The 72,089-nt window shown below is 32.5% G+C and overlaps 4 protein-coding genes across 4 annotated transcripts in view; 1 reads left to right on the forward strand and 3 right to left on the reverse strand.

The window, feature by feature from the left end:
- The window catches only part of LOC148610205 (uncharacterized), a 1,923-nt gene extending 1,468 nt beyond the window's left edge, over positions 1-455 (forward strand). The window contains exon 2 of the mRNA XM_088541056.1: positions 1-455. This exon is cut by the window's left edge and continues 432 nt beyond it. Within this exon, the coding sequence (XP_088397182.1) occupies positions 1-278 (278 nt within the window). The 3' untranslated portion in view covers positions 279-455.
- Positions 456-4,815: 4,360 nt separating this feature from the next.
- LOC148610206 (core alpha-(1,3)-fucosyltransferase-like) lies at positions 4,816-10,639 on the reverse strand. The gene is made up of 2 exons (XM_088542434.1): positions 10,431-10,639; positions 4,816-8,200 (listed from the first exon to the last, which is right to left on the reverse strand). Exons 1-2 carry the CDS (start codon positions 10,444-10,446, stop codon positions 7,008-7,010), a joined length of 1,209 nt encoding a protein of 402 aa, XP_088398560.1. The 5' UTR covers positions 10,447-10,639; the 3' UTR covers positions 4,816-7,007.
- Positions 10,640-24,366: 13,727 nt separating this feature from the next.
- LOC148610207 (uncharacterized) lies at positions 24,367-25,687 on the reverse strand. Its single transcript, XM_088543180.1, has 2 exons — positions 25,630-25,687; positions 24,367-24,914 (listed from the first exon to the last, which is right to left on the reverse strand). Exons 1-2 carry the CDS (start codon positions 25,685-25,687, stop codon positions 24,367-24,369), a joined length of 606 nt encoding a protein of 201 aa, XP_088399306.1.
- Positions 25,688-29,263: 3,576 nt separating this feature from the next.
- Positions 29,264-30,991, reverse strand: LOC148610208 (uncharacterized). The gene is made up of 2 exons (XM_088541714.1): positions 30,911-30,991; positions 29,264-29,929 (listed from the first exon to the last, which is right to left on the reverse strand). The coding sequence occupies exons 1-2, from the start codon at positions 30,963-30,965 to the stop codon at positions 29,385-29,387; spliced, it is 600 nt and encodes a 199-aa protein (XP_088397840.1). The 5' UTR covers positions 30,966-30,991; the 3' UTR covers positions 29,264-29,384.
- Positions 30,992-72,089: the final 41,098 nt, after the last annotated feature.

Consider the following 72,089-nt stretch of genomic DNA (forward strand, 5'->3'; position numbering starts at 1 on the left):
TGACGGAAGCCGAACGCTGGATGAATGGCGACGTTTGGCAAAACCAACGTCCGTTAGGTGGTTTAAATAACCCGGTAAGGAATAGAGGACGTGGTAGAGATAACTTTTTTGATGGACCTCAACTTACAAGCGAACTTGGCAGGCGTGAAAACAGAGGGGGCTTTATAGGTGGACTTGATGGACCAATACAAGGTGGTTTTGCTGGACGGCAATCGAGACTCGACAGACTCCGCGAGGGACTAAATAGAAACAATAGATTTTCAAGAAATGAGTGGTGATTATGTTTGAAATAAATATGGTCACATAATATTAAAAATATATACATTTATAGATAACAATGGAAATCCGACGAGTTATTATACCGTAGTTTGTTTATGTTTATGTTTACTATATGAATGCTTTGCATTTATAAAACGCATTTTAATGTCAATTAAACGTTTATATTACAACTACAAAGATATTTTCCTCGAATATTTTTTTTCTCTAATATGGCCACAGAGGAAATGATGTGTGTTTTGTTATTGTTTTTACTTTTCAAACATCTTTTTGGAGGGACGAAACCATAAAATTAAAAAAAAGGATATAATTGAATCGTTAGGGTCAAATGGAAAAGGGCTTACTGCTTTCGGGAATCGATAAATCATCCGCCACTGTATAAATAACATATTATACGGGTCTGAAAATATATCTCGCCGTTTTCGAGACAGAAGCAATTCTCGCCAATCTACACACCAAAATTTTATTCCTCAATGAAAATCGTGGTATGATAGCTCATTATTTAGAGCAAAATATCTGCAATCTGTTAAATATTTTTTTCTTAGATTTTTGACACGAATTTGTTTCACAGGGGAGGACGTAAAATCGATTGTCGAGAATTACTTGCCTGCGAGAGCCACTTCTTGACCAGTAGCTAAGGTCATATAAAAAATTGTTTCGATCTCCAAGCGGAATAGACAACAAAATCTTTAAATCACCCTATGAAACATGTCATAGAACAGCATATTATCCACATATTGAACCAATCAAAATGTAGCAAATTGACTGAATTATGATAATACCAGTAAACTTACTGTGGTTCCTGTCAACTTGTCAATTGACAAGTTAAATATCAATAATTCATATCAAATGGTCTGTTATGTCTAACACTTTTGTTAAATTATTAGTTTTAGATAGTATTTCGCTTTGAACGAACTTTCTACTGCCATAAAATGCTTCTACTGCTTTACATCACGTACTTCAATATTCATAAATTTTAATTGTTCATCAAACCTAATCATTTTAAGTAGCAGTCTTTTTAAAAATCAGACAGGAGGTGATACATGTAAAAAATCCACCGAATTCAGTTGTATTTCTTGTTCAAAAAGAGTTACCGATCACAGAACAAGTTTTAGTTTGTCATTTTGTTGCACTTTTGATATTAAAATGTATAGATTGTACATGAAATTGGCACTTTGAAAGAGCTAGTTATCGTTTTTAATTTTGTTTGATTTGGTTAATTATTGGGAGATAAATGTATGATTTTCTAAAAAGTGCAGATCTAAATGCAGAAATGATTATTGTTATATGAATGTATAGCATTTGTAGACTGAAAAAGCATCGTTTGTTTGGTGAGGTTTTCTACACCATGAATCACTTTACCATCGGTAGTGTCTGATTTTTATGTAGACTGGTACTGAATGCCAATTGTTGTCCGACGTTTAAGAAAACATTTCCAGTAATATTTATATTTGCGAAACGATTGATCGATTGATTGATTGATTGATTTAACAAACATGCCCTTATATAGGACTGTACTGCAGCAATGCAGCAATGGGCTTCTTTTTCTTAGCTCACCTTGCTAAAGCGGCCATGTGAGCTATTGCCGTCACTTGGCGTCCGTCGTCGTCGGTATTGATTTTTCAACAAACTCTATACTCCTCTGACACTATTTGACCAATAAGAACCAAACCTGGTATGAATGTAGAACTATCAAAGTGTATTACATAGAACTGATATTGGGATTTTTGATTTGTCGAAAAAAAACATGACCGCTGTTACTCAAGATAGGAACATACGGGGTAAGACCGAAGGGGCACAAATCTTCAACATGATGAGCTCTATATATGTATGTGGTCAAATTTTCGTTTAATCTGTTAAGCTGTGTTGGAGTTTGGAGTTGCTCTTTTTGGTGCTATTTTTAATGTTATAATTCTACTTGAAAAAATTCTTCTCAGAAAAACTCCTGGACAGAATTTAATGAAACTTGATATGATTATTCCCTAGCGATAGGATTTTTTATCCAAGAAAAACATGGCCGCTTTTACAAAAATAGAATGTTGCTTATTGGGAAAGGTGAGCGATTAAGGTTTTTAGAACCTCTAGTTTGGATTCTGAAATAGTAATTGATCGCCGTTTATTTGCCTTGTAGAAATATTGTTATGTCGTGGAGCTTCGCTGTTGGATTTTAATGGGGTTCATGTGATTTCATGGAGTAAGCTTAAGCGAAATAACTTGAATGTTACAGTGGATTAGACAGACATATCTTTTAAACCGGATTTTCAAGTATGAATTTCAAAAAATGTTGTGAAACGCAACAAATGCTCCATCGTATAACCTTTATAAAAATATTAAATACTTACAGGGATCACCAAAGGTTCTTTAAAATATGTAAACACACCTTCTAGTAAGCTTTGAAATGCCCTGACAACAAAAGTAATATATTCCACGATAACATTATATCGAGAAATCATTATTCTTTAGAGGTTTTTTTTACATTTCTTCAGACGGAAAAACAATTTTAAAAAAACAAACAAACAATTATAAAACTAAACAAAGCAAAGCAACACAAATAAAGAAGCTATAGACGATTGATTAATACAATATATAGTGTTACATTTGTTTGATAGAAATTTTGTTCGCTGTTTTTTCAGCTTTAGGTTTAAATTCAGCAAATGATCATATGAAGCCTGGAACTTGCCGTTTTTCTAAATTTCTGGGCGCATCCCCTTTTTTGAACAATAATTAAAACGTAATATCACCAATCATGAATATCGCCTTTTCGGCATCGTTACTTTATTAGCGATATTTTTCTGTAATCTAGTGATATAAATGCCCTGAATTTTGTTACAAAATATGATTAAATGTATTGAGTGTACTTAAGTGATCGATATATTCATGTAAGTAGTTCTAATTTTAGACGCAAAATGCAGTTTCTGAAAAATGAAATATGTATTTACAGTATTATGTTGGATGCTGATATAATTTTCTTTTATTTATTTATTTATTTTAAAAGCAGATGGCGCTTACCCTACCGGTGCACCTGGTCCATGCTCCCACTTTTTCGTGGAGTACGAGTTGCTCATTTACATTTGTTTCTATGTATGTATTTTCTAGTTACTTTATGTTCTTTGTTATGTTCGTCTGTTTTCCATGTCTGGTCTTTTAGGTTACATTCTCATTTCCGCTAAGAAGAAAATCACCGGAGGATCAGAAACATGGGTGACATGTCCGTATTTTTATTAGTGTATATGCAGTTCGTGTGTCCTTTTAGTGATTTATGAACCAATAAAAGTTAAGAGGGAAGTCGGGGAAGGTCGGGAGACTGATCATGACTCATGGACGTGTTCACACTATAGAATGCGAAATGGTCTGCAAGTTTATCATTTTTGAATTAGCACCAATTATTTTCAAAGTTTTTCATCATCATTATTATACATTGTGCTTTTGGATTTGAAAATTGATTGATTGGTTACGGTTTAACGTCCAGTGGAAGATATTTCAACTATAACAGGACGATAACAATTGACCAATCGAACAGACCTTGCTTTCGCTAAGCCGGATCTTTATTGTACCCTGCAGGTATATGTACAGTAAGCATGCTTCCCCACCTTGCCACTTTGTTCAGACTCCGATCAAACTAGTTGTCACTCTATTACCCCAAATACTGCTTGCTTGGCAGATGCGTAGTAATTATCAGTTTGAAAGTATTTTGTGTTACACGGCCGAGGATTACATCGATACCATCGAGGTAGAGTTTATCCTTAATTTTTCCTATTCATATATTTCCTGGTGTATATTACATGCATCACTATGAGTAAGGTAATTTGTGAATACATGCATGTACCTCTTATTCGGGAGCGTTTATGGTCGTATTATCAACTTGGTTCTATATACTTATGGCAAGAAAAAGCATCAATATCCGGTTTGTACCTGTATTTTATCATAGATATTTAAAATGCTCTTCAAACACTTTAAATAACTTTAATGGTGCAACCAAGCAGCTATCATTTGTTGCTCGACTCCATTAAAACAATAATTCAATGAAGATTGTGTCCATGAGAAATGCTCACTTAGTCTAGCTCAATAGCTCAACACCTCCCACTCCCCCATTCGAGAATATTCAATTTTGACCTTCAGATTAATTGGTTTAAAATCTGAAATAGGAGGTGCACAATGGGAATATATAATGAGGTTTCTGTGAAAGTGTCATTAAAATTTATTTAGTGGTTCAAGGGTGGGGGTAAAGGAATAAAGATTGGAACCCCTCTGCTTAACGGAAATAATCGGAGGAAGTACGAATGGAAGAGAGGGACGGGCACCCCTATCACTACAAACCCCCACTCAAAATGGTGGTATCATGAAAATGCACAGCAGGCCAAAATTTACTATGTTCTTCCCGTATCATAGGATCTGCGTATCTTTTTAATACGTACAGCTTCTTTAATAAATAAACCTTAAAAAAAACAAATAGTAATTTAAGTGGATGGAAGGCATTTTCAATAAATCAGAAAAAAATCAAACATTTTGCAACTTATAATTACACAATTGTACATGTGCTAGATAACTCCTCATGTTTTATTTTTCAGTTTTAAAAAAAATACATTCATGGTTAAAGCGAGACAACTACGTTTTAAAACACAAGATAATTGCAGACAGGCAAATAATGTAATTTGATGTAAAAAGGACACGATACAGCAGGGGCGTAGCTAGGCCTAAATGATGTGTACTCAAAACAAATCATTAGGATCGCGCCCACCTCGGAGAGGTATCATTACAACAGGGGTCTGGGGCCGATTACCATTTTCTGGCACTTCAATTGCTGTTAGAAAAGAATATTTGTCATGAGACTCAGTTTGAATTTTGACTGATATATGAAACGTGACGTGTTTTCAATGAACGGCGGCTCCCGCCGAGGAAAGTCTTACGACAAAGGATGACATTGCACACAGGCCCAGCGAAATACATTCTACTACACTGCATTTCCAGCTTATATTAGCAACATGAAAAAAAGACTTTAGTAGAAAAAAAGACTAACAAAGGGACCAGACAATCCTGACTTTGGACAGGCGTAAAAAAGTAAATGCAACAGCGAAACCGAGAACGAGACTCGAAGATCCTACGAAACAAACATACATCTTTCATGTAATAGATATCTTAATCTCATACGTACAAGATTGAAGTCATCACTTCATAAGTTTTATGGTCGTCATCATGATCTCACGGATCGTTATGGTGTATCCATCTGCACCATGAAAACTGATTCGTTCAACGTGTCATAGTTTTGCTTTCCTCTTTAGTTTACCCCGGACTTGACTTTTTATGAGCAACTTGGCGGATGTATCTAGAAAAGCAGAGGACGGTTACCCAACCTGTGCACCTGTTCCATGCTCCCAGTTTTTAGTGGAGTCTGTGTTGCTCATTTACTGTTGTTACTTTGTATGTATGTATTATTTTAGTTACTTTACATTCTTTGTAGTGTTTGTCAGTTGTACATGTCTAGTCTTTGTCCCTGGATTACATTCATTTGATTTCCGCTAGAATCTTGGTTCCCTTGAATACTCTTTTAAATCAGTATCTGGCAATGATCCATTTGTTACCTTTCTCCGTCTTCTGAATAAATTAATGGAATAGGGTTAACATACATTGCATTTTTATTAGATTGATCCATATATGGTAGGTAAATTATAATGGTGAATTGTACTTTTCACCGTCACTCAAAAATTCAGACTTTAATATTTTAGGATAAAGTGGAGAAAACTCTTCTTTTTCTTTTTTGCATTTTGAACTATGTGCAGTATATAACTTAAGGAAAGTAAATCAAGTAACGTACGCGAATTTAATATTGGATGACATTACATATGAGAATATAACAGGTATGGAAATTATTGGCATAGAAGTAAAAAAATATTTATGTCAAAGAAAGAACAATGCAACCTAGATGAATTAGTATTTAAATTCAAAAGGTACTACCTTAGGAGGACGCTTACCCTACCGGTGCACCTGGTCCACAGTTTCTAGTGGAGTCCGAGTTGCTAATTTGCTTTTGTTACTTTATGCTTTTTGTTGTGTATGTCTGTTTTCCATGTCTGGTCTTTGTCCCAGGATTACATTCTTTTGATTACAGCTATAACCTTGGTTCCCTTGATTACTCTTAGGCTAGTATTCTACAGCAAAAGACTTCTTTTTCTTTTTTGCTAATTTTTCGATGTGTACGCAAGTGCGTTTTTCCGTATAGGGAGCGGAGCTACGCCCCTGTACAGTAACTGTCACTGTCATACATTTTAATCATCTTCCATGTCAGACTTGAACCGTTAGATAAACAAGAGTATAGGAGATTTATTACTTCTGAAACCAAACCTTACTAGAATCTGTATAAAATGAAAACATGAAACATGTATTGCACATTTCCCACGGCTCTTTGGCTCATATAATTTATACACATGTTGGGTAGGGCAGTCTTGAAATATCTGTTGAAATAGATAGTTGTAGTTCTGAATATTCTTATATGTGAATTTTAGTATTAGTAGAATGTAGACAAATTGTGTGGATTAAATTAGGTTCTTATAAACCATTGTCGAGGAACTATAAAAATATAGTGGAACTGTTCCCCAAATACATTACAATCATGCCATAACAACGCATGCAAAAGTAACATATACAGACATACATTTTATCCACGTGTAAAAAAAAACATTTATAAAACGAATTTGAAACAATATCAGGAAAATTTATTTAAAGAAACAAATCTCTTAATCCCAATACCAATAGTCTGGTGCCTTATCAGATATATCAACTCTAGACCCATTCTGCGGCACAAGACAGTGTTCCCGGATAGAGAACCACGTGTCAGTATTTAATACTGATTCGTAGGCGTAGGTATTAAGTTTTTCACATAGAGAGCACATTGCTCTGTAATAACTCGCAAAATAAAGCCTGTATTTATCCTTCTCAATTAGATATGATGTATACACATGTTCATCATTTCCAAGACGTAAAAGGTGGTGCGCCAGATCTTCAGGAGTTTCATATTCATATGCATTGATGTATGTTTTACGTGGAGCATATTCATCAATATTAGGTGCACCACGGCAAACTGGTATTATATTGTATTTTTGGTTATATACCATGAACAATTTTTCTGTTACATAATCCTTGCAAAGTGAATTTTCAAATGAAAGATAAAACTTATAGTTTTCGCTTATATATTCAAGACATTTACTTCCATCTCTGGTGCAAGTCATGTTTCCACACTTTCCGAATATGTCAACTGGTATATATTTCCGAAGCTCAGTAACATATTCGTCACGCCCTGATATTGACCAACAATGACTTACAATCCAGGCAACGTACTTTGTTTTTCGATGAAATACTTCTGTGTAATTTCTTCTAACACGAATCACGTCCTTTATTATACTTGCATACGGCATTGAAAAATCCGAAGATTTTCCGTAAGTTATTGACCAATTAAATTGTTTTTGCCATTCCGTTTTCTTATACCAAATTCGTGTATAGAAAGGCGATTCTGCAGAAAACAAAACCCACAGTTGTCCCTCTCGTCTTTTGGGTGGCACTTCCGGTAAACAGTTGTGACGAAAGACAACCACTTCCGCTATATCTATATCAGAAGAGTTTGTAGATATCTTGCAGTTATTATATTTACAACGACTAAGACTAATACTTGCTTTCTTTATAAAATACTCGGGAGAATTATACCAAAGAATGATATTAGACTTGTTTAGGTCTACATTGCGACGTAGTATTTTCCTGTGTTGGTCGAGAATGGAGTGATTCGTTTGGCGTTTAAAGAGTCCCAAAGGAATACGTAAACTATTTTGGCAACAGGTTGAAAATTTGTTGTATGTTGTAAATACATGAAGAAACATTAAACTTGTTATAGTTATCAGCCATATAAAGAATTTCAGACTTTCAAAACTCCGCTTTCCTAAAAAGGAAGAATAAAGTTTATATAAAAAGAAGGTTATAGTTATTTTTTTATCATTTGACTATATTTATTAGAGGTTTGTTTTTTTGTTTGTTTGTTTGTTTGTTAGGGTTTAACGTCCGAGCAGCAGAGGTAAATCATGTCTAAAACCGAAATTTAAAATTGTGCCCTGTAATATTTACACGCTGTCATTGTTCACCTAATATTTGAAGAGATTTCACTGAAGTACTGTTCCTGTTTAATTAAAAATAAGTTTGAACGTCAGTGATGAAATCTACATGCTATGCAAAAATATAGGAATACAATTTGATACAAATACACCTTACACGTTTCAATATAGATATTTTAACTTTTAAGTTCCATTCTATGTAAGAATCAGGCAATGGTTGGCATATCATATTTCTCAATTTGGACTTTTTTCCTCAAATATATTCAATACATCTAGAAAGCAACTGAAAAGATATTTGAATTTATCCTGAAGCATCTGTGACGTAGATATTTTTTGACTGCTTATATAAGAGAAAAGTGCGGGAAAATTTTCCCGCCATTTACCCATAGTGCATTTCACCTAAATTTGACCTATCAATATCTCAGAAAGGTAAATTTTACAAACACTTTGATGGCTATTTCTGGAGGTTATCGGGTATAAATACTTGGTTTATGCAATAAAATCTCTGTGTTTTTTTTCCTTCATGTGCCACACATTATGCACATTTCGCCTGATTCTTAGACGGAGAAGTATTTTAATATTTTGTCGTTTAATCTACTTCTCAGACAGCTAGATATTTGCGATATCATATCATGGGCGATGTGATACGAATTAGATTGATACACATATGAAAAATTCCACGTTGTTGAGTGACTGTGTATCATTTTAATATGAAATCTGATTAGTCGGAACCGACGTTGTGGCGTTTCAAAAGTTGTTCTCCAATATTAAAGTCATAAATGGACTATCGCTAGAATTTGCCAAATGTCAAGCGGCCATCACATTCCAACGGAATCATAGAGAACTCGTTAAAGTTTATCATAAATATCAACTTACTTTTTGTTTTGATGTTGAAATTAGATAAATTGATATTATAGAACTATTACGTGAGGTTTTCCATATTGGCTTAGTTTTTTTGTCCGAGGCTACCAATATTGGACTGATGTGTAGCCTAAGTCCAATATGATTAGCCGAGGACCAATAACTCAGCCAATATGGAAAACCTTCCGCAATTATACTTTTATTGACTAACTAGTCCTATACCTTTTATTGGCCTAGGCCCAATATTCATCTTAACCAGGCCAAAGGGTGAGATGAATGGTCAGTCATTTGCATTAAAATATATCGTATCACCATTGAGGTTGCAAAGTATGTTTGAGACTTGATATCAAAGAATGACATGCTATGATTCGAAATTACTATAAAAAGATAAATTATAGGTTATTTTAAACAGAGTTCAAATTTGAAAATTTTTAACAATTCTTGAAGAAAAGGATTTATTCACTCTTTGCGCTTTCAGGACTACAAGTCACAAATTGCCAATCGAAGAAGGTGAACGACTCTGTTATGGGTGTTATGACTCTAAAATTGGAGACGAATTTAATTTCATTATGGAGAGCCCCGTTTTCAGTGGAAAAAGAAACAAGCTTATTAATAAAAACCCGACAACACGACCCAATATCTTAAAATACTGACAAATTATGTGATCCCAAAATAGAATTAGCTTGGACAAAACTATGTAGATTTTTAAAATGCATCACAACTTTTGACCTTCTTAAGAATTAAATGTTTTCCTGGTGTATGAATGGGTGAGTGCGTGAAGTAAAGTGGAGGTGTGTGTCTTGTCTTGTCTTTTTTGTTTTGATTTTTCTAATTAGTATATAATGTCTCTGTACCATTGTATTTATGGTTAATGCGAATAAAATATCTGTAATGGCTATAGGTTAACGCTTTAATTCAGGTTTTATCATCCATTTCATGTTCATCGTCTGAATATAGCTGCAACATTGCTGCTCGGGCGTTAAATCACAACAATCAATCAATCAATTTAATTCAGGTTACAGTAGATTTAAGTAATAACTTAGTATGATAATCAACTGTCTTTCATTATAAAACCTAATATCTCATTAAAACCATTGCAAACAATGCGAGACAAAATATGCCAAAAAAAAAAAAATAATAATAATAAAAAAAAAAAAAAAAAAATAATAATAATAAAAGTTCATATACAGTTTAACTAACCTGCAAAATAAATCATTGTTATCAATCATCCTCTGGTAGTAGAGTATACAATAATGGTTCCAAAAAACAAAATATATATATTTTTTTAAAATCTCACTAAAATCGGAAGGGGTATAATTAAAGAATACATTACAACGTCAATAATCTTTACATATCGCTACATTAGAGACGCCACACTTTCAAGTAGAATGTAACGTCACGATGAACTTAACAATTTGTAATTAGGACACGCAATTGTGGAAGTAACTCGGTTAGATGTGTTCGCTTGAAAGTTCGTTTACCTTTGCACTCTTCTAGGATTCAGTTTCCTTTTATTAATAATACTTTCATATGTAAAAAAAGAAACTAAAGGAGCTACATTTAAAAAAAAATTGTCATGATAAATATCTATTTATGGTCCATAGAACGTTCATATCCAATTGTTTTTTTTTTCTATTTTTAAATTATAATGTTAGCTTATAATAAGACGTTATTTTGATATCGAACAAATTTTGCACAGCAATGATTTTGATGTGTTCCTTGGTCTTTATTGTGCTAATTATATTTAGATTTATTATTTTATTCCCTAGTTTCTATATACCCGTAATATGACTTTAACGTCCAGTAATATTGTGTTCTGTCATTGTTTATTTCTTGTCTGATTTCACAAAGGTGGCCATTGTTGTTTTCACAAATTGTGGATAGGCTTCACAATGTACATTATATGCAGCATGAGTTATCTCCATTTGTATGAAGTTTCTCCAAGATTAGAAAATTAGACAATTTTAAATATCATAACGATATGAACAAAACTGTGTTCAACAAAAGAAAATTTATACATAAATAACATGAAACAAATTCATCAATAACAATAAACAAATCAAACGCAAAGATCAAGGCAATGAAGATATCCGACTTTAACATGCCAATTAAATATGAAGCTACTCTCCTTGGATAAGTATCAGGAGTTGATCCCATGGTGGTGGTCCCGGCCCCTAGACCCCCCCCTTTTTGTTGGGAAATGTCGAATTTGTCCAAAAGTGGGACAAAAATAAGCAAATACACAATGTTATAGCTTTGAACCCCCTTTTCGTAAATATGTGGATCCGTCCCTGTGTATTATACGATTAAAGGCAGAATGTTGGATGAATGTCCAAATAACGTAACATTGTTTTAATGAACTAACTTGAATGAAGCAGTACGTCAATTTAATGTACACTGAAAAAATATTTAAGTAACATTCCAGCTAAGACTCATGCAAAATGTGTTTTCTGGGTGATAAGCCGACATGTTTTTTATATTTATTATTTTTTCTTAATTTCCAAAGTATACAGAAATTAACATTCGGATTTTCATATAACATGTGTTCTTAGGAGTTACAGATTATATAGATTGTACTATAAATTTCAAAATTAAGGGAGGTAACTCATATTCAGTTAAATCTTTTGGATTTTCAATGTTGATTATCTTATAAGAGCAGACAGATTGGCTTAATAATTACAGATTTCATAATATAGACCCAAAAACTACTTAATTAAAAAAAATAAAGATATGTTACAGTAGCCTTTTTGGGGTGTATCACATACATTATTTTTGATTTTGTATGATTCTTACAAAGACAGCTTATTAAAAAGTCTCGGTCAAATAAAGTCTTGTCCCATCGACCTTTATAATTGCCATAGATCTGAAACGTGTAAGATCAACAGTTGCTATAACCTATTTATCAGAACACTTACATAACAAATTCTTGACTGCCTAAATTTTCATATAGTTGTAGTTAACTCGACTAGGTCAAAAAGTATAATATTCTGAGAGTTGAACGATCAACTTGACATAACTTTATTACCAACCATTAAGAGGTCTTTAGGAATCACAATTTATTTAATAGAACCGCAAAGCACTTCTAAGAACCGATCATCACAGCGGCAAGTCGTGTATTACAGATAACGAGACTGATATAATTTCTGTCAAACAAAAACTATCAATAAAGAAGTTTATAATAGCATTGCAATTTCAATTAACCTAATTCGTGTCGTATTCATTCAAATAAACCTGAGATCCAGATTGTTTTGTTTATGTCCAAAGCATGTGCGTTATGTTAAAATGTAGTGCTATTTTAAGTGCACTTTTGAATGAAAGAATATGAATACATTTACATATTTATGAGTATCAAATGCAGTTCTTCGTCAAATTCATGAAATCGTCAGAGCTTTGGATTGTTCAACTGATATTTTATAATTTTTGTAAATTTTTATCCATGCCTCAAGCGAGTCATGGAAACCAAGAAAAGTGATACCCCGCGAATATTATTTCCTTAAAAGTGCATCTATTCTCCAAAGGGTGTAGAATATAGACTTATTTTAATCATTATGTGATTCTGGAATTTGTTCACGATGGCCGAGACTTTTTGTACTCAAATAACACTTTTTTTTCATTGATAATGCACAGTTATGCTGTTTCATGAATATTGCAGATGACTCGCTGGGAATACGCGCCACTACCGATTGTACATCACATGCGTTTGCGTTAGTAGCTCAAACAATTATATCCTAAAGCAAACGCCCCTTCCGATAGAAAAATTTGGAGTCATTCATGTTTTGTCCGTAGAGTACTTCGATGACGCCATGTCCTTAATAATGATATGAAGTAAGTCTATGCCTATTAGTGACGGAGGTTTTTGCTGATAAATTCGCCGCAATATTGTTTTACTGCTGATGTCTCGTCCAACGGGTATCTGTGCAAGATTTTTAGAAAAAAAAAAAAACAGCACATAACAGCCCCCCCCCCAAGAAAAAAAATGCAATACCAAAACTAAGACGGAACAAAACAACATAAAAAAAACATCTGTATCTGTAAGCCATATCTGTACAGTCAGTGTCCGTATATTCCTTGCTTATAAGTTTTATAGTAGTACTACGGATGGATAACACCAGGCACGCAAAGATAGCCATCTCATGGACACCAGATGGTATAAGAAAGAGAGGCTGACGAAAAAGAAAGACAAGATCTAGGATTTCAGTCATGGACTGAAGCAACCAGGGTGGCAAACGAAAGAGACAGATGGAGAGGACTTTTTAACGGCCCGATTCTCCCCAGGGAGAGACGGAAGTAAGTCAGCATTTTAAAACTTCGTCAGTTTTAAAACTTGTTGAAAGCAGTACTTGTTTTAATCTCTATCTACTTTCTAATTAATTTTGTTTTTCATTTTGATGAAAAATAAAAACTAAGATTATTGGTATACCCCAAAACAATGTAATTCTAGGTATCATTCCTTGAATTGAACATAATCAATAATGAAGCTTCTTGGAATACTATCGTAGTGCTATCGTTGCTGGGTTTGCTGCTTATTATTTCGGTAGGTTTGGTTTGAAGCACTGCTATATATTTTACTGTAAATCTTAAATATTTGGTTCTAATGCTGTAGACGAGATGTTACTCAATGGAACACCTGTCCAGCATACAAAATGTTATAATGTTCATATGATTGGTATATTTGTATTTTTAGTTATACTACTTTGTAGTATATAAAGATAAAATGAGGGAAAATCAAAACCTCAAATAAGCAGCATTTTAAAGTCGATCCACAGGATCAGTATGGACAGACAATGAGGTAAACAAGCGTATACAAGTATACAAATCATAAACTAAAACTTTCCACATAACTCTAAACCAAAACATACAAATGGACACAAATTACAAAAAAAGAAACAAAACGTGAAAACAGTGGCTCAAAATGAAAAGAACGTGTATTTAATACATTAATATGAATTAGTTACCATGACTGAACCAAAGCTTTTTATTGGTATAGTTTCGCTTTTTACCCTTTGACCGTAAGGACGCTCTTGTAAGGAAACGCAAGTCACCTGATCGTAATTATGTTTTCCGATTGGCTTAATAGTGATAATAGTGATAACTTGGTGGCGTTCGAAAAAAAAACTATCAAAAATTGAAATTACGTGTCATGTGTTATTTTCTTGAATGACATGTAGAAACTTGAAATTTAAAAGGGCAAACTTTTACTGCGTCGGTTATCTTTTTTTTACATGTTTACAAATGTGTTATGAATATGATTTTGTGAAGAACCCCAGTCAGTACTTCTTGACTATTGATAATTTTTTTCTGTAATATCTGCACGTGAAACTAATAAGCATGTAAGGAGCAAAATAGCTTTTTGATATAGTGATTCGTTTTATTTCAAGAACTGGAGAAGTTTCGAGAAAAGCAGCAGACGCTTACCTTACCGGTGCACTTGGTCCATGGTCCCAGCGTTTATTTGAGTCAGGGTTGCTCATCTACTTCTTTATCTATAATCGTGTTATTCTAATTAGTTCTTTTTCGTTTTTTGTGTGTATTTATTTTCTGTGTCCAGTCTTTATCTTCGAAATATATTACTTTAATCATCGATCGTATCTTAGTTCTCTTAATCACTTTTTAAAATCTCATTCTGTTTTCATATACATACAATTTCTGTCATATAGGACATTTAACTTTAATCAATCAATCAATCTAAAAGAAAACTATCTCTATTTTGAATAATGAATCTTCTATTACATCAGACACTGACGCAGCTTTTGTAACTTTTGTCAAAAAATATAAAAATCTCCCTTGAATTTGGACGCAATGAACCGTCAGAAATAAATATAAATGAAACACTGAATAATTCAGACCATTTGATGAAATTAATCTTCTAGAAAATAGTTCGTGTTTCGTCAATTATAAAAACATGAATTCTTAATGCAAGCATGCGACTACAAAAAAAGTTTGAACACTGTTTACTTGAAACAACAACAAAAAAGTTCAAAAATGAAATGGAATAAAATATAAAAAAAAATACAAAAGCAACAAAGGAAAAATTCAAATCAATTTAGAAAAAGCCCTAAATATTGTTATGTCATTTATGATAAATGATGACAAGAAACTTAATTTTAGATGAAAATCCTGTTCATGGCTTGAAACTATATTTTATGAAAAAAAACTATAAAGGTTGCTGAACCTTCACATTAATTTAAAGGAGCTAGTATCCATGTTGTATTAAATTCAAACACAAATAACATGTTTAAAAAATTATGCACGTGGCCTTCAAAAAAGAATGGCCAATTCCGTTTGTTGACACATTCAGAAATCTGGAGCAAAATGACAAAATAAAATGAATTTAAACATAAACAAAATAAATAAATCGAATTAGCAAATTGGACCTCATAATTCAAGTGGAACATTAATGTAGCACTTGTATGATTAGTTCCTCGATCGGTGAAAGACTACCCAAAGTAAATAATGCTAATGAAACAATGTACATGTGGTCCTTACTTTGGGGAGAATGGAAACAGAATTAAAATATTTTTTTCTAAAATGATTTGTACAACATGTGATATTCTAAGTAGGCTACATGTACGTCTTTGCATTTTTAAACTTAAATGGGAATCTTTCAAAAAAAAAAAAAAAAGAAAAAAAAAAAAAAAAAAAATTTCGGAGCTTACAGAGGTTTCCCCTTGATCTCTCAAATACACAAAATATATAATTGCAGGCATACTAATCGAAGTATGCAGAGAATGAAAAAGTTAAATGAATAACGGATAAAATCATTCTACTTTCCATACTAATTCGCGCAACATTTGAGTATGGGTAATTGGTGCAATATATTTATATAGCTGTTATTCCTAAAGGGTTATGTTATCAACGTAAAACGTGGGACGGCAACTGAATTGTTTCATGCTGTGCACAGGTTCTGATGATTCAAATTGTGTTTGATACATAGTATTTCAAGTGATGTCCTACTGACTTATATATTCTACACAAATTTAACAAACTATTTTTATACTGACAAACATAATTTCCATGGAGGTGTTAGGAAATATCTGTACCAAATGTTAACTACTTCAAAATACCTATTAGCACTGTTAGCCATGTCTTGCGATAAGCATCATAACAGCTTGACATAATTTGAAACAATAAATAAAACGACAATTTGAATTTGGAGTTTGTTTTAATGTTGCTGCATTTACTAATTGATTTCATGTGTATGGAACAGTGTATTATAGTATATGTTTTTTTTTAATTGGTTAAAGAATACTCTGAATGAGTTACAACAAAGTTAGAGCTAATATACAGCTATTTCAAACATTTTTATTAACCCTTTTGTCTGATAAACGGGTGTTTTTTTCTTCCTTATTTGAGAACGAGAATGTATTCCAACAAGTACTTTATTATGTTTTAATGTCAGAAGTAACACGCTTTCTGATTGGATAAACAATGTTCTCCATCATCTAAAAAAAACCAATGTAATGTGACTGTAATGTTTTCAATATTTTTAATGATCTTGTTAAATTTTGATACTAAAATCAAATTATAAGGAATGACTTTTACATTTTTTTCTTTTTATTCGAAATAACACAAATGCACGTGGTGTACACTTGAAAATAACATAACTTACTTCGTAAACTGCTCACTTGGGAATATCAATCTTTTAAATGTGTTATTAGTGACATCAAAAAGAGTTTATTATTTAGATATAATGTAAAAAGTTACTTTTATCATGGTGGTTTTCAACATTATCAAACTAATTCATGTAATATAAATGTTTAAAACTTTGAATTGATGATTGCTCTGTTACCAAACAGTCGTTAATTAAAATGACTCAACTATATTGTGGTGTTTTATTTCGTAATGCAATATCATGATTCGATTTATATTTAAAGGCAATCAGATAAGATATTATCTACATACTTCAAATTTTCGTGATGTGCTATATGAATTATAAATTAAGCTACCTAAAATGATACTATGAAATCAAGCTGGAACTTTCAAGCACGTTTGCAATAAAAAAAAAATTTCCAGAACAATTTGATTTTGAGTAGAAAAATATTATGTCTGTAAAATATTTTCTCATTTCTATAATTTTCTTGTGATCGACAAATATGTATTTTTTAATAATTCCAGACCACACAAAAGAAAAAAAATATATACTTCTCACTAACGGCAATAACAATGGTATAACCATGACAACCAAAGACATTAATTATACTAAATATAAATACACAAGGGACACATTTTATTTTTTTAATTTTTTGTATTCAATTTGTTTTGTATTTTTTTTTGTATTTTTAATCAAAATAAAAAAAAAGTAGATATATATGTACCACTAACTCTAAATGTGTTTTATGCAATTGTTCAAATGGTGGTTCAAAAGCGTCGGTGCATTACTTCCTCCAGTTTTTTTGTTTTTAAAGTATTCTAATCTATTTGAATTTAAAGTATGTCTTGCTGTTCATGTTGAAAAAGCGCAGCAATTATGAAAAAGAATTGATTGCGATTATTCCCAATGTTACATATATTTCATTAAAAAAATATTTTTTCCACCTTCGTGCTCCATTCGATATATTATCTATTTTTTTATTTCATACATATACAAAATAAGAAATATCCAATGTCAAAGTTTTTTAAGTAGTAGTCTTTGTAAGAATCATGCAAATTCTGTAATATATGATATACCCAAAAAGTCTACATATTTTTATTTTTGTTATTAAGTTGATGGTTAGGTGAATGGGTAGTCGGCGGATTTGCATGGAACATGGATATGGGAGGATGAGAGAGTTTATGGGGCATAGGGCTGTTGAATGGATTGAATGGGAAAATAAGTATCTTTAATATTTATTGATATTTAAAATGTATTAAATTTAATAAAAATTACAATGTAAATGTTAAAGAATTGGGTGGTATATGATGTAAGTGGTTAATTTTGTACCGTTCAAGAGATGTTACGTGTATATTCGAAAAGTATAATTAACAACATATACTTATAGAGACATGTTTGTACAATGCTAACCAAATTATATAGCTTGTAGAGTTTTCTGTTATATGACATATGTTTTAAGTAGCAGTTTTTATGAAAATCAGACAGGAGGTGATTCATGCATGTCAAAAACCCACGGAATTTACTTATGTTTTCTATTCAGAATCAATTACCGACCAGATAACCAGTCTTAGTTTTCTATTTGGGTTTTGCGCTTTTGTGATAAAATTTATATAGATTGTGAAATTAGCACTTTGCAAGAGTTATCGTTCTTGGTTTTGTTTGATTTAGTTGATTTTAGTGTGAGGTTTAAGTGTGCTTTTCTCAAAAGTACAGATCGAAACACAGAAAGGGCTATTGGCACATAAAACATAGCATATGTAAACCAAAAACATATTTTGTTCCATGGATTTTTCTTCAATATGAATCACCTTACTATAGGCAATGTCTGAATTTTATATTGACTGGTACTTAAATAGCAATCGGATCGTATATTTTCAAGCATTACTCGATCGTGCTAAATCACTGAACAATATATTGCAGGTAGACATATCCTCCTACTCGGACACATTATTTTAACTCAAACCATTCGTCACTCTATCTCCGAGACACAAATCAAAAAAAGATGTTCATAGTTATTAGTAAAGAGTAAATGTGCAAAATCCTAGTGACCGAAATTCAAAGTTGTCTCCCTTTACAATTGTAAATCAAAAGTTATGATTAACACAAATAATGCTACTATAATTCTAGTTTACAATGGTAAATTGTTTTTTTTTTAGAAATATCGATTTTTTTTTTAAAAACCAGGTGTCGATTTCACACAAAGTCGTAAGTGTAAAATTAATCGTAAGTAATGACGTCACAACCTAAAATAGCATTGTGACGTCATAGTTTACGATCAATTTCACACTTTCGACTTTTTGTGAAACTGACGCCGGAATTACGTTTTAAAAAAGGCCTGCAGGTAGGCATGTCAGCCTCTTTGATATATTATTTCAAGCAAACCATTTTTTATGGTTCATTTAAGTACCCATTCTACTAGAAACCTGTTTCCAGGCTTATGAAAAGCTGTTCCTGGTGTTTTGTGTGCAGTACGTATAATCAAGAATCTCCCTACGACTCAGATAACAAGATTTGTCTGTAAATATATGATAACATAATTTCTTTCTTCTACAAACTGACAAATTCACCGTACAATTACTGACACACACACAAAACAATGTAAGAGCTGACAAATATTTGAAACATTTGTTTACTCTACTTACTTCTACATTGTAAACAATAGTACAAAGTGCCTTGTCACGAAAAGAACACCAAACATGTTTTATCAGAGAGGTAGTTAAAGCCACTTAGAATTTCATGCATCGCAATTACTTACTGCGCAATGAGTACAACATAATATTTTTGTTTCAATTATTATTTCAATGTACACAATTTAAAGAAAAATGTAATAAAACATAATTCATAGCATTTACTAATGCAAAAGTAACACTGAATGAATAAGTCTGTTTTTATGTGTTATAGTGCATTACATGTATAAACAAATCCATCGTTTAAAATTATGCAAACATTACCTTAAATTATAAAATGAAACTATTGTCAATATTAAAGTTGCAAAAAAATTAATATTTGTAATCACGGCATCATATGAGATAAATATCGATTTTTTGCCATGCGGTTAACTTCAAAAAACCAAAAATAATTTACTTTTTTATTGTTTATTATTCCATTTAAAATCTATTTGTTCTTAAGTTAGTTAATTATCGGGGAGTACTTTACTCGGAAACCGAAATAAATCATGAGTTCAGGGAATATCACGAAAATTTGGGGGTCAAAGAAGTATATTTATTTTATTCATGTTTTCGCTTCTTTTTGTTCAAACTCGGCTCAATGTAAGTCAATTTCGATAATAACTAAATATCATTTACTGGCATGGTGTTTTAGGTTTAATGACTTTCTCAGTTTCGAAATGCATTATGCATGATATGGTGAAGCAATTGAAAATTAAAAATGTAGTATAATAGAAAATTAATTCTGAGTGAAAAATTGTGATACATTGATCGCTCAGCAACAATTCAGAACTTTAAAATTACTTATGGTCTAGATACATGTGAACGGCTGCAACAGTACAAGTACTAAAATCCATATTTTGACGAAAGATGATAATTCGACATACCTTAATTAAGGAGGTAGACTTAGGGTAAAGGGACAAAATTCTTACAAGTCATTTGAACGTTTGTATTCAGCAATTTACATCAATCTTATGTAAGCATCAAAGTAACTTGGACTGATTTCATTCTGTTTCAAATGAAAGCTTGATAGGCTTTGGTGAAATTGAATATGAAAAAAAAATATCACTGATTTCAAGAGAGAGTTATGTCCCTTATCTGAGGTCTACATCCTTTAGTGTTTTTTTATGTAAGTCCTCTCAATGTGATTTCCCATTTTATTAGTCATAAATATAGTACAAAGTCCTCATAACGGTAATAAAAACGAATTTCACCTTTGACTTATGAAGCACTAAAAGCCTGATTTCCAAGAAGTTTACTTGTACATGTAAAATATTTATTAACATCTTTCTTTAACAAAAAACAAAATGTTTATCTGTTTCCACTTCACACATTCAATTTGCTTTAAACTTATTTGAGGAAAATAAATCTTATCTCATGTAAAACAACAAAAGGCTCACTTATTATTATTTATTAAATATCAATCTTTATAATTTCATCCTATTACAAGTTACACCTGCCTTATATTAAATAATGACTGCAAGCACGTGAAAATGAATATTAAAAATTTTTTTCGTTATACTTGGTAAAGCTGTATTCAGTCTCTTTGTGTTGAACATTTTGAACATACCTTTAAAAAAACAAAAAACAATGTGTGTGGTGTATTAATCAAGGAAACAAATAAAACTTCCAATCTAATTAAATAGACGACATGAACTTGAGAAACTTAGCAAATCTGAGTCTTTTTAAACAGGTTGTTCCGATACATGTGACAGTATATTTCCCATTGATTATTTTGATCCTCACGACCACCAAATCCGTTTCCATTTTGGTTATTTCTAAACCCTGACTAAAATTAATCAACTGGAAGATCCAACAAGTTTCCACCAATTCCTCGACTTTTGATTTTTATTCAGCACATTCCTATTGAAATGACCAGATTCAATTTCTAAAACGAGACTTAAATCCATAAACTGATAGATCATATAAGTTTGTACTAATGCTTATCCGTTACGCCTACCCTTCCGGAGCATGGTTTGTTTTTAGAGTTTATTTTGCAAGTGCTATAGTTTTTTTTGTGAAGTCTTATTTTCCCTATCATCAATTTCACTGTCTAATTAATTTCATTCGTTTCGCTACTTTGTATATATAGATAGTCTTTATTTCCTGTGTTCACGTTTCGGACATGTTTTTTTTTAATTTTTCATTTTGATCTATTTGAATAATCCCACTCTGACTTATCGATATTTTTGGCCGATATTTTTGTCACATATTTTCACTCATCACATTCTAATTGACAACTGCAAGACAAAAACATACACTTTTTTGTCAGATATAACTGTTAGATATATAAAATACCAATCATATATACTGTTGAAATCTTACCATCATTTAAAAAAAATCATGTAAGTGAATTAAAGATTTATTTCCTTCTGTTGCAAACAAATATTCGAAATACTTTGATGAATTTGATTACACTGTAAATATATCACTGATTTTTCTTGACCCTATTTCGACATTTTTATATCGATTTCTAATGTTATTGATAACCTGAAAAGAGACAGAACTCTACGTTATTCATAAATAAAAATTATAATCATCTTTAGCAAAACATTATTCATGCACATTGACTACACTCTAATAACAAAATAATCTCAATCCAGGAAAAGCTCTTAAGTTGACACTTTCTACATTTGTCATCAAGAACAGGCAACAAATCAAAGCCTCAATACAGCTTTTAATTAATGACATTTCGACATTAATGGCATCCTTTTTAATAGACGATAACTGATATATACAGTTAAATTCATTAAATGATTTTGCCTAATGAATACCAGTAGACCAGTAGTGCGGCTTGATAATTTAATAGTGTCAAAATATGGCTTTCAATAAAATGATTAAAAAATTAACTATAAGAGCATTGAAAAGTTACATGTATGAATGGTTTAGGTGACGTCAACATTATATTTAGGATGGGTCGAAGATAAAATTGGAAAGAGCGAATTCAGTGAATAAGAATACATTGTATATAGTGAATAAGAGTACATTGTATACAGTGAATAAGAGTACATTGTATAACAGTGAATAAGAGTACATTGTATATCTGAGTAAAAATAATAAACATGGAGTGAAAATAATAGTGGAGTAAGGGTTAAGTAAACGTTACAGTTTTACATAAAATATTTCTTCCCGGAACAGATTCAACCTAAAGACTTAAACATAATATTTAATTTAATAATAATCAAAATGATCGGGTACTGAGACGATTTCCGAAACATTCAATCCTTATGATCCCGTTAGATTTAATACATAAATTTACATATCCATTATCTTTAAAACGGATTTATTCAACGGCTCATAGTTGTCCTGTCCTCGTTTGTCTACCCCGGACTTGACTTTTTATGAGCAACTCGGCGGGTGTTTCTAGAAAAGCAGAAGACGCTTATCCTACCGGTACACCTGGTCCATGCTCCCAGTTTTTAGTGTAGTCCGAGTTGCTCATTTGCTTTTGTTATTTTGTATGTATGATTTTATGTTTATGTTCTTTGTTGTGTCTGTCTGTTTTCCATGTCTCGTCTTTGTCTCTGGATCACATTCTTTTAATTACCGCTATAACCTTTGTTCCCTTCACTACTCTTTAGCTGCATCGAAAGAAAACACCATAGCGAATACGTTTTCATAAACCTTTTATTTGGTTAATATTCACTCACGGTTTTATGTTAGAAATTACATTGTTATTAAGTTCTACACGTTTTTTCCATCTCTATACAGTTTTGTGACTGAAACGAACTACAACTATCCACAATTTGAACATACGCACGTCACATATTTTGACTGTTAGGCATTATCACTTCCCTACTCTTAAAGCTGTGACATATATGAGAACACCACCCGCGACCAACACTATTTGACGAGCTAGAATATATAAAAACTTGCATATGTCTTAACAGTCTTCTTTGATCTTTGGTTATTATGATCACGTGATACAGAAGAGTATTCCAAGAACATGAAGCCTTGTTTCTAGTTTTAAATACATTGACGCTATGTTTCTACTTTTAAATATATTGACATTATGTTTCTACTTCTATGTTTCTACTTTTAAATATATTGACATTATGTTTCTACTTATATGTATATTGACATTATGTTTCTACTTATATGTATATTGGCACTATATTTCTAAATTTAGATCTGGATATAAATCGTTCCGTTCCATAATTACTCTAACCCAATCATGGCGAAAAATTACAGCACTCAAGTTTATATTCAAAATACATTATCTACATATGTAATAAATAAATTAAGGACTTTCACTCAGTCAGTACGTTATATATGGACCTAATAGATTATATTACCCTCGGGCTCCGTCCTCGGCCAATGTAATTTGCACACAGGTCCATATATAACGTATTACCTTCGTTAAAAGTCCATAATTTATAAATATAGCTATCGCTTATCGGGTGATTCCTCCTTTTAGATTTAAACTAGGGTTGTAACTAAGTACACTATGTACCTATATATTTAAATCATTGTATGATTTTAATTTACATGCATATAAATATATATGTATATGTAAATAATCTGGTATAGTATTTATCTATGTCGTGTAGAAATAATTTTTTTTTAAAATCTGCTTTCAAATTTAACCCTATTCAGAACAAAATGATACAGAAAATGTCTTATCCGATATATTCAATTTCCACTTTATTTGTGTGTCATGAGTTGGTATCGTTTTTTTATTATTCTTTTGCGTTTGTATATTGCTTAAAAAGTGTAACTGTATATGGGATAAAATTGTGTACCTTTTTATCAATTAAGCTGACAAAGACGAACAATAAATTGACTTCGTTTTATTACAAAAAGCACAAAAACCATAACACTAATTATTGTTATTTTAAAACTGGATTTCCTTGTAAATATATGCTCCATAATTGTTCAATTATAAACGGCTGTCTAAAAAACCATCACCATTACTGAATCGGTTTCCAAAACGTTGATCTCTACGACCAGACTGTAATCGACCAATTAAAGGATCCTCAAAGTTTCCACCGAACCCCCTTCTATTGTTCCACTGATTTCCATTCAGTAAACTGTTATCCCCTAGTGTACCACTCAGACCTCTTCTGTTTTGCCAAAGATCTCCGTTGACCCAGCTGTTGAATTCAGATCCAAGTCCTCTGTTGTCCAAGCTGTCAAAGCCGCCATTGTTTAGAAAATCGCCGTTTAAGCCACTTACATCCCAGGGGTCGCCATCTACACCTGTCCAGGTATTACGGCAGATATCAATTGGACATCCCCGACACCTTAATCCATTCTCGAATCCAAATGTTTCCTGTCTACAATCAGGACTAATGAATCTTCTATTACATCCGACGCTGCACATGGGAAGATTATCTTCAGGAATGATAACTGGGTCCTTTTTGATGACATTATCTTTTATGACTGGTACTTCAATGGATTTCTTTGATTTATTATGGTATCCATAGCCTGAAGCAAAAACATTGCTCATTTTTTTTTAAATTTGCAGGTTTTAAACGTATCCATACATTTGTAATTATGTAATGCCATAAGAATTTTTGGATGTACATCTGGAAAAAAAATCTATGAGCGTATGCCAAGTTGAAATATCCCCGCATCCCCAGATTCGAATTTAGTTCTGTTATGAATTTGCAATTTCCGATTTATACTGTTCTCTACAAAAGCAAGATCTGGTGCCAACTAGTGACACCAACGCACCCCCGCCAAAAAGAAAAAAAAACAGTACAGTATGTTGCAAACAGAAGATTTATTGTCGTTAAGATTAGACATCAAAACCAGAGATTTTAGGCTGTACCAAAGTATCATACAGCGGCAACCAATAGTTACAGAGTTAATATCTTTAGAGGAATGAAGGTCAACAGTTACACAATGTACCCCTTTCTTCTTCGCAGCGGGGGCAGATAATTTTGTCTTAAGTAAAGCTTAACAAAGATGAACTATCTAGCAGCATTCCATATGTTCATAAATTAAACTTGCGAAATGAATAATTAACACTTCAATTTCATACATGGTTCGGCTCATGAAAGCGAACATTCTTTGTACTATCATTCATTGAATGAAAAATAGAATGAAAAAAATCTTGAAAAATAAAATGTACAATTACGAACGAAATTAAAAAGCTTCAAAACTGCAAGTCTTTACAAAATAAATCATGTCACAATACCTTGCACAGCTTCCATGACAACAGTCAAAGCAACAAGCACAAGCAGTAAAGTATTCATTTCAGCTGAGATGTGGTGTTGTTATCGGTTCCAAATGCTAGTAAATTTAACAATGTTTTTGAATATGGGTCCCTCTGTTTTTATAGAAATTCCACAATTTTTACCAAGTTTTCATTGGTCAAAATATCAAGAGACACAGTACATAAAAACTAATTCATTGATAATAAGACAATAATTTTGTCACATTTTATAGCTTTATGGACAATTGACGAAAACATTGAATGAATAGTAAAGGGTAAATGTTACTACTACGAACGCCCTAGGGTATTGTCGTCTTTACATTTTACGTCTTCTTCGCGAAAAAGAAAGTTCCCTTAAATATATATATATATATACATATATATATATATATATATATATATATATATATATATATATATATATATATATATATATATATATATATACATATATATATATATAATTGATGTACATTCATATACGCAATTTGCAATACGCAAAACAAGAGGTTTGTCTTAATGAATACAATAATTCAAATATCACCGGGCACCAAATATGTCACAAATTACAATAAATAATACAACAAAATGTTGTTATATTTAACAAACACAAGCAACATAAGCGTAGGTTGACATATTTGTAGATTATAAAAGTGAAATATATTTTGTCTTTAAAACTATTTGTAAGCTAGAAACACAATGTACATTGTATTTTAATCATTTAGATTTGCCTATAGTTCTACTTGTAGGTATTGCCAAACTCTGTTGGACCTTTTTGAACTTGCTTTTAGTGGTATTATCAAGATTGCATTGAGTACATGTGATCAGACTGCATAATGTATACGCCGTAAAAACATTCGTGTTTTAAGGATTAAGAAGTAGACCGAGGGTAAGGGAAACAACTCTAAAAATCAGTGATATGTTTGTATCAAGTTCAATTCACCAAAACCTAGCAAGCTTTGATTTGAAACAGAATGAAATCAATCCAAGTTACATTGATACTTACATGAGATTGATGTAAAATGCTGAATACAAACGTTCAAATGATTTTTTAAGAGTTGTATCCCTTACCCTAATATACTTAAACAATTCTTATCTATCCTGCTATTGTGACGCTACTGTTTAATCAAATACAAATGCGCATGGAAACACAATGCGTAAACGTTTCGAAAGTATCATGAATATTCCTTTTAGATTGTTTGTTTGTTTGTTGGGGTTTAACGTCCGAGCAGCAATATTTCAGCTATATTCAGACAATGAACATGAAATGGATGATAAAATGAACATGACATGAAAAAAAAAGGATGGGTCACAAGGATAATAGGGTCGACAACTTTTGATTGCCACTGGAAAAAGGGGGATGGGTAAGGTCGGGCAATTTAGCCTCCTGTGGCGGAGCGCAAAGGTTCCTACTCCTATCGAATACCACAGCAGGGTTCTTTAACGTGCGAGGAACGTGGCATCTTTCCCAACACGGTGCACCACTATGGTTTGCGGTCAGGTTTTCCGTATTATAGCCTGACAACCCCAGCATGTAACACGCCAGGGGTACCCCATTCCACCACCTGGGGCACACATCCCAGTTGCTCTGTGGGCAGAGCGCCCTAACCCCCAGCTAGGGTTCTGAGCACTATTTAGTCGCCTTTTACGACAAGCTTAGCGCTGCTGCAGGCCTATTCTTTTAACACCCGGACCTGCACGGGGCTAATGCTTCATGAATATATTGTTTAAAAACAATTCAGTTTTAATGGGATAATAGTGTTCCTTCAATTGTCATATCACAAGATGTTTTTTTTTTTTTTGCAAAGAAGCATGTATTGTGATGGCGATTTGCAAGTAAATAACCATTGCTAATAAAAAAAAAACCTTTTATTTCAAAAGATTCCTATATTATGACAAGCCAAATCCCCCTTTCATATAATGTGACATTTTATAAACAGAGGACTATTTTGCACCTGGTCCATGCTCCCATTCTTTGACATAGTCCTGGTTGCACATGCATTTACTTATTTTTTTTGCTGGTTATTTTATATTCATTGTTTCGTGTGTCTTGTTTCTTTATGAGGTCGTTGCCTCTTGTATTCTGTTTAACGTTCTAATCCTGATATCATTGTTTCTCCTTTCTTCATGATAAGACGTCTTACATTTTCAATAAGATAAATAAATAAAACAATTTTACCCCAAAACTCTAAGATTTTCGGTACATGTATGTTTTATAGAGTAAACCGATATGTTGTATCTACATTTTCTATTTAAAAATTCAGTGTCTTGTCTTTTTCCCGTTTTATTTTTATCTATATTTGGTCTAGTTCATTTTACCTTTGATGAAGTAAGAGAAAGAGTAATCAAGGGAACCAAGGTTATAGCGGTAGTCAAAAGAATGTAATCCAGGGACAAAGACCAGACATGGAAAACAGACATACTAAGTAACTAAAATCATACATACAAAGTAACAAAAGTAAATGAGCAACTCGGACTCCACTAAAAACTGGGAGCATGGACCAGGTGCACCGGTAGGATAAGCGTCTTAGACATTCTAACAACCCTCATTCTATCGTTGTTTCTTTTTTCTTGTTTATGTTTCAATGGTTTGGTATGAATTTCTTTTGTAACATAGTTGCTATGTATCAAAAACGATATCCCGAGATATCTGAAGTTCAAGAGTACACCTTAATTCATGGATTTGTGATATTGACAGATATATGTACTGTTACAATGTCAATAAACTCCTACATTTTTGTTAATTCAAGTACCATTCAATATAAAATTCAGGCACTTCAAATCGTTGAGGTGAATCATGGTGTAAAATTACCAACCAAGCGAACGACTTTTTTTCAGTTTACAAGTGATATATTACGTAACAGTAGTCCTTTATGTATTCAGATCTGTATTTTTGTTAAAACGATTCCTTCATAATAAACCAATCATATCAAACCAAATCAAGAACTCGAACTCTTTCAAAGTGCAAAATGCATACTTTTGTACACAAATTAGGGAGGAAGACCTAGGGTAAAGGACACAACTCTTACAAATCATCGGAACGTTTGAAGTCACCATTTTGCATCAATCTGATGTATGCATGAAAGGAACTTGGGCTGAATTCATTCTGTTGCAAAGAAAACCTTGAAAGGCTTCAGTGACATTGAATATGATACAAACACATCATTGATTTTAATTATGTTGCATGTGTTTGTTTCTTATTGAATCTCAGCAGAAAGTACTTGCAGTATTTCATTTTTGTAAGTACATGTAGAAACAAACATAAAGAGGTACATGTTATTTTTACCAATGTTGTATGAAGTCTGTGTGAACATAAAACTTTCTTAAAAAAGGCATTTTTACACACTTACACAAAATTAGTGTGTATATTGTCATACACGTTTTTAAGCATATATCACGATGTACGTGTAACAGGTAAAAGCTGTTTTAATTTGTTTGAATTCGACATCTGTACGAATTTGAAAAATTCACAAGCGTTCTTTTTTTTTCTTACTATTATTTATCTTCTTTTGTTTGTTAGTTTGTTTGTTTGTTTGTTTCTTTTTTCAATATGTAGGTGTATTAGCGATCAAAATGTATCATCCATATAGCTTAGAAAGACAACAATAGGTTTTTCACTCATATTTATTACCAAAAACACAAAGTTCAATCATTAATACATTGTGACAAACATAGAACACCAATTATGGCTCTTTAAAGATAGGATTTCTTGGTAAAAATGTGTCGCAACTATTCAATTACCAACGGTTGTTTGACAGACTATCACCACTGAATCTGTTTCCGAAACGTTCATTTCTAAACCCAGACTGGAATCGGTCAACTAATGGATCCTCCAAATTTCCGCCGAACCCCCTTCTATTGTTCCACTGATTTTCATTCAGTAAACTGTTATCCCCTAGTGTACCACTCAGACCTCTTCTGTTTTGCCAGACATCACCGTTGATCCAGCTGTTGAATTCAGATCCAAGTCCTCTATTGCCCAAGCTGTCAAAGCCGCCATTGTTTAGAAAATCGCCGTTTACGCCACTTACATCCCAGGGGTCGCCACCTACACCTGTCCAGGTATTACGGCAGATATCAATTGGACATCCCCGACACCTTAATCCATTCTCGAACCCAAATGTTTCCTGTCTACAATCAGGACTAATGAATCTTCTATTACATCCGACGCTGCACATGGGAAGATTATCTTCAGGAATGGTAACTGGGTCCTTTTTGATGACTTTATCTTTAATGACTGGTACTTTAAAGGATTGCTTTGATTTCCTACGGTATCCATAGCCTGAAAAAAATGGAAAATTATCTGTTTTAAATTTTGCAATTTTCAAGTGCATTTTTATGTTTGTAGTTATAAATTGGCACTATAAATTTCCGGTTTATTCGCCCGAAAAAAAATCATGAATATCTATGATCCAATACCCCCTTCCGACTAAATCATATGATATAAACTGAGCCGAAAAACAGGACAGTGGTTGTTATCCACACAAAAAAATTAAATCGACATACACTGAACACCTGCATAAGGCTTTTGGTAATATCATCAAAGCAAGTCCAATAGAACGTCCGTAAAAACGGAATATTTTATATAGTGTGCATAAAAAGTTCCGTCTTATACATGTAGCTGTATCCAAAGAACGTTTAATATTGTCTTTCCGTTGGCTACATGTAAAATGTGGCCTTATCGATTATTGTACAAAAACGTATCCCCTTCCTTTTTTCGCGGGCACGAATTTTTACATTTTGTTGTAAAAAATTAAGTGCTTGTGATCATAGCGTTTACAAGGTGTGATGGGCCGACGGACGGACAAAAATAAGATAATATACCCATTACTTATTTGGAGCTGCATTATAATGAAGCCACATAGGTAAAGCTTAACTAAGCAAAACCATCCGGTAGTATCTTAATTGATTATGCATTAAAATGCTGTAAATTGAAAAAAAAAATTATCACTTCAATTTCATACCCGTAATGGCTCACGCAATGCAATGTACTTTAATTGCATTCATTATTTATTTATAAAAAAACAATTAAAATATAGTCGTGAAAAAATAAATGTAATTTTAAACTGATTTTGTGATAATCCCAACTTACATGTACACGCATATGTTCCCATCTGTTAATACTTAGACAATGACTCGTAGTCATTCTATCAAATATAAAATTACAAATGTGAACAAAAAAATTCGAAATTGAAAAGGAATTTTTTTGTCAGAACTCCAAGAAAAAATTTAGGAGAAAAAAATAGCATTACGTGAAAAATACCTTGTACAGCCTCGAGCAGGATGGTACTAACAATCACCAGCAGTAAAGTGTTCATTTCAGCTGAGGTGTGCTGTAACTGTCTTTACCAAATGATAGTTGATTTAACAATGATTTTGTAAACAGATCTTTCGGTATTTATACAATTTAGTATTTTTACCAAAATTCCATTGGTCACAATTTCAGAAGACAAAATACGTAAAAAAACTAGTTTTATTGATAAGAAGACATTATATTGTGGTCATATTTGATAGATTTATGGACATGCGACGAAAAGCATGAATGAATAGTAAAGAGTCATTGCCACCACTGTAAACGCTAAATGGCTCTGAGGTAAATAATTTTAATCTTTGTTGTTTTGGTGACCAATTAGAAAAATTCCCTATATCATAATGACGTGGAATTAAAAAAAAGTACGAAAACGGGATTTTTCATTCTTATATACATTAAAAAATACGCAGTTTACAATACAGACAAGTATTCATTCTAATAATGAATACAAAAAGGTTTAATATTATCGGAATAAACTTGTCATAAATGTAACTTAAAAAAACACACACAGTCGTCATGGTCTCCAAAAATTAATAACAAAAGAGTCATTATTAATATTTAGTACAAAAGGTGAAATAATTAAAATATAGTTCTTCTTTTATCTTGAAATTGTATTCTTGCAGTTTAGTACTATGTCGTAATTACAATAATATTTCTGAACATTTTAACAATAATAGTGGCAGGTTTTCATGTACATGTAAATTTAGATTCTATGAAAACATTCCCCGTTTAGATGCAAGAAAACGGCGACGCATTTTTAGGTTTTTAGCCAGTCCATCAAGCGTGAGGCTCTGCAGTAATAGAAAACGAAATATTAAGAATTTAACGTTCACCTTTGTACGTATGTTACAGGTAGTCTGATATTCCGACGTGGAATAGAATAAAAAAATCACTGATACCAAGGAAGGGGGTACAATACATGATGGAACTCTTTGTAGCCAATGGAAAGACAGCATCTTGAACACATTTGTTATAAGTCTGAAACGTCAAATTTCAGTTAAAAAATGTCCGTTTTACTCGTTTAGTAGATACAATTATGTTAGCAACTTGGTACTTATGGTTTCTCTGAAATGCATTCGATACATGCACATTCATGTATACATGGTAAGAATGTCATACTTATGATTTTTGTGTAAAAAAAGACCTCTGGCCTGGATAAAAATGCGTTTTAATAATACCCTAAATGAAAATAATTTTACAAAGGGTATATGTAAGTGGAGTAAAAAATCACATTTTTTTTTAATTTGAAACACCCTAAATCCTAAATACCCCTTTCCCCACACCGTCTGAAATTTGCACTTAATACGTGACCGATACGTGCATTTACACAAGTACTAGCCATCGTTCGGTCATTTCAACTCTGACAAAAATATTAGTTTAAAAAAATTAGGTATAAATTATTGACATGTGTTTTTTGTTGGAGTAAAAACAATCTTATTTATTCATTATTTTTTTTACAATTAATTACAGGTACAATGAAGTTTGAATTACATCTAATTCTTCGAATTCTACGCATAAACTGTTTGTATTTTACTGGTATAATTCTGATGTAACCTTTGTTCAATGTCAATGGCTTTTTCTTAAATGTATGATTGCAGCACAAAATCATGCATGAATTATCAACAACAACCGAGTTATTTTTTGCATGTATAAAAATAAGTTTTGTTTCGCTATAACTAAATAATGTTTGCAAAGCTCACTTTATGATACCCCCACTTCCCTCGCCGGGAAACGTACAGAAAACAAAAGTCATTGGTAAAACACAACAGGAGGTGCACAATGGCAACAAAAAGAATATGTGAACCTTTCATCGAATTCCATTCAGTGGTTTCAGAGTAGTTGTGGGTTGGAGAAGGGGACGAGTGAACTGAATGATCACTACATATACAGACGTATATACCTTCTACTTTCCCGGGACAGGAGTACATGTATAAAATGATAAAATTCCCGATTCTTTAGCATCTTATTAGTAGACAGATTTGCATAATAAAACAAAATCTGCTGTGGTACCTCTTGAAATGTCAAGGGGCTTGCGACTTCCCCACAAAGTCCCTTGCGATAGCCCGACGAGGTTCCCCTGTGATAGCACGGCAAAGTATACAGCTCGGACAAGATACAATGTAAGGAGACAATGTATGCACAGTGGTATGAACGAAACCATAATTAAATTTATCAAATTTATTGAACTCCAATATCAATGAATTCTGATAGTGTGTTATTCTTAGTCGGGGTAGTTTTACTCCAATCCAAACAACTTATTTTCATTAAATGTAGTCAACAACAATTTTATTACTAAAATTGTATGATGTGGTTTATTTCATTGCTTGAAAACCAGAATAGTATCTAGGGAATAATTTATTATTTCATATTCTAGGCTATGGATTTTTAATTCTATGAGGTTCTGAGAAGTATTATACAATTTTACTTCAACTGCAAAAAACCCAAATTCAATAGTTTTTTTTTGGTGTCTAGATCATTCAACTAAGGTACATTTTGTATATTGATTGTAGAAGTATGAGGTATCACCTTTGTGATAGAAGTACGTAATTCTTTTGACAAAAGGTCACCTATATGTTTTCTTAAGCCATTTTATAGATGAAATGTACGAATATTTTCCAGATTAAGAGGTTTTAGATTTACTTCCAATATTGAAGTGGCCAATACTTTTTAGCATCCCACGTGTAAATGAACGGTCCACCTGAAGAAAGTGAAAGGTCCCCAGTAATGTGTAAATTTAAAGTATGGTACATGCAGTCCAGATCTTAAATGTAATGCGTGAAATTTGAATGGTCCTGACCTGAGACCAGCACTAATTGAACCATAATATTAAGCCTGGTAATAACGTAACGTATTTGTGGTAAAACGTGTTACAATTGTTGCCAACATAAAAGTAATCGTCGATTTTCAAATCAAACTACATGCACATGTATTAGAATCCTGATGACAACCTCAAGTGACAACCGAGTTATTTTGGGGGTATTACACTGCATCAACTATAGACTATCTCGCACTTAACGTTGCTATTTCAAATCCACTCCACTGGAATTGTGGTGACCATGCAGAGTTTTGATAATTCTGCTTCTCTTTAATATGTTATGAGTTAGCTTCCAATAACTGCGAGTATTCTTTAGTGGATATCTTTTTTTCCGACCCTGTCGGTATAGTTTCGCTTTTTACCCTTTGTCCTTAAAGACGCTCTTCCATGGAAACAAAAGTCACCTGATCGCGATTCTGTTTCCCAATTGGCCAAATAAATAGCTGTATTATCAACTGGGTCATGTATACTTATGGACAGAAAAAGGCATCAATATCCGGTTTGTGCATGTAAATTCAGAAACTTAAAAACAGTATAATGGCAGCTTCATTTTCGTACACTTCGAAAAATGTGATTGAGAACAGAACCAGTCTCAGTAGCGTTTTTGATTAAATTCAAAACATATCATATTTTTTCCAAGATAATCGAAACGAATCAATTTAATAAAATGAATCAAATCGTTATAAAAACATAATTTAAATGTACAAAATGAAGCGAAACTAAATGCAATAAAATAAATCTTTTAAGACGTTTCGCAAATTTAAGAACCATAAGGCACGAGACCGCAATTAATTTTCAGGTGCATTTCAATATACACATTGAGCAGATTAAACAAATTCCACCGGCGCAAACTGAATGAAACTTCTCTGGCCTAAAGATATGTACAAACAGGATTTTATACATAAATTTTAGAAAATTTTACCATCATTTTCTGAAATTAATACATATAATTCGGAGATGGGGTAAACATGACAAATGAACTGAGTTACAAGTCCTAAATTTTAACCTTCTTCCACTGAACCAAATCACAACTTTTAGTCAGAATTGATTAATGAAAAAAAATGTAATTTTAACCTATTTTCTACCAATTAGAGGCAAAACTTCAGCAAATAAGTTTCCAGTAAAAATATAAAAAAATGTGGAAGGTGCCTACTACCAAAGTTGGGACTATATACAACGAAAACCAAGGGGAAATAATTGTGTTCTCGTACCATAATGTAAACCAGTGCTGGACGATTCGACCAAAAGATATTTCGGACCATGACAACCAATAATTCCTTATGAATACCATACATTTCGGCCAATAGACATATCAGGCCATGGCAATTAGCATAATGCATTAGAACAAATATATATATCATTACAAAATTTACTATACTTGAAGGTTATGAGTATAATATATCAAATCAGAGCATGAGGAATGAAGCAAGCAATCTTAATCAACATTTGTTTCTTCATCCCTTGACTGATAACCAAAATTGTCCACACGGTAGGGACCACATTGAAGATAATGAAGATAATCATCATTTTTTGTTATCTTGCAAATACTATGCTCACCATAGGAGGTCAATGCAGTCTGTCTGCTTAGACCTTAACGTTTTATTGTTGACAGACATTTAATTGTTCATAAAATATTGATTATATATATATATAGGTCTGAAAAATTCCCAACGATGTTAGAACTGTCAAACCTGCGATGCAAATTTTTGGTCGCTCCCTCCGCGGGACTCGAACCCGTACCGCTGTGACATCCATGGCAACACCGCCCGCACCAAGTCCAGCGCCCTAGACCACTCAGCCAGCTAGGCTATATAAAAATATAGCTTTCGCTGGCCGGGTCATTCCTCCTCGCAGGATTAATCTAGGGCTGCAACTTAGTACTACGATGTATGGTAGTACAGGACAGTTCATTTTAGATGTTATTATGTAGGATAGAGGATCAAATTAATGATGCGTGTCACAACAAATCAATATTATACAAACGTCTCAGAATGTAACTACTCCATTCGCTACGCTGCTCCATCGGATCAAATTGATACAGGGAAGATATATAAACGTACAGAAAGGTCTGAAAAATTCCCAACGATGTTAGAACTGTCAAACCTGCGATGCAAATTTTTGGTCGCTCCCTCCGCGGGACTCGAACCCGTACCGCTGTGACATCCATGGCAACACCGCCCAAACGCCCAAGACCACTTATATATATTTATTGATCTATTCATCAGCATTATAAATGACATCTTTATCATGCACTTTAATTTAATTATTGCTAGATATTAAAAATCATTACAAATCAATTACATCTTAATTCCTTAATGAAGGGATCGGTGCATGATGTCTGATAAACATGAAATATGAAGAAAATACCTCTTTTGTCAAGATCGAGTTAATAATTTTCAATCTTTGAACTTTAATCATCAATGTTTAAAAAAAGGTATATTGATAATATTCTAAAATAAAAAAAATAAAAAAGAGTTTAATTTGAAGATAATGGAAAAGTTATGCATTATAATTTAAATTGCACAGAGAATTTATATTATTTTTTTAGAGTAAAATGTTGATTTAAATACAAAAGTTGTTGAATATAATCGTTATCAATCAATGTACTCTTTTATATATATATATATATATATATATTTATTGAATAAAATATGTTTAAATCACCAAATCTGAGCTGACAAAAATTACCAAACTAAGTTGTTTTTTATTTACGTTTCTTCAGGAGCGTTAAAATGTTTCACCTTCGTCATATTAACTTAGTGGCGTTCGAAAAAAAACTTGTTCGAAAATTGAAATTGTGTGCCATGGTTTTTTGCTTAATGAAATGTAGAAAATTATAAGTAGAAAAGAACAAATTTTACTGAGTCGGCCATCTTTTTTTTTAAAGACAGTACTTGTTTGTCTATATGGTGCATTTCATTGAGAGAATTGAACGCATTAGTGAGTGGATTTTATTTTGTGGTCGTTTGTTGTTTCAATTCATTTGTGACTTTACATTAAGGCCTTATAAAACTACTTTGGTTCATGCACCAATCCAAGGTCTTAAGTTGTTAATGGTTAACGTATTTTTGTGTTGTTATAATATTTTCAGTTTGATTTTAAATAATTGTCGTCGTTTTGTTACCGTTGATTCTTTAATCTTGTTGTCAGTGCCTTGAAGACCTTTCTTAAAGGCATGTTTAACTTGACAAAAACCTTCCGTTGAGCTCTAAAGGTATTTATTGTTTTTGATTTATGTTATACACTGGTACATTTGTTGTGTTTCGCCATATCCATCCTGTTTTCTATTAACATGATACTTTTAATGCACTCTATTTTTTCGCCACTATATAAATAAGTTAAATTGAATTTTAAAAATATTTTGACTTCCAATACCCCTAAGAAACATATAAGATCTAGAAGCCACGTCTTGCAATATTCGGAAGTGGACAGCTAATTAAGTTTTTCTCAGGAGCCCAAGTGCAAATGCATATGCACAATGAATATAATGCATTACTCACTGTCCCGGCAACCACTTAATTTCCGCTTCCTGTACATGTTTATTTTAATACAATAATATTGGTCAGTAGACCGTTTGTTCATAATTTCAAAAATGAAAATATAACATTAAGAAACAAATAAAGGTGTCAACTTTGAGACGAACATGCAGAACTTATAATTAGGAACAGCACCTTCTTTAGTTTTGATACATATAGCTATTTTTATGGAAGGAAATAAAAAAAAGTAAAGTATTGTTTGGCATCAGAAACAAATCCCACATAAGCAGATAAGAATTTGAACTTCCTTAATGATATGGCAACGTAATAGATATTGTAACAACCTTGACAAGAAAATAAGTGCGTGGGGCCTAAAAGTTGGACATTTGAACACCCACAAGTTCATAAACTAGTTAGGTAAGATATTCGGGGTCACATACATATACATACATTGTACAAAACGACCTTGAATATTAAGATAGTGTATTATAGATGAACTTTTACGGTAATATTTAGTAATTGTACGCCTACTTGACACCCAAAGTAGCTCAGGAGGCACATCATTCAGTCTTATCATTTTTTTTAGAATCAGTGCCAAAATTACTGTATCGTCTTGCCTAACATGAGCGGACCAAAGTTTCGTTATTCTACCTAGAGTCCGATATTTGTACGTGTACTGTCACAGACATACATGTATATATATTATGTAAACAAAATGTCGGTTATCTTAGAATGGCTTGCTTGATTTTAACATGTGTTCTAAGGAGTACCGGACAGTGACTTGAATGGGTTTGTCAGCTATCGAGAAGCAGATTGATGTCTTGGGAGCTTAAATATATATATATATATATATATATATATTGACTTTATTCAATAATTATAAATATTATAATTATAATAATTTTATTTATAACGGATATTTTTGATCCAACAAATCAAAACTATCCGTTTTAAATAGAAATAAGCTGAATAATGGCTAAGTCAATATGTATATGAGCTTAGAATGGCTTGTTTTATTTAAACGTGTTTTTTTGGAGTACCGGAAAGTGACTAGAATGGGTTTGTCAGCTATCGAAAAGCAGACTGGTGACTGGGAGCTCATATACATATTGACTTAGCCATTATTCAGCTTATTTCTATTCATAACGTTAAATTTTGATCCTACAAAATATATGTTGGTATTTCGGAAGCGGTAACCATATGCTTCTATGAGAATGCTTGCATTTACAATGTACATGCTGATTGACCCGCGATATAAAATATGGAATAAGTATACAATAGACATACATTTCTTTCGAAAAGCCAGTCGGCATTTTGTGATGAATTACCAAGACTAGGCTTAACACGACAAGCTAGGTTAATTTACTGCTTGATATTAATATTTAATCTTATAATCTGTCACTGTCAGTGGTTATCTCCCCTCGACCTATATCCGAAGAATCTACTATCATTAATTTACAATAAATAAGCAAACATCCTGATTTTCAGAACAGAGAGAATACTTTAAAAAAAGCTTTAAATAATAAAAAATACAGGACATAGATATCCGTGAATTTCACACGAACTCGTTAAAGATAAGTGATCATAAAGGATTCAATGTTGTTAATGGGGAAAATTTTTTTGTAATTTTAAGAATTTTTCTAAAACATCACAATTTGAGAATTTTAAGCTAACATTCGATTAAAGCATAAAATGAAAAAAATTACAAGCAAAAAGTGAACAAAACAGGCAGCTGGAACTGAATTTGGTTGGCGGAGCAGGGACGATTCTTGCGGGTATGTTGTGCTTTACTTATCTTAACTCGGTATCTCAACTTTTTTTCATTTGGCCGTGAGCATAGTAGCAAAACACACAACATATCAAAAAGAAATGAATATAGATATTTAGCATATTTTTTGTTTTAATTTGTCTCAAATATGTACTTATTTATTGTTTCGTTTTCACTTTCAGTTTACTGTTATATTGTAGCTTGGGTATATGCGGGCACCTATGTAAAATGTTGTTTTGGGGCCATAGCTGCAGCACGCCCTGTGGTTTTACGGAGTTCTTGTCATTCATAGAAAATATAAGGGTGGCCTAGACCAGACATTTTTCATCCCGGTGGGGTTGATGTCTTCTTGTCATATCCAGCATATCCATTCTCGTTATGTATATAGTAATGTAAAAGTTAAAGGATTCCGATTTTAATTGCGGTACGGAACAAAAATATTGCTGCAATGACAATGTCTCAAAAGAACTAAATTAAAGTTTCCATGAAAGGCATTAACTCTAAATTTATATTGATTTTGTCATACAAAAACCATTCGTATTTCATTTTAGCGTATACAATCACTTAACAATGTACAGTGCAAACCCGTTCTTCTTTAATACGCCATAGTCTGCATTGCAACAGTGTTTACTTAAAAGAAAAACGGTGGTCTTGCATGTTACAAGTAAGTCCGTTTATCGGCTATACATGTAGCAATACAACTAAATTTCAACTGACTCCGCCCTCTATTCAGATGTATGTGTTTTGTGTATGTGTGTGCGTGTGTGTATGTATGTGTGTGTATGTGAATCAATTGTTCAATTTGTGGTACACAGGAAAAAATGCAACATACGTTCTTCATATGTTTCGAAAACACCTGAAAAACATATGTTTCTTCCTAACGTGCTTGAAGGTTTTGTTGATATACACGCACGTTAACTGTGGTGACCATAGGATTAATGAAGTGTTATAGATGGGGGAGACCGGATTCCTTGACAGGTCAGGCGATGTCATAAGTCATTATTGGAGTGGGAGGTGTGGATAGCCTTAAAATAATATTTAACAGACAATTTCACTTTGAAATGCTTGTACTAAGTCAGGAAAATACAATATAATGGCTGATTTTACGTTCCCAGTTTATTCTTGGTTTATTCTTTTTTACCACTTCATGTACGATTTAATGTGTCCCCCTACGATTTATGAATATGAGTTGAATATTTTTACTTCCTATATTTTAAGTCTGATTATCTTTTTATAGCAAATTAGAGAGTAAGAATCCAGACTTAATATACATGTAGTTTCGTGGTGTCAATCGCTTCACACCACTGCTTCACACTGACTAGCATATGTTTGCACAAAGACTTCATATTTGCACAGAGATCGCGTTCGTTCTACACATTTTAAAGATTAAATGTCGTTTTGTCAGTTGCATCTATGTAGATTTAAAATCAATTATTCTGACTTTTAAGTACCGGTCCAAATGAAATGCAGACACTGCCAAGGATAAGGTGATTCCATTGTAGAAAAATCCATGGACAATGCGCTGTAAACTACACTTTACCCATACACTAAAATCAACCAGATCAAATCGAATCAAACAAAATCAAGAAAGATAACTCTTGCAAAGTGCTAATTTCATGTACAATGTACATAAATTTTATCTCAAAAGCGAAACCACCAAACGGAAAACTACGACTAGTTATGTGATCTATAATGGTTTCGGAACAAGAAATAAATCTGAATTTGGGGGGGGGTTTTGACATGCATGAATCACCTTCTGATTTGCATAAAGACTGTTACTTAACAGAATGAATCGTTGTATTAATTTATCTTATGTCTTTAGTTTTCGTCTTTTAAATTAAATTTGATCTTAAATTGTCACGTTTTGATCTTATACATTATGCTATTTCATTTTTATTGCAGTAACTATATATGTACAACTGTACTATTAGTACAAACCGTATGTGTTTTGCATAAAATAAATCCGAGCCCACGTGCATATTTTAACTTTGACTGTCATATGCGAACCATAGCCCCATAATTCACAAACAAACGCGTATTTATTTTCAAATCGCCCGATCAGCTTTAGCCTGTCTTCCTGTTACTATAAATAGAAAATAAGTAATAGTTTAAAAACGTCAAAAAATCACAGAATTAAAAGGCATTTTAACAAGGTTAAGACGATGCTAAACCTTAAAATATATTTTTGCAGTTAAATAAATTTTTATGTAAGTACATGTATGATTTTGATCAGATTAGTAAGTCAAACTTTAAGAACATAAAAAATAATAAAAAATAATTACAGGATTTTGTTAAGGGAAAGGGATGGTTGGTGGGTATGTGTACAAAAAAGGGGTGGCGTAAATGCATTTGTTCAAGCCTGAACTATGGTTGTCGACATTTGTGTACTACCTTTTATTCCCATCTATGATACACTGAACATGATGTGCCAAAACTTGTATCATATGCCATATATCAACCCGAGACTCCTATATAACCTGAATGGCCACCGGCTAGATGGGTGATATATTTTCAGGGTTGATGCGGCTTGTGATACAAATTTTGACATGGCATGTTCATTATACCCTATTTTTTAACTGTTCTTCAAGTGTGTTACGAATAGGGATGTGATATAGGGTATGCGATATAGGTTTCGTTTTCATCTTTAGTTTATTTCTATGTTACATGTGAATATAAAGAGACAACTATTTCGCTGTACCTGTGTATAAAGATATTTTTGGACAAACTGCAGCCTGTCTGCGGTGTGAGGGTTTCCTCGAGGTTCATTGAAGACCAATAGATGGCATTGGGCTGATATTTTCATCCCGGTGTGGTTGTTGTCGCTTTGACATATTCACCATATCTATTCTCGTTGTATATGGGTGTGATATAGGGTATGCAATATAGGGTAAAAGATCCTTAACAATGCATATGCAAAAAAAAAGCATATTTTAAGATAAATACGTGTATATGGTATAAAAACTGTATATACAATGTACATGTAATATGTATATTACATAGAGTAGATCCCAGAATGCTTGTACTACGATTAATTCTGTTCTTGTGTTTTTATATAGCCACCTACGTGTACCCACATAGAAAAGCTTTGTATGCTTACTAATCAGATATTTGTTTGGTTTGACACGAAATCTTACCATATTTGTTCATCGAATTTTGTAGGTTTTGTAAATTTGTGTCATCACATGACAATATTATTTTCACTTTTGCTGCACTATCTAACGAGTATTTCTCACTGCACCTTTCACATTTAAACGCTTTATAATGTATTTAATGTTTGACTTTTATTTTCTGTAAATTGTCTACTGGCTTTTACTCATATTTAATCTTTGACTTGTAAGACATGGATATATTGTTTAAACCATGATTATCCATGATGGCTACAAAAAAAATCTTTTCGATTTCATGTTTTAGTATCACGTTTCAATTTCATGTTTTAGTATTACGTATTAATTTTATGTTTTAGTATTACGTATTAATTTTATGTTTTAGTATTACGTATTATTACTGTTTTTATAATAGACGTATATTGATTTTTCTTGTTTTGCCCATTGTCCATCAACGAAAACTGACCCACCCCCATTCAGGATCCACTGACCTATCCCCAACCCCGCTCTACTGAATTACCCCAAACCACGATACCCTGACCTACCCCCAACCATGATCCACTGACCTACCACCAACCACGATACCATGACCTACCCTAAAAGCCGATCTACTGACCTACTCACAATAATGACACCATGATCTATCCCAAACCCCGATCCCCATGCAGACCTACCCCCAATCCCGATCCTTAACCAACACAATAATATACAGGAACTATAAACTTTATTTTGAGTAGTTAACTGTAAGGGACCGATCGACCATTTTATAACTTTTATTTGAGTCACAGTGGTCGAATTTATTAAAAGTGATAAGTGTAAAAATTATCATACGTTTAATGTATGACATCACAGTACTTCATGTATTTTCTGTAATGATATCACCACTTACGATAAATTTTACGATTTTTTGTGAAACTGACTTCAAAGTTTGTCCCTAGGCAAAATTGATAAAATGTTTGTTTTTTTAAGTATCGGAAAGACAGTACCACGAATTTACGCGATTTAGTATTGCATGGTCTTGTTTTCCAGTTTAATGGACCTAGTCGGTATACCATTCTATATTAATGGAAAGATAAATAAATTGTAGTTTTCGAATGTCATACTTAGATGTATCTGGGAGAAAAATGTCTGTTTTCTGCTATTTTAGGGGGTTAAAAAATCTATCGACCCCAATACGCTTAGATAGGTTATTTAAGTGAAATCGTATATTGTAGGCATTGAGAAACCGGTGACATGTATAGCTGAATGTAAAAAACTTTTCATCCGTCCAAAGTAGCTATTTTATCATTGTGTTATATTTAACGGTATCGAACAATAGTCTATAAATAAATCCACAATTTTCACACAGAACATAAAACTGTGCAGCAAACGTTGCGATAATAGGGCCGTTAAGTTGGATTTATTTCAGTTTTCACATATTACAGGTGAAAACGAGGAAGTACGACCAATTTAAAAGTTTAATGGTCACTCCCATCTCAATTTCAGCGTAATATCTAAAAATAGATTTTCCACATCACCTCGACAAATAAACCTGATATCAAGTAGGCTGCGATACAATACATCAATAGAAAATACTTTGCAATATACACTGAAATTCAGTTAAAATTTAAATGCATTTGTTTTTATCATACATAACAGAATCGCAGTTTCCGTTCTTACACGAACTTGCCCTCAATTGCAGTGCATTGATACTATCAGCCTTAAAACCACAGGTATAATTTTGTTTACAAATGTTTGAACATCATTGATTTTGTAATGAATACCTTAATTGCCGTAGGGGGTGTCAGAAAAGCGCTCTACTATTGGTAATGATGCAGCCAATCAACAGTACGGGGTTGTTAGTTCACTACGGTGACATGTACCCGATGTTGAAATGAATGCGATTGGAAGTTCAAATTAAGTTGATGCTTTTTTACTTTTTTTATAATAAGGAAATTCAATTATACTCTAATATAATTTCTTAGTTTTACTGGCCTCATTGGGAAGGGAGGGATTGTACTACCGTAATTCAATATCAGTCTGTTTGTCACATTTGTACGGTTTAAACGTGACGGTCACTTCTCGATCAAGTGCGAAGAAAATATCAATATCTTCTACACGTGTTAAACAAGAAGACATCACATCACGTATGCATGTTGAGGGGACACTGTCTACATGACAAACAACGGCGGCTTCAGATATTTATAAAAAAAAGGGGCAGGGCAGATTCTTAAATCTGGATGTTTCTAGATATTGTTCGCTCATTTGATCAATTAGTCACAGAAATAACATTTTTTCAAAATATGGAAGGGTTCCAACCTACGAAACCAACCACTTCTATTTTTGTTCGTCGTTGTCAGTTTCTGTGTTCTTGAACGTGTTGTAACACTTCAATATTAACACTTTTAATCGACATTTCGGTACCAGAGGCGGATCCAGAATTTTAGATTAGGAGAGGGGGATTGCTCAGTTAAACATTTTTTTAGGTTAATTTTTTGAAATATTCATGTGGATTGGGTGCAATGTAGATATCTTTGTGGTAAAATTAGACAAATTAAAGTTCCAACCTAAAACCGCCTAAATCTACCCCCGACAACCCATGCTTTGCAAATTTTAGGGGGGGGCGCATGCGCGCCACGCCCCCGCCAGAATCCGCCCCTGGGTGCATGTACTTTCGCTCTATTTTTATCGAGAAAGAAGAACCGCCTCTAAACAAACATTGACTATGTATCTCTTAAATATTCCTTACATTAGTTACCGAAAATACACATTTTAATTATTATTTCATATAATGATTTGATCTTTTAAATAAGAAAATTTTGATATACAGTTTATGTCCAGCGACCTGCACGGTCAGTACTTAACTTTATAGGATGAAGGCAAGCTCAACGCAGCAGTAGTCGTTCGTTTCCTCGCTTATTAACCGCTGCAGACAGGCTTTTCAAAAAACGCTCGAACATCATTCAAATCAAACGTCTTTTGACAATCGGACAATGTCGCGTAAAATTATTCATTTTTTCCGACTTTTCAAGATTCTTGAAATTTCTGAGGGCTGGTTGTAGCGTCTAGAAAAAAAATTCGGACGTCAGACGTTGTTCACAAAACATCGCTAGTACAAAATATATGAAGAACCAGTCCCGCATAAAAAAAGTACTTTTATTTATTGCTAGACTGCTGTTCGATACATTAAAAGAAGTCGTGTTGAGAAATTGATGGTCATTGCAAGATGTGATTTTGAAGGAGTTTTGATTTGTCTAAACATGGTCGAGTATGTAAAACTTTTTTTACTGGTATACATATTCATCGACGTTAAATAAAACTTGAAATTAACCCTTGATAATATTCTATTTATAGGAAATCATGAAAAAACTTAGCAACAATTTCAAGAAATCGCGTTTATGGAATAAAATAAGTTACTGAAATAATAGTAAAACGCCTGATTTTTAAAATTTCATCCTCCTTAAAAAATCTTAGTTTTTGACATATCTGTTAATGTCATTTGGTACTATACACTACAGAATATGTCCTTAATTTGGAGTTTCTATTTTCATTAATTGAAACCGCGGTCTTCAACATCATTTATCTCTCTATTTTTATTCTCTTTTTGAAAAAACAGGTTAGAAAAACTGACAGGAATGAACTGAAGACTATTTGAGGTAAGGGACATAACTCATGAAATCACTGATATGTTTGCATCATACTCAATTTCACCAAAGTCTCTCAAGCTTTCGTTTGATGCAGAAAAAAATGAATCCAAGATAATTAGATGCTTACATAAGATTGATGTAAAATGCTGAATACAAACGCTCCAATGATTTTTAAGAGTTATGTCCCTTACCCTAGGTCTACCGCCTTAAATTATGTATTCTTTTGGATTCCTGTATGTTTCGACTTGACTTGGTTTTAATATATTTATGTTCTAGCACTTATGGTGCTTTCAACGGATCTAGAGGTTACATAATCTTTTGTCACGACTATAATTAACTCTCGTTTGATATCTAATTGTTATAGGAAATTTACGATTATTTGTAAGCACACAATTGAAATAAATAAATTTATATAAGGATTAACGTTAATTTTTTGTATTTCACTTCTAAGTACACTTCTGAAAGTGGTTTTAGATGATAGTTTGTTTGCAATAAAACGTATAAACAAAGAACAGAATGATGCACTTTAATATATGTTCAATAAAACGTGCAAATGTTATAAAGGGTTTACTTGTCATTTATACTATAAATATAAACGCCTTTTTTTTTGGAATTTACCAAATAATAAAGTCGACAAATTGCAGTTTAAACCGGTATAATAAAACAAATAACGGATAGAACTAAGATGAAACGGAGCAAATGCATCAGTGTACATTTGTATAATCCAAATCCAAGATACTGAAAATTTTGGAGGTGACTTATAGGTCCTCATTAAGTTTAAAAAAGATATTGTATGGTTTTTTTTGTTAAGTTCCGCGTTTAAATATGACTCGGGCAACCCAGAGTCGACAACTTGCAAAAGTAAGAACCGAGTTAATGTCACATCATTCCAGGATTGTTTATATATTATTATTTGAAATGGATCAAGCCTATTAATTTTTTTAAATGTGTTTGCAACTTCGTACTTCGAAGCCAATAAACATCCAATGATCCGCTAACGGAGATATCGTATGGAAAACCCAAATGTGAAGATTGATATAATTTTTTCTTGGCACACTAATTTTGCAATTTTTTTGTTGGCACAAAAAGAAATCATTCTTTTAAGAGTTGAACACCATAATATGATTATGTCATATTTTGACACCCTGATAACTAAAATTTACGAAAACACATGCAGTAGGTCATAGTGAAAATATGCTTTATTGTGAAATGTAACATTATAATTAACCCAATTCAAAACAGTTATACGTGTATTCCATTGTAATCTATCCAACTAGAAAATGTTATTTACAGTAGTTCTCAAGAATTTTATCTACATTGTAATTATCTTTGACGTGAGACTTCGCCATACGTCATAGCGAATTTTTAGCCTTGATCGACATAATTTCCGTTAAATTGAAATACCTTATAAATAACTGTTTATTTAATAATACAAAAGGTAATTGTTTTAATTAAGGTTATTATAATGTTCGCAAATGAACAAACGGTTTTGATGTATTTTTAGGTTTAAAATATTTATATAGAATACAATAAGAAAACAATTTAGTGTTAAGCAATACACTTTACACAAGTTAGCTTAAATTTCATAATAAAAGTATTTATTTAAAGAATGGTTGTCTGTAAGGGTAAATCACCTTTCAGATATTAAACTCGAGGTATTTGAAATTGCAAAGTTTAATTGATAATATTCGATTATTTTCGAAAATCAGAATTGACAACATTTTCGATCACAGAGTAATCAAATTCTAGCGGATATCAAAAGGGTGTGTTCACGTTCCTCCAACATATTATTTGAATTAAGTATACAAACGTCACAGAATGTGACGATCTATTCGCGACACTGCTCCATCGGATCTAATCGATACAGGGAAGATATGTAAACGTATAGAAAGGTCTGAAAAATTCCCAACGATGTTAGAACTGTCAAATTTGCAATGCAAATTTTGGTCGTTCCCTCCGTGGGACATAAACTCGTACTTTGACAGTTCTAACATCGTTGGGAATTTTTCATACCTTTCTATATATATATTTACCTGATTATTGTTCAGCTTGTGTCATTTTTAAAAAAAAATATTTATCTAATATTGGGACAGTTTTCAAGAAACATAGTCAATGCATCGTACCAAATAAGTTAAACAGTCGGACATGAGTTTAATGGCTATCAGTACATGGTTAAGACAACTACAGGGGACAAAAGATATTGACGACGTGATGTACCCACTAGTATTCTCCCTTCTTCCTTGTAAGAGCAAACACACATACGACCGGCTCTTCAACCTACTCAAGACCGCAGGCCAGCAACAAGTATTAAAGGACCACGCAGCAACAACAACTTAGAAGTATGGCACTGCAAGCTGAAGAAACTCATTAGACACGCCCATCGGAACATTTACAAATTGATAGAACTGCTCCAAAAACACAAAAAACACATGAGCCAACCAGATACAGGTAGCAGCAGGCGCAACAGCAAGACTAAAGCAGGAGAAATACTGAAACATCAACAACTGACTTGCCACCTTCAAAGACGGATTCTTCAACCAACAGATGTCAGCTCGAGATTGTGCAGACCGGGCATACCTTTGTATGCGTATAGAACTTCAGTATAGTGATAAATTGTTTGAAATTGACTTTATGCTATACTTTCAATGTATCTCTGAAAGTGTTTCATGTTTAGTTAATTCTGCATTGTTTTTATCATATGTTATATGTGTTTGCAATGAGTATGACATATTTGTAATTTGTAATACAATAATTATAACATATATTTGTCTTCTTTCAATATAAAAAATAGACAGTCAAAAATAATGCAAAAAATAACAACATTATTGTGATCAAACATACAAAAATTCGAGAAAGTATTTTACTTAGTTAAAACTAGGTAAAATACAGGTAAATTTAAACTATCAAACCCTTTTTAGGACCCCATAAACCCTAACTTTAATTAATGTTGTTTTAGTCTAATAATTAAATGTTGGAGAAACGTGAACACACCCTTTTGGTATCCGCTGGAATTAGATTACATTTTGATTGAAAATGTCAATTCTGATTTTCGAAAATAATCGAATATTAAATGTTGAAGAAACGTGAATGAACTTATCTAAAGAATGTAATCAGGGACAAAGAAGAATGTAATGAGGGACAAAGACCAAACACTTCCTATCGAGGTTTTAAAAGCAACAACGTTGCATTTAGTGATGGAGTGTTTCTTAATTTTTTGAACAAGTTATACGTACATGTAAGAATGTGGTTTTTAGCCTTTTATGTTTGTAAACCGCTTCATAGAAGGTGTTGACTGGTTCAAAGAAGGTTATGTTTTTATAATATTCAAATTTTATTTAAAAAAATCATGAACTTCCAATGAATTCCTGTGAAATTTTGAATCAAAACAATATTTGTTTTAGTCATTATTTTGCTCTTTGGGGCCAGAAGGTGGGGCTTATTTGAAACGCTGACTGTGGACTTATTGACATTATTGAACTAAACCATGTTACATGTGTATACAAATATTCTGGCATGCTCAAAGAGAATCAAACACCCGAAACTATTGTTATAAATTGAAATTGAATTAGTTCAGGAATAACACTGATCCCATAGCAAGTCCTTTTTTTTTACATATCTATCAAGTATAAATAACTGCCTGCAAACATGAGAAATGGTTACTTGTACAAGTACAATGTATGAACGGCAGTAGATTGAAATAAGAGCGTATCAATATACAAAGAGAAACGCTTGTCATAGTTTTTCTTTCCTCTTTAGTCTACCTTGAACGTGACATTATTCTAAAAAATCAGAGAATACTTACCCTTCCAGCACACCTGGTCAATACTTCTAGGTTTTAGTGGATTTCGGGTTGCTCATTAGCGTTTGTTTCTATGCACGTGTTATTTTGGTCATTTCAAGTTTTCTGTTCTCAGGTTCTCTGGGCAGGACTTGTTAACCTTCTTGAGCATCTGATATCACTCACGGTTTTTTTGTGGGAGTTCATATTACTAAATTAAAATTTTTCGTGTGACGTCTTGTTTCCCATATCTCTAGTTTTTATGTGTAATCCTTTTTATTCGGTTTGCTACATTATGTATGTAGATCACCTCTGCTTCATATGATCACGTTTAGGTTACGTTTTTTATATTTACGTATTGGAATCATTCCTCTGCTGACGCTCCATATTTTTTGCCGATATTTGTGTGTGCCTTTTTTCATGTCTAGTCGTTATCCTTTGATTATTTATTTTTATTACTCTTTGAATCCTGGTTCCCTTGATTTCTCTTAGAAAAGACGAATTGACCGCAGTGAAGTATCGACATGGCCCAAACCGACACATTAACGATGTCTGTAACATTCTTAATTACAATATACCCTTGTGTATAAAGTCACTAAACAATTTCTCTGGTGATCAATAACCACAAATGTCTATTAAAGTCATAAATCTAAATTGCCTTTTAGGATGCGGATCTCTTGGGGTAATGTCATGCTTTTTCATCACTTTGTATCTTGTAGTCTAAACCAAAGCTGCGAAGCTGTAACTCATATTCAAATATCAACGGCTAAGCATTGAACAACAACGTCATAATAAACAAACAGTCTTGTTAAGGTAAAAAAAAAAGATTAATGATTGTTGGGGTTTAACGCCCGAGCAGCAATATCTCAGCTATATTCAGGCGATGAACATGAAGTGGATGATAAAATGAACACGAAATGATGATGAAATTTAAAAAAAAATTCGGCGTTTGTCATTTTCATTGGTTCCTCATGATCTTCCGCTTCTTCTTCTGTGTCTTCCTTTTTTTTTTGTGTTTTCCTATTATTATCATTTCTAATATTCATTTATTTTCTTATTGTTGCTCTTATTTTACTTCTTACCATTATAAGTCTAATTTTATTATTATTATTATTATTATTATTATTATTGCATCACAAGCATGGAATTATCACTGGTCGTTTGTATACAATTAATTAATTGTGGATTTCAATATTCCTAGTTATTTGGTGGTGATGCTGCTGATGAAAGGTTACTCCTTGACGCATGTGTACAGCATATTATAATTTGCAAAGTATATAGTATTTATTTTTGTAATGTCCATTTTATTGTCTTGTATAGTCTAGTTTCCTTTATTTTAATCGCAGATGTTTCCTATTTCCTGAGATGAGATAATGGTATCGGTACGTAAGGAAACCACATCTTACCTTACACAAAATTCGATTGTTTTGTAAATGACAGGACTGCTAAGTGTAAATTTTTGTTAAGTGATTTAATGACCTTTGAACTTTTGAGAATATCTATCCCCTTTTCAACGAAATAATGGTTTTTCATTTTTTGTTTTTGGTTGATCGCATAAGACTTACAAAATGTAGTTATAAAGCACATGATATCATAAATATTTTGTCATAACTAATAACAACAACGAAACCATACAAAACAAATCCAACAAAAAGAGTAAGGGGGAAGTGAAAAAAAGGGGGGTGAGAAAACAAACTATCTGGCTAACAGACAAATAGACGAAAGACATAGGAATATCTTCATCCCCTGCTTTTTAGCCGTGGTTTCGTATATGAGACCCTATTATCTTAAACACGGTGTCTTATTTGAAATGCCCAACAGTAGCCCAGGTTAAAGACCCCTTCTTCATACTGCTTTTCCTAGCTTTCTGATACGAATATTTCACACTGTTGTTATAGAAATATGTATATTTTTCGTTTAAAGAACTTTTCCATTCAGAACGATTAAAGTAAAATATTTTAAGCTTTCAGTTGAGTATCAGTCTTCATTCACTGGTTTCTTAGAACTACATGTTTGTGTATTTAATTCTAGTTCAAACAATATACATTGAATTCCTTTTAAACTTGAAGTGTTTTGTATCGTGCATTCGTACTCAAGGACATTAAATGAAGAGAATATGTGATAGTCAGTAGACTCCAAAGAAGTATTTTCATATTTGTCGTTCTTACTTTCGAGTTCAAGTAAAATCCCTTTATATAAGAGCTAGAACAAAACACCAAATAAACCATGCAACACGGAATAAGACCCATAGTATTGAAAAGCTGCTCTTAGTCCTTATAACAAATTTTACAAAGCTGGAACCCTATTGTTACTCAGGTTTTGAAGTTGAATTATCTTTGCTAAACTGTTAATGGATTATACGCACTTGCAATATGATTGGTGATGCTGATGGAGCAGACTGTTTATCCTTCCGTTTTTTATGGGAGTGAAATATTGTCAGTGCTTTATTTTTTTCGAATTACACCTTGCTTTTCTTTATCTTCAGTATTTATTTACCTAATTATTCAGTTTTCTACATTATGTATATAGAATGTCTTTGTTTCCGTATTCAGGCCTTTTTATGTATTTTGATGTGCCTTAATTGTTCATTTATTAACGCTTCGGTATATTTTTACCGATATTAAATTCATGATAATCATTAAGCATTCGATACTTAATCAAATATAAAAATTAATAAGCACAACCAATTTTTTTGAGAACACAGGAATGACAACTGTTTAAATACCTCTAGATATAAATTTCGGAGACTGTCCATGGTAAAGGTTATTCATGCTGCAGAAAACACCTACCGAACGAACCATGTTCTTTATGACAATATAATTAAATTTCAGAAGTTACACATTTTCTGAATGGATAAAAAATTGCCCATCTTCTTATAGACCAAATTTTGTACTGTGACTATGAAGTCATCAACCTTTCAATGATTAACACTTGAATTTCGATGCTAAAATCAAATTATAAGGAATGACTTATATATCTTTTGTCCGTCTCTTTGAAATAACCCCAATGTGGTGTGTGCACACCTGAAAATAATCTGCTACTCTGGTTATTTACAATACACTACGTGATTGAGGTTATTTCTTCATAGATCGCAAAAGTAAGATAGATAACTCTTGCAAAGTGCCAATTTCACACACAGTATTTATGAACAAAAGAGCAACAACTAACTGAAAAAAAATGAGACTTATTATGAGTGCTGTAACTGTATCTGAAAAAGAAATATAAGTGAGTTGACGGGTTTTTGACACACATGAATCATCCCTGTGTGATTTATAGAAAGACTGCTACTTAATATAAGACAATATAAAGCTTTGCCTTTAACCATACACGTACTTGCAATTAAGTGTTTTTATTTCCCTACATGATGTTGACATGATAAAGGGTCGACAGGACAACATGGTTACTACATATTACGTTATGTTAGGTAGTTTTGTACCTATTCTTTCCAGGTAAGCCATAGTTTTTGTTTAAAAAGCGAATTTTCATTTACCACATTGGGGATTCACCATATGGTTCAAGAATGCATAAATTATGCAATAACTTTTTACTTACATGGTGTTACTAACTTTTAATGTGTGTCACGTTTAAAGAAAATGTTATATATATACTGACACTGACTATGCTTTTCTGAAAGTGATTAGATGCAAATGTATAACAAATACACATTTGTGTAGGTTCTATTTTATTCGTTGTAGATGTTCTTTTTAAGATTTACTCTGTAGGAATATTTCATTTTTCATATTTTATATTTTTTATTGCAGAGAGCACATCATTAGCTTAGGTGCAGACATGGTGAATATCCAGGCGTCCAAAGAGTAGAAAAATAAAAATTAAAATGACTTGGCCTAACAAATTGAGTGTCCTAAGAGGACGCTTATCATACCGGTGCTCATGGTCCATGTTCCCAGTCGTTAGTGGGTCCGATTTACTCATTATTTTTGTTTCTTTGTATGTTTTATTAAGGTTATTTTATATCTTTTTCTTGTGAATCTATTTTCCATGTCGTTTTAAAAATACTGTGACTAAATACAAATTTTGTATGGTTTGATAACTTACCGATTCAGGAGTTTTCAGCATTAAAACAATTGTCATCTTTTATTTCAACTAGGAACCTTGAACTTATGTAACTATTAAATATTCACTAATCCAAATATCTGCATAACTTATTTGATCTTATGATGCTCATTTTAGTCCAGACTGAATATGATGGGAGTTTTTTCGTATCGGCATACATTTGCAATATTTTCTATGGGTGTATGCCGTATTAGATGTTAAAAAAGCAAGTCAAAATGATTGAAATGGAATGAACTTTAAAACTATTTAATTATTATGCATTCTTTCCATGAAAGCCCAACCTATACGACTTCCATTGACGTAAATTGAATTAATGTTTGGTCTATATTTATCTCTAGTTCTATTTATAGACTGTGAACGATACTCATTGGAATAAATTGAGTTTAAAAAGTCGCACTTCACTTAACTCAAATAAATATTTGTTTACCTTTGATGACGTGCTTGGACTAATTACAGTAAATTAAACTCACACCTGTTCCGTTAATACCAAAACCGACAATTAATCACGCTAACATATATTTCCATTAAAAATTGACAACTGATTAAAAATAACTAAGTCTTGTAGTTTTGCATTTGTGTGCAAAAAATGTCCACTGTCAGTGTTAATTTGATAAAAATAAACATTTTCCACTCATGATAAATACCTCGTCAAATTTTCTCTTGCTTTTGTTTTAAATATGTCTCTGGCGCTGTCACTTTTAAGACAAAGCATTGAAAATGAATTCAGACGAACGCGCGTGACCACGCTTACACGGCACGTCGTAACTCGGAAAGGGCCATTACCATAAGAAACGGAAAAACCGACCAACCAAACAAATCGACAAAAATTGAAAGGTACATGAGAAGACACTTGTTGTAGAGCAGATAACAGGTCATATATGACTCTCTAAATACTGCTAGCATTCTGGTTATTAAAGTGTGTAAATGATTATTTTTCTTGGCATACATGAGGCAAAGTCATATTTTAAGTTCTTGTTGCATCTTTTGCTTTCTTATTATCTAAGGTGAATAGTAAATATAATTATGACTTGTAAATCTTTGCTTTTTTTTTATTTAACAATATTTATCTTTAATTTTAGTACTGTACATTTACCCTTACATACATGTATAATTTAACTGTTTTAATTGTATTTACTGATGCAGCAGTAGATAGAATCGAAAATTGCTACATTATATTGATATTGCATGCAAATTGAAGATTATTGTCACGAGCTTGTTATTGCACTGTTTATATTTCGTGGAATAGTGTAATACAATAATCTTGGGATAACAATTTTATTGTATAATATAAACGAGGACCTGCTTAAAACTACTTTTTCTCCTGGATGCAGACATGTTTATGATTTGTTTTTAAAATATCAGGTATTATTGAGCGCCTGTGTTTGTTACCTAAGTTTTGTGTAGAAAATATATTGTTACTTTGCAATAATCTTTCAGTTCTTGTGAAAAGGTACAATAAATTTTCTCAATCCTTTATGCTTGATGTGAGTTAAAAAATAGGTTACCTTCAAATTTATCCTTTTTAATGTTTACGGCAAAATGACAACTGGTGCATGCCTCCACATTTTAACTACTTAAAAGTAAAAAAAAATGAGTTTTATAAATCTTGCTTCTGTTTTTACAAAGGCGTTATGGTGTGTGTGTTTGATCCATTTACAGAGATAATTTAACTTTTATGGGTCTTTAAGTTCATTTTACGATATTGTATATTGAAACAGAGATGCTATCTAAAACTGCCGTTTCGAAATGCATTCGAATGTAACTAATAGTATCTAATGGGAAATAGATGTAAATATCTGATTGGTTAATCCGTAGACCATTAAAACCAATCAAAAGTAACGTTATTTTTTTATCGATTTGTTGCTTTAATAGTTTTATTTTGGTTTAAATTTTTTCATGCTTAATTAACTGTAAATTTAGTCGTTATTTGCATTTTTATTAAAGTACACTCCAACTACCTTTCATAAACTTGAATGGCATTTTCATTAGCGAAATGAGATGCTTTTTTAACCTCAGATGAAAGTCATTGGAACTACTAACCTGCATATTCATTCTTTCGATGTTACGAACAAAAAACATGTATGCATAGAGAATATAAGGAGGACAACAAAACATCATTATAAAGTACATGGCAGTGTAAGAAACGGGAAATTTCGAGATATTTATGTAAAAGACCCATTGATCAAAAAAAAATCTTTCACTCAATGATGACTGCTCTTTTTCAAATATTAACTTTATATTATCTCAATATGTTTGGATATTTTTACTGTGAATATTTGTAATTTGAGGAGATTTTAGACAGAGTTATCTAGCAATGACATGCCCATTTATAGCGCAATTCAATGAATTTGTAATAACTCATTTTACCAAAATAATTTAAAAATCTTGAATTAAATTTTGATACATATGATATAAAGAGTGTATTGCCACGGTTAAATCGGTGTGAAATTTCATATCGCAGTTCACCCATTGCACGATTCTTACAGCGATTGGCACATAAATGATAAACAGGCTATCACAAGATTTTACTGTGTCATGTCTGCCTGTAGAAAATATAATTTTAAATTCAGTCACTGTTGTGTTTAAACGCATAATTAGGTAACTTGCACTATTATGGAATAAGTTGATTATCAAATTTGATAATGGGAAAGCAGAGCACGATTACTCTCATTTACTATACTAATCACAAGTCCTTTATAATATCATTTCTATAATTACTAGTACGTTTAAATGCTATTCGATTTCATTTCATTCATTAATATTGTGTCAATACTGAAAACATAACAGTAAACCGCAGTTACGTTTTTCGTCATATATTAAAGTTCTGTGAATTTACATAAAGTATCACTAGTTATTGTCATTAATATAAATTACATTTAAAAAGTATTTTTTAATTTACTGGCGGACAAGCATTGCTTTTTAATTTTCACTGTTGAATTAGTTAAATAAATGTAAAAAATCCTTACTTCTCCTTCTCAATGGTCACATGTGTGGCATACTTCAATTTATCTTGTATGGATATTGTTAACAAACTTAGTTTCGAAAGCGATTTTATGTTGGCTAATTCCACAAGCATGAACAAATTGGGACAATAAATCTCCGCCAATATTGAAAACACGATATACAGAGTGCAAGTCAATAAAAAAATAATTAATAGCAAAATTTAACTGAAAGGCGAATATAAATATCCGAGAAATTCGTTTGTTTACAATATGCGATAGTTTGGGGACCAGAAATGAACGGAAAATTTTACCTCGATCGTTATGGTATTTCATTTTAGTAAAACACTGTGCGTCCGTCCGTCAACCAAGTCCAACCGTATCCTTAAAAAACTTTCATCGATTTTTTTAACTGTTTGTCCAAAGATTGTTTTCAAAAATTGAAACCTCCTTGCGAGTTGATATTTGTCATTTTTTAAAATTGTTTAACCAAACTTTACGACTAACGTGATGACTTTTCAATCAGAATTGTAAACTTTCCTTTCATCTGTGGCAACATCCCTTCAGCACCTGCGTATGGAGTGTTCATGTCACAGCTTATACGTTATGCCAAAGGTTGCCGCAACTAAGCAGACTTTTTGTATCGCGCTAGAACTCTAACAAATAGGCTTCTGGAACAGGGTTATGTTGATACTAGATTGAATTCATCACTACAGAAGCTTTATGGTCGTTATCATGAACTCGTGGATCGCTACGATGTATCCATCTGCGCCATGAAAACTGATTTGTTCAACGTGTCATAGTTTTCCTTTTCTCTTTCGTCTACCACGGACTTGACATTTTATGAGCAACTCGGCGGGTGTTCTAGAAAACAGAGTATGCTTACCCTACCGGTGCACCTGGCCCATGCTCCCTGTTTTTAGTGGAGTCCGAGTTGCTCATTTGCTTTTATTACTTTGTATGTATGATTTTAGTTACTTTATGTTGTTTGTTGTGTATGTCTGTTTCCATGTCTGGTCTTTGTCTCTGGATTGCATTCTTTTGATTACCGCTATATCCTTGGTTCCCTTGATTACTCTTTCAGAATTAAGCGGTGTATAAGGCTTACAAAAACGACAACAGGCATATGTTACATTAGCAGCGATGTGAATCATGTTTAGCAATTATTCTATAAGAAAATAATTTTGGTTTTTCTGCCGCAGGCTGTCCAGAAATTAATTAAAATTCCTATTTTTTCGAAAATTATCATTGCAATATTTCTTTAAATGACTGAGTTTGTTTTGTAATTAAGAGAGTGCACCCTAATTGTCTATGAATGTTTTCTCCATCACAGATAATCACGTGTTTTTCTTTCGGAAATCGACAAAAGACAAGGAAGGAAGATATAAATGTTCTCGGTGTTTGTTAATTTTTTATCGTAAGATTCTAATTTTGGCCTAAATCAGCCCTTATTGTTTGCCAAAAAGTTTTGGACAGCCTGTTCCTGTCTCATTTTCAAGGTAAAATTACGCATTGCTTTAGTTTCTGAAAATCCATTTTTCTTCCGTGTATAGCAATACAAAAACATATACAGTTCTAATGTCATAGTAACTAATTAATATGTTTGTTGTTGTTACATACGTGTTAGTGATGTGATTGTTATGTCATAAAATTTCTGTTTGTAAATGCGGAAGTGGGATAAATTTAAACTGTGGTTATCCTAACAACGAACATTAGACTTGAAAACAAAAACACTTTTGCATCCATTAAAAGGCCTCTTTAAATCAATGACACATATGTGTTATTACCATAGAATTTATAATCAATACAAACTTTGATTAAAATGACTACTAGTATATTCAAGCAGTTTGAACTTTCTGAACATTGCGTAATTTAAGCACGAACATAAATGATGTGAAATTAGGGAAAAACATTTCTATTTGCTTTTAGTTTATTTGGTATTATTTACAACTGTAGAAGAATTGTATTCTTAAAGCTTTGTGAAGACGTTTGAAGTTTGATCTCAACTACTGCTAACATGTCTTCAATATCTTCATCGTGATGATTAAGTTTGCATATTGTAAATTAATTGTTCTAATGACCTTCTTCTTTTGAAATCATATGACACTCAATTCCACGAAAAAAAAAATGGAAATGAAAATTGCATTCCAGGGGATCGTCATTATGGCTCCCATGATCCTTACAATTGTTTAGCATGCACAATAACGTAATCGAAGTTTTCAACTGACAATGCCATTTCATATAATGTAAACAGTAAGTTGCATTAACTATCTTGAATTTTCAAACGAGCCAATTTTCAAACAGGCATTTTAGTATGCTTATCCAGTTTTAAGGACGAGGGACATTCAAGTCGTTTTAATACGCTTGTTTGAAATGGTTATATAAAAAGGAATACGTTGGTGTGTAAATCAGGATAAAAACAACTTTCAAACACTAAATCGACCCATAACCAAGTCAAGTCCAAAATATATCTGACAAAATATACATTACACAACCGCAGAATGTGGTACCGCAATTCTCATAATTGAAAGGAGACAATTTAACAACATGAATGACAATAGTAGCAAATAATTTTGATGCAGTAAACATCTTATTTTAATGAAAACAGGACTTTGATAAAATCGTGGCCATCTTGTTAACTTCACCATACATATCATTTGACATTTTTCACCATAGATCATTGCCTGTGATTCTTATTTATTTGGTCTAATGATCACTTTGCTTTTTTTGTCTTTTGTTGTTGTTGTTGTAGTTAATTTTTGTTATTGTTTTGTTTTGATTATTTTCATTATTCGTTTTTAGATGCCAGCGCTAACCCCTCTGATAGTTGCACAAGTCAAACTAAGTCCATGTTAAACTCACCTTATAGAAGCGCATTCAAAATCCAGTCAATGAGAGATGTCGGATTTAAACGAAAAAACAGATTTAGAAGTAAAGATTAAAAGTACTGTTGTGTGTGGGTTAAAACTTTTCGTGGTATTCGTGGGTAGGCCAAACCAGGAAGTTTATTTCCCAAAGAATAGTAGATTCCCAGTGATGAGTATAGATAAAACTTCAAAACCACGAATAAAAAATCCACGAACTTGTGTTTCTTCCCTGATCCACGAAATTTGGTATCAACGAATTAAAGAACTTTCACAGTAAATTGAAGAAAATAAATTGAAACAAATGCTCGAACGTCCCAAATCTTAGAAACATATGGCTTATAAGATATATATATTTTTAAATATAAAAAATTCACAATATCCCAAGAAGTTGTGTTCTAACATACCACCCCTGCCTTAAAAACAGCCACAACACCATTCGTGAGCACTAGGCCTCTGTCGAGAGAAACTCAACATTATCCAAAGTCTTTCCCGAACCACCTATGATTGCTTTCAGACAGTTTGCGTAGTCTACTTGTGAGGGCTGAAATATCTAAGCCCAACTTGACTCCAGGCGAGAGTCGCTCCTGTGGTGACAAAAGTGTAAATGTTGCAACCAAATGCACCACTCGACATCATTCACCAGCAAAGTCTCGGGGAAACGCTACAAAATATTTTGCAATGTGCACTGCAAGAGTGCTTATGTAATATATTTGCTCCACTGTCTCATTTGTGGCCTTCAATATGTTGGTGAATCTAAACAGCCTTTTCACAAGCGCTTGAACGGACACAGGAGCGACCTAATAAAAAAAGCCTTTACTCCCAGTGAGTCAACACTTTAGATTACCTAACCAATGCCTCGATGATTTCAACAAAATGAAAATCTTCATCGTGGAACAAAACACGATCTGGAGCGATCTACAGAGAGTGAAGCGGGAGGGATTTTGGATAAAAGAACTCCGTGTTTTACACCCACACGGAATTAACAAAAAACATTAAGTTCTTCCTATTTTGTATAGTTTCTTATAACAGTATTTGTAAATATTTTTTATTTTTATAGTTAGTATTCAAGATCTATAGCACAGTGTTCAAGATCTTTGTTACTGTCGGTAAAAAAATTTATACGTCACAGGTATTCACCTGATTAGGTAGTGAGTTGTGTTCACAGACCATTTACTTTCATACACACTCGGTTTATTTAAGGCACTGAAGAACGTCATTTGTTGACTGAAAATTTTGCCCATTATATACTTTATTATAGTGTGTTAACATCTTTATCGGTATCGTTGTACAATCCTTTAGACTTATATAATTATTTTTGTTTGTGCTGCATCGTCATGACTGGACGATCCGATACCCATTAAGTTTGCTGGTTGGCAGATTCCTTTAGACTTTCTTAGGACACAGACTGATATTTTCATATAATGTTCGGCCTGATTGTTCGGGAACATGTAGAAACAACCTACCGAAGTTATCGACGCCTACCTTTAATATGTCATTAATTTTCATGTTAGTGTCTAAAATTACAACTAAATGTTTGGTTCGGGAAAGAAAAGATACATTGCCTTAGGTATCAAAAATGGTAGCCAGTTGGGCGCAACGAATATATGCACGCTGTGTTCTCTTCATAGTATTATAAAAAATAAATACTTTTCATTGTTTTTTTCATTAATCTTTACTATTCCATATGAATTAGATACGAGTACTAAAAAAGCCTTGGTTCTTGGTTCTCCTCGGACGGACTATATTTCTGGAATCACTGGGAAAGGAAATGAGGGGGTGCGCTAGTCAGAAAAGTGACCGGGGTTTTCATATGGTAGTTCAAATCCCTGACCCTATTCTAGAAAGATTTGATGGATCTACATACCACATGGTAGACATATTTGTAAAAATGCAGACCCCAGTATTATATTCTACTAATGCATAGATTCACAGGTTGATATTAAATCTTGCGATAAAATTTATCTAGATAAAGAATATATTTGTAGACAATACATGCTCTACGTTACAAATTTCTAAGTAATTACTTTTGCAAAATTATAGACTTTATTTATAAAATCAAATCCAGACAAGTCAGCAGAAAATGAAAATCCTTTGTCGGGGACGGTACCGTATATAGTGAATATAGTTACAAATATTGGACGTGTTACCTTTGTACAAGTTCGAGACGAAGTGTAGGTGAATTTAAAAGGAGAGGTATATATATATTATATTCTATAAATAGCTTTCATATCATTGTATAAAAATTACTATTTAAATTCCCTTTCCTAATCCCATACAATGAAAACATAACAATAAACGCCTTCTGGTCATATTTCAAAAATATACAAATGCTCTGATAGAAATAATGATATCAAATACGTTTACACATCTATCACACTATTGTGTCATAGTCACGTCCGGATGTTGATGAAAGGATTGATGGATATTATTTGAATGATAATTTTGTCTGCTTTTTAATTTCTAACTTGACCTTACACCTCGATGTATGTTTTATTTGTTATTAAATATATAAATAAACGCCTTCACGTGTAAAATTCCCCCTTTAAAGTTTCAGTGTCTAATGAAAATGATATATGAACGGATTACACAACTATGGAAATAAAATATTCTGCCTGGAACCAAAATAAATTTTGAATTTCTAAAATGTATCCGTATTATATCAAATATCGTGCTATAAATACGTAACCAAAAAAAAAATAAATTGGATAAGGAAGCTGGCCAAACTGCTAAATTTTGGTCACCCTCTAATTATCACTGTAAAACATTGGGATGTCCAAAAGCATACACTATTAATTGTTGGAATACAGAATTTTGACAAAGAGCCAGGAAAGTCCTGGAAAAATGAACCGGTGCACGAAAAAATTATTTTCACACTTCCCTCTGCTTGTTCTTTTTTATTTTCTGTATTTTTTAACAATATTTCCTTGAATCTTTTCCTGTAACGTAGAAAAAATGGATTTGACGGGTCTCTCCAGGAAAAGCTTTATCATTTAATCAAACTTACGCATACGTACGAATGGTGTTTTTGCATACTCGTATATAATCTAAGCTGATTGAGTTTCACTATCTTTCTTTTTGTGAAGTTGACGTACTTGTTAACTTACAGGCACTATGACAATGAACACAATGACCAATTAAGGGAATTAACAAGATTACCAAAATAACTCTTGGCAATAATTATAAAGACAAATAGTTAAAAAGAAGGGTATAGGTTACAGACCACCGATTCAACCAATGTGCATTTGGAACGTACGCAAAAATAGTCCTTACAACCTGTTCCCCAAAGTTCTAATTTAATTTTAAAAATCTTTCTGTATATTTTATAGGTGCATTTTGCCTCTTGTGATGTGAAGCCTTATCTCTGTAATGATTTCTAAATATACCCCTATCTTGTGAAAACACTGGGATTTCCCATGCTATTTATAGACCCTTCACTTCCGGTGACCAGTACTGCACTGCAAGTCTGCTAACCCTACATGCCATTCTGAGGATTGTGAGTTGACACATGTAGACTCATGCTGATATATAGTCCTCTGCAGGTTAAAGATAAAGTAAAGTCCAGAGAAGCCATTGAATATTGTGAAATTAGCATAGAAGCCTATGGGAAGTGGAATTAGTGGTTTCTAGCCTATATTTAACCCAAACATAACCAGTATGTCTTTAACATACTTTATTGTTTTTAACAAATTGATATACAGCTTAGTAAAAATAAAATTTTGGCCTAGCGTAAAATTGGGCATTGAACCAGGGATTTCCTATATATGTATGTCTAAAATAGTAACGGCACAATATTGTTCTTACAGAAATGACGTATGTATCTAGTAGTGAATGTTTTAACATTAGCTCAAAGTGTGTGTTTTAGGATGTTTTACAATTACCGTCCGTCAAGTAATTCCTATCGATCGTAACAACATGCTAGTCCATTATCTACAAAGTCGTTATTAGGAACTAAATAGGTCATTTTATCGAGCTACCCCAAGGGGAAGCCTCCCTGCTCGATCCGCATACTATATCGGGCTGCCGCATGGGAGGTTTCTCTGCTAGAGCAGCGGACTTTATCGGGCTACCGCAAGGCAGGTTTCAATAGCTGTGTTGCATATTCCGAGTGACATTGGATGAAGCAACAAAAAAAATTGAAATTGTTCACAGTTGCGTTTGGAGACATAGACGGATTTCTTTACTTTATCTGGCAACTAAACTTAATACTTTAAAGAGTGTTAAAATAGTGCAAAGCTTTATTCCTCCGTTGCATAATGTTTTCTCCAGGTAACCCTTTCAGTTATGATCAACGTTAAAAAACAGGGAACAGGTAACAAGTTTAAAAATGCCCTCGCCGAGCTACGCGCTCATAAGATTGCTAAAAAACCTTTGTGGACAAATTTCGCATGTTGTATTTAGACAATGTGGTTGCAGGATATATATATATCATACACACAAAGCGACAAAAGCAATTGAGTAACTTAGACTCCACTGAAAACTTTTAAAAATCTCGCCCGTTATTCAATTCATATGTTGTTCGACAACCGGATAAAGTCGCTAAAAATCATTCACTTTGTCCCGACTGCACGATTCATGCTTTTTCTGAAAGGGCTGGCTGCAGCGTATAGAGTGAATTTTTAAAAGTCAGAAGCTGTTCGGAGCTTGGTAAATTACAATTTTGATTTGGAGATCTTGGCTTTGCTTTGGACAATGATGATTATATTTTATATTATTTTAAAAGAAAACTGTTTGAATGAGTATCTAAAGGATATTTTCATTAAGTACGAACTCATATAAAAACTCATCATCTATATATTTTTCCTTAAAAGTGCAGAAATCTAAATGACGAACTAAGACTGTTCATGAATTAGAACGAACTTGAATTTTTGTGGTTTTTTTTGCATGCTCTAATCAACTTTTGTCTGATATTGCAATTTACAGCTTTTTAAATGACGTATATAAACCTCAAATAGAATAATTTCGATTGACTCGTAAATAATGTTGTTGAATGTGGATATGCTTAAATTCCACGGTACACTTTATCTTAATGACGTCACAAACATTTACGAATTTTCTCAGTAATAAGTAATTTGTAAAGTTTTGTGGCCATGGGACCAGGCCTTGTGAGTTCAGGTTGGATGTTGGCACGTTTGTTTTACAAGGCAAATTTAAGTATAATTTAATTCTGATTTTAACTTTCTTTGTCTCCATATTAGTGATCATGATATTTTGGATGTTCCGATATGTGTCTCTCTGTCACATCGCTTTTATTGCAATTAGAGCTGAATATTGTGTATGTTTCTTTTCTGATTCAACTTGTATTTTAGATAAATATCACTTTTTTGAGAGATTAAGTAACACTCCAGCTAAGAATCATGCAAAATGTGATTCATGGGTAAAAAGCCTACATATTTAATTTTTGATATTTTGTTTGAAATGTCATAGTAAACAGTAATTAACATGTGGTTTTTCATATAACCTGTGCTCTTAGGAGATAAAAATTATATACAATGCACTGTAGATTTCAAAATTAAGGGAGATAACTCTGTAATTGACGCTCAAATACAGTAGAATCTATTAGATTTTCAATGTTGATTATCTACTAAGAGCAGGCAGATTGGAATGAATAATTACACATTTCATAGTATAGACCCATAAACAACTTAATTACAAAACTAAAAATATGTAGCTTTTTTTAGGGTGTATCACATTTTTCAGATTTTTGCATGATTCTTACAAAGACAGCTACTTAATAAAGGGAACTAAGATTTTAGAACAAATCAAAAGAATGTAATGCAGGGACAAAGACCAGACATAGAAAACATACCAAAGAACATAATATAATCAAAATAATACACACAAAGAAACAAAAGTAAATGAGCAACTCCACTAAAACCTGGGAGCATGTGCCAGATGCATCGGTAGGATAAGCGTCCTCTACTTTCTAGAAACACCCGCCGAGTTGCTCATAAAAAGTCAAGTCCGGGGTAGACGAAAGAGGAAAAGGAAACTATGACACGTTGAACAAATCAGTTTTCAAGGTTCAAACTGAACACATAATGACGATAAAAACATTGACTTTTAGGCTTGATTCCATGCGAGAGAAACATTGACTTTTAGGCTTGATTCCATGGGAGAGAAAAAATCAACGTTGTTTAAAAATAAATATACCATTACTTTAAAATTGATAATTGTTAAAAGCAATGCTTCAAGTGAAATGTATCGTTCGATTCTATATTTAGATTAATCGATCACGATGTTAGTACATCACTTCTTCGTCTTTATTATTATTAGGTGTATTTTATGTTAGTTTACATAAGTTTTGTAAAGTACCTTTCACTCTGATGACATGGCAGATTTTATTATCATATTAGTAATCGTTATAAGACAATATCTGATTTATTAGAATTTTTGTAAATGACCCTTGCTGTATATGGTTATAATTTAAAGTAATCAATATATGGATTAGATACATTTATAATTTAGAAAATTAAAAAAATGCTTAAATTTTTTTTTAAGTTTTAAAGGGAGCTTATACTGCTCATCCGTCATAGACATCTGAGTTCTACCCTGGAATTTAATGGGATTCGTGCCTTTTTGTTTCTCTTAATTATAGATTTTTAAAATGTCGCGCTTTTGCTGACATGTACAGTAAGGAAAACTAGATTCTAATTTCCCAAAATGCAGCTTTTCGAAACATAGTTCTTTTTCCTTAAGGCACCATAACAATAGAAAAGTCAAATGTCTACCTGACAAATCATAATTTATATGGGTAACAACACAATTACCGAACACTATTCCGATTCAAGTCAAATCCAAAACAAATCTGGCAAAATAGATATTACACCATCGGAGCAGCTGGTACCGCAAAAGTCTTGACTTGGTACGGGCATTTCAGACGAAATGATGGATCTAAGAGACGAACATGAGATGACATTGTCCATAATGGAACTATATAGTATATAATGTACAAAAATATTTTTGAATTTGTAAGTTTATGTGGATGTGTTATGATTATGTAGTGCTGTATAGCGCGTAGTTTTGCGATTGCTAACTTGTGTATTTAAGCGGTCTCCCTAAAATAAATTCTCGCATCAATACTAAGTGAAACATCTATCAACCGCCAAAATTAGAAACTCCAAAAATTATTATTTTTTTATCTTTTTGCCTTAAATCGCCAAATTATAACAACCAAATTAACCCTAATTTTCGTTCTGCAATTACTTACAGACAATGTGACGGCTGAATTTACGCTATTTCGATTTTTATTGATGTCTGAGTATTTTCTGTAAGGTGGTCGGTAAATGTTCATAATATCCGGATCTTTTCGATTGCGCACCGTCAAAGTTTATAATGTAATCGCAACTTACTGACTGCCAAAATTCTGTTTTTCTTCATCAAACGAGGGAAACGTAAGGCTGAAGATGATAAAAATAAGGAAAAACCAAATCAAAGAAGCCTGATGATATTGAGGAATGTTGAAGAAAAAGCTGTGCAAACAAAAAATCCAACATTCGAGTGTGGACAAATACGAACAAGACATAAAATGATTAATTTTAATTAATGAGGAATACTTATATTCAGTCTGCCAGAAGTAAAACACCAAAGAAAGGAAAAGATCTGAAATATGGGTTGACAAGCCATGTATTTACAAGTAACATTAACAATAATGCATAAGATAGTGCTAGACAGAAAGAAAAAAGGAGATAAATTGATAAAAAAATAACTTAAGACTAAAATAAATGACAATACACATATATTTTGAATAGATATACATTGTACATGTTAATTGATATAGATAACATCATTCATATATACTATTATTTGTGTTTTTTCATGGAACGATAGAAAAAAAGACTAAACAGGCCATTTTCAAAACACCCACCCCACTCTTGTAAAAAATGGAAAACACTGGTTCAGCGATAACGATATTAAACGGTAAAGTAGCTGTCTTTGTAAGAATTGTGCAAAATATGAAAAACGTGATACACCCTAAAAGACTACATCTTTTTTATTTTTGTAGTTAAGTTGTCTTATGGGTCTATACTATGAAATGTGTTATTATTCATTCAAATCTGCCTGCTCGTAAGAGATATTCAACATCGAAAATTCAATAGATTCTATTGTATTTGAGTGTCATTTACAGAGTTATCTCCCTTAATTTTGAAATCTACAGTGCATTCTATATATTGTGTTGTCTCCTAAGAACACGGGTTATATGAACAAATGAATGTTAATTGCTGTTTATTATGGCAATTCAAACACAATATCATAAATAAAAATACGTAGGCTTTCTACCCATGAATCAAATTTTGCATGATTCTTAGCTGGAGTGCTACTCCATATACTTTACGCAGAGAATGTAAATTGGTGTTTAACATATACTATTAGATAACCAGGGCTAAACGTTAATATTATATTCGTGGAACCTATAGTGATTTAAACATGCAAAGAGTATTCGGTAAAATATACTGATAACCTATGTTAAAACTTTGAATGAGGTAAAGTATTCTAAATAGCTGATGATTTTTTATCGTCTTTGATGTACACTGTATCTGTTAAGGATAACTGCAGTGACAAATAAACTTACTACTTACAAGTTTATTTATTGATTGAGCTATTTAGGTCGACTTACAAAAAGGACGAATAGGGACATATGTCTACAAGTAGCTTCATCTGCATGTTAAAAAAGTGACACGAATAAAATGAACAAGTAGATTCAGTACTGCTGTTGTGTATCTTTATACCTGAAGTTATGAATTGCAGCTCAAGGGTGACCCTGTAAAAACATTCAATAAACAAAGGTAAAGAACAAATACAAATAAAAGAAAGACAAAATCGGCGGAAGGCATACATAAACCGTAAAATAACGCGTCATAGATGAATAAATGTAAAAGCACAGTCCAGACTCAACAAATAAGCTTTTTCACTGAAAATTCAACTTAACTTCTTTAAAATAATTTACAAAGCTGCTGATGTGATGGTCGATGATATACAGAAGAATTCAATTAAAAATGGAATACACCAAATGGAAACCAACATGCGGAAATCACGACAAAAGAAATACAGCATACAAAATCTCGACAATTGGAATACTGCCGACAGAAATTATGACAAATAGAATACAGCAGACGGAAATTATTACCAATGGCATACAGCAGACGGGAATTATGGTAAATGAAACAAAGCAACCAGAAATCATGACAAATGGATTACCACAAACAGAAATCATGACTAATGGCCCACAGCAGACATACATCATGAAAAACGGAATACAGCAGACGGGAATAATAAAAAATGGAATATAGCAGACGGGAATAATAAGAAATGGAATATAGCAGACGGGTATAATAACATATGAAAAACAGTAGAGTAGACCGGCATCATTAACAGCATATAGAAATCAAGACAACTGGCACACAGCAACCAGAAATCATGATAAATGGATTACAGCAGACGAAAATCATTGCAAATGGGAATACTGTAGACGGAAAGCATGACAAATGGCACAAAGCAGACAGAAATCATGATAAATGGAAGACAGAATGCATAATATGACAAATTGAAAACACCAGACGAGATTCATAACAAATGGAATACAGCAGGCGTAAATAATGAAAAATGAAAAAATGCAATGGCGATGGAATAGACAAGAAGGAAATTTTGACGGGTGTACACAATTACAAACGGAATATAAAAGGAACCCTTGACGAATGGAATACAGATGAACTATAGCGAATGTAAGACCTCAAAGGATACAAAGGAGGAAATTATGACAAACGGAATACTGCAGAAGAAACAATGACGAATTCGAATTGCAATAAAAGAAACTATGTCAAATGAAACAACAGAAAGAAAATACAAGAAATAACGAATAAAATAGCAGACGGAAACCATGACGGATGGAATACAGCAGACGGAACAACAACTGGAATATAGTTGAGGGAACATATGAAGAATACAAAAGTTGAAAATTATTATATAGACAGTAGATATGAGAAAGACTATGACGAATGATAAAATACATTTGTCCAAATGGTGGATATTAAAATTACAAAACATACGTTTCCTACAAGCTTCATGGCTGTTATATCTGGATTAAGAAATGTGTAGGTAAAGTTATGAAATGTACTGAATGTGTCAGATGTCTGTCTATGTAATTTCAATTACTGATAAGGTTGAATGAGAGGGTTGTATTAAATTTTTTTCTCTATTTGGAAACAAATACACACTCCTTTTTAGAAAGTACCCCGCAAAAATGTTGCTTTTTGTGTAGATTTGTCTTAAATGTGTTGATTTTGCCTTATGCAATGAAAAATACATTAGTAGGTGAAATATTATTTAGCCATATAAATGAAATCCTCAGAGGTAACACATTTAAAGCAAAATTATCAGACCTATTGCCATATTTGATTGCCGACAAGCGATGTTTAGGCAGGGGGTAGTATTTATTGTTTGTGAAGTACGTACAGTCGAATAATTGGAAGCATACCAAGATTGAAATATGACTTCTAACAATTATTTTACGTACTCATGTAAAATAATATTGATACATAACATGAAAATGCTACAATGACGCATTTAAGTACAGTAGTGTGTTTATATATACTTAAAAGTCGTTCGATCAATTTATACATTCTTAGAAATTCACTGAAATAGTGCATGGTGTGCTATGAATTTTAATCGATACGAATTTTTATTTTTGTCGCCAATACCTGAATCAATAATTTATCAAGTTTGTTCTTTCAAAGGACAAAACTTAAAGAATTAAGAACAAAAATTAAGTTCATGCCAAGTATACTTTGTCAAACTGGAAAGTGTCTCTTAATGTCCAAAAGCAACTGTTGGACATTTCTGTTAATACAAATCCAAAAATTTTAAATACAAAATATATATAAACACCTTTGCAATTTGCATTCGGGCCAAAAAAACTTTTGATGAACACCTCAAGTCATCCGCTGGCATTATCTTTGTTTACTCCACCATGATATTTACCCAAATCTGGAAAAAAAAAAGTCAAGTCTATCGTGATAGTTTTAGTATCTGAGCATGTCTCTGAAATTTTGTTAGCAATTTGTTCAGTGCACACCAAAGAATAAAGTTTAAATAACATATTGATCAAAACCAATCAATTATAATGTATATCCTTCTTTCAAAGCATTTATAATTTCAGGTCTTTCTCACTGTAACATACATTCTTATAGTGTTTGTTATCGGTTTTTGTATGATTATATGACGATTCAGCGTTATCCAAATTTTTATGAAAAAAGATACACCCGGTTAGTATGTCCACAATCAATAATTACATTTCCTGGGCATATTATTAATATATGCTAATCTCACTGAATGATCAGCTTTCCAAGTGATGTTTCGTGAGTTGATAAAATTCACCTCCGAACTATTTATATAGGCCACGCCCACAATTAAGTAGACTATTGTTATTATAAACAGTGCGTTCCCTTTTTTCAATGTATTTCCAAAATATTTTGGAAATAAAATAGGAGAAACATATAAAATGTAATGATAAGAATTGGATGTTTCATTTTTTTGTTTCATGGGCCTGAAACATCTTTCACCGGTGGCACATTAAGATATGAAGCGCTAGCGTGCTTCATTGAAAAATGTGCTACGGTCAACGCCTTTACACGCCGATGAAACATCAAAAATGAAACATTCGACCCTTAACTGATTGAAACATTTTCTAAGAGTATCAATTTTACACAAAAGTTTTTTAGAGCACCGATTAACGTGTCACAAAATGTGTTTCCACAATTCTTTTTCAATTTCTGATCAACAATTCTTGGGGTGAACGAAACCCCTTATGTTTTATCATTGAGTTTTCCTTAATCACGACTGAATACCAACATCGGCAGATACAAAGATGGTGTTGGCTCAGTTCACACTTTAAGACTCTTTCCTTCAATTATACAAAATATAATTATTTGATTAGCATTGCCGGTAAGAATCATGCAAAATGTGATTGATGGTTGGAAATCCTACATATTTTTATTATTGATATTCTGATTAACATAGTTAACAAAAATTAACATGTGGCTTTCCATACAACCCGTGCTCTTAACATAAAAATTATAAAGAATGTACTGTGAGATTTCAAAATTAAAGGAGATAACTCTGAAAATGGCACTAAAATAAACAAGAAGCTATTGCACTTTCAATGTGAATTATTAACAGCAGACAGATTATAATGAATAATGAAACATCATTCCACCAAACATCTTAATAACGAAAAATGAAAATGTGTAACATTTTTTTGGGATGTATCACATGTAACAGAATTTGCATGATTCTTATTATTCTTAAGAGTTATTATTCTCATTCGATCATTTATGGACGTTGGATGAATGGTTTTATCAAAATTACAGGCCTGTATGTAGAAAGGACTATAATTTTGTAAAAATAGATCATATGTAGACTGGAAGAAACATAATTTGGGTTTCTCTGTACCACGAATCACCTCCACCATAGGCAGTGACTAAATTTTTATATGTATTATAGTACTTACAATGATATAAGTGCGTAACACTTATTTTCTTAGAATTTAATTGAAATTGTTTGAAATATGGGGGTTTTGGCTGCAGGCCAAAATTCTACCATGCATTACTAAATGTACACGTGTAGGTTGTTTGTATTTGCACGCGATTTCGAAATATATTTATACATAATTTATTATAGTTTTCATCATTT

The sequence above is a fragment of the Perna viridis genome, chromosome 8 (genome assembly GCF_037379345.1).
Source record: "Perna viridis isolate PV_CMFRI_1.1 ecotype Kerala chromosome 8, ASM3737934v1, whole genome shotgun sequence".
NCBI classification, from domain to species: Eukaryota; Metazoa; Mollusca; class Bivalvia; order Mytilida; family Mytilidae; genus Perna; species Perna viridis.

What these genes read in the sequence shown, in the direction of transcription:
- LOC148610207 (XM_088543180.1), bottom strand. Translation starts at nt 25,687, where the DNA reads ATGAATACTTTACTGCTTGTGCTTGTTGCTTTGACTGTTGTCATGGAA. An exon ending in TGTCATGGAAGCTGTGCAAG is followed by an intron (nt 24,915 to 25,629) that starts GTATTGTGACAT and finishes TTTTTGCTTCAG; the next exon opens with GCTATGGATACCATAATAAA.
- LOC148610208 (XM_088541714.1), bottom strand. Translation starts at nt 30,965, where the DNA reads ATGAACACTTTACTGCTGGTGATTGTTAGTACCATCCTGCTCGAGGCT. An exon ending in CCTGCTCGAGGCTGTACAAG is followed by an intron (nt 29,930 to 30,910) that starts GTATTTTTCACG and finishes CATTTTTTTCAG; the next exon opens with GCTATGGATACCGTAGGAAA.